The sequence below is a fragment of the Neophocaena asiaeorientalis genome, unplaced genomic scaffold (genome assembly GCF_003031525.2).
Source record: "Neophocaena asiaeorientalis asiaeorientalis breed wild unplaced genomic scaffold, Neophocaena_asiaeorientalis_V1.1 scaffold2008, whole genome shotgun sequence".
NCBI lineage: Eukaryota > Metazoa > Chordata > Mammalia > Artiodactyla > Phocoenidae > Neophocaena > Neophocaena asiaeorientalis.
The window spans coordinates 1-62471 of NW_020173376.1; the positions used below are offsets into that span (position 1 = coordinate 1).

The 62471-nt window shown below is 37.2% G+C and overlaps 1 protein-coding gene across 1 annotated transcript; it reads left to right on the top strand.

Moving 5' to 3' along the window:
* Window positions 1-8831: 8831 nt before the first annotated feature.
* On the top strand, window positions 8832-27648 carry LOC112400497 (myotubularin-related protein 9-like; the record flags this gene model as incomplete). Its single annotated transcript, XM_024746266.1, has 4 exons — window positions 8832-8973; window positions 10784-11004; window positions 16504-16655; window positions 22872-27648. Coding segments are annotated over 4 exons (679 nt in total), but the record flags the coding sequence as incomplete, so codon positions are not given.
* Between the last annotated feature and the right edge of the window lie 34823 nt (window positions 27649-62471).

Consider the following 62471-nt stretch of genomic DNA (forward strand, 5'->3'; position numbering starts at 1 on the left):
CTTCTTTCTCTTTAAATTTGCTTTAGGTGCGAGGTTAGGTTGTTTATTCGAGATGCTTTCTGTTTCTTAGGGTAGGATTGTATTGCTATCAACTTGCCTCTTAGAACTGCTTTTGCTGCATCCTATAGGTTTGGGGTCGTCGTGTCTCCATTGTCATTCGTCTCTAGGTGTTTTTTGATTTCCTCTTTGATTTCTTCAGTGATCACTTCGTTATTAAGTAGTGTATAGCCTCCACGTGTTTGTATTTGGTACAGCTCTTTTCCTGTAATTGATATCTAGAGTTATAGCCTTGTGGTCGGAAAAGGTACTTGAAACAATTTCAATTTTCTTAAATTTACCAGGGCTTGACTTGTGACCCAAGGTATGATCTATTGTGGAGAATGTTGCATTAGCACTTGAGAAAAATGTGTATTCTGTTGTTTTTGGATAGAATGTCCTATAACTATCCATAACGTCTATCTTGTTTAATGTATCTTTTAAAGGTTGTGTTTCCTTATTTATTTTCATTTTTCATGATGTGTCCATTGCTGAAAGTGGCGTGTCAAAGTTTCCTAGTATGAATGTGTTACTGTTGATTTCCTCTTTTATGGCTGTTAGTATTATCTGTATGTATTGAGGTGCTTCTATGTTGGGTGCCTAAATATTTACAATTGTTATATCTTCTTCTTGGTTCGATGCCTTGATCATTATGTAGTGTCCTTTGTCTCTTGTAATAGTCTTTATTTTGAAGTCTATTTTGTCTGATATGAGAATTGCTACTCCAATATTTATGTATTGAGGTGCTTCTATGTTGGGTGCCTAAATATTGACAATTGTTATATCTTATTCTTTGTTCGATGCCTTGATCATTATGTAGTGTCCTTTGTCTCTTGTAATAGTCTTTATTTTGAAGTCAATTTTGTCTGATATGAGAATTGCTACTCCAGCTTTATTTTGATTTTCTTTTGCATGGAATATCTTTTTCCATCCCCTCACTTTCAGTCTCTATGTGTTTCTATGTCGGAAGTGGGTCTCTTGTAGACAACATATATATGGGTCTTGTTTTTGTATCCATTCAGCCAGTCTGTGTCTCTTGGTGGGTGCATTTAATCCATTTACATTTAAGGTAATTATCGATATGTATTGTCCTATTCCCATTTTCTCAGTTGTTTGGGGTTTGTTATTGTACGTCTTTTCCTTGTGTTTCTTGCCTAGAGAAGTTCCTTTAGCATTTGTTGTAAAACTTGTTTTGTGGTGCTGAACTCTCTCAGCTTTTGCTTGTCTCTAAAGGTTTTTAATTTCTCCATCAAATGTGAATGAGATCCTTGCTGGGTAGAGTAATCTTGGTTTTAGATTTTTCTCCTTCATCACTTTAAATATGTCCCGCCAGTCCCTTCTGGCTTTCAGAGTTTCTGCTGAAAGATCAGCTGTTTACCTTATGCTGATTCCCTTGTGTGTTGTTTGTTGTTTTTCCCTTGCTGTTTTTAATATGTTTTCTTTGTATTTAATTTTTGTTAGTTGATTAATATGTGTTTTGGCGTGTTTCTCCTTGGATTTTTCTTGTATGGGATTCTCTGTGCTTCCTAGACATGATTAACTATTTCCTTTCCCATATTAGGGAAGTTTTCAACTATAACCTCATCAAATATTTTCTCAGTCCTTTTCTTTTTCTCTTCTTCTTCTGGAACCCGTATAATTGGAATGTTGGTGTGTTTAATGTCGTCCCAGAGGTCTCTGAGACTGTCCTCAGTTCTTTTCATTCTTTTCTCTTTATTTTGCTTCGCAGTAGTCATTTGCAGTATTTTATCTTCCAGGTCACTTATCCGTTCTTCTGCCTCAGTTATTCTGCTATTGATCCCATCTAGAGTATTTTTAATTTCATTTATTGTGTTGTTCATTGTTGCTTGTTTCATCTTTAATTCTTCTAAATCCTTGTTAAATGTGTCTTGCATTTTGTCTATTCTGTTTCCAAGATTTTGGATCATCTTTACTATCATTATTCTGAATTCTTTTTCAGGTAGACTGCCTGTTTCCTCCTCATGTGTTAGGTCAGGTGGGTTTTTATCTTGCTCCTTCATCTGCTGTGTTTTTTTGTCTTCTCATTTTGCTCATTTTACTGTGTTTCGGGTTTCCTTTTTGCAGGCTGCACGTTTGTTGTTCCCGTTTTTTTTTGGTGTCTGTCCCCAGTGGCTAAGGTTGGTTCAGTGGGTTGTGTAGGCTTCCTGCTGGAGGGGACTCTTGCCTGTGTTCTGGTGGATGAGGCTGGATTTTGTGTTTCTTGTGGGAAGGTCCATGTCTGGTGGTGTGTTTTGGGGTGTCTATGGACTTATTATTATTTTAGGCAGCCTCTCTGCTAATGGGTGGGGTTGTGTTCCTGTCTTGCTAGTTGTTTGGCATAGGATGTTCAGTACTGTAGCTTGCTGGTCTTTGAGTGAAGCTGGGTGCTGGTGTTGAGATGGAGATCTCTGGAAGATTTTCGCCATTTGATATTATGTGGAGCTGGGAGGTTTCTTGTTGACCAGTGTCCTGAAGTTGGCTCTCCCACCTCAGAGGCACAGCACTGACTTCTGGCTGCAACACCAAGAGCCTTTCATCCACACAGCTCAGAATGAAAGTGAGAAAAAGTAGAAAGAAAGAGAGGGAGGGAGGGAGGGAGGAAGGAAACGAAAGAAAGGAAAGAAGAAAGAAAGAATAACAATGTAAGATAAAATAAAGTTATTAAAATAAAAAATAATTATTAAGAAAAAAGTTTTTTTAAAAATTAAACAAAAAACAGATGTATAGAACTCTAGGACAAATGGTGGAAGCAAAGCTATACAAAGTCTCACACAGAATCATACACATACACACTCACAAAAAGAGGAAACAATAATAAATCTTGTTCTCAAAGTGCATCTCGTCAATATGGGATGATTCATTGTCTATTCAGGTATTCCACAGATCCAAGTTGATTGTGGAGTTTTAATCTATTGCTCCTGAGGCTGCTGGGAGAGATTTCCCTTTCTCTTCTGTGTTTGCACAGCTCCTGGGGTTCAGCTTTGGATTTGGCCCCGCCTCTGTGTGTAGGTCGCTGGATGGTGTCTGTTCTTCGCTCAGACAGGCCGGGGTGAAATGAGCTGCTGACTCAGGGGCTCTGGCTCACTCAGGCTGGGGGCAGGGAGGGGTGCGGATGCCAGGCGAGCCTGCGACGGCAAAGGCCTGTGGGACATTGCACCAGCCTGAGGCGTGCCGTGCGTTCTCCCGGGGAAGTTGTCCCTGGATCCCGGGACCTGGCAGTGGCGGGCTGCACAGCCTCCCCCGGAGGGAGGTATAGATAGTGACCTGTGCTCGCACACAGGCTTCTTGGTGGTGGCCGCAGCAGCCTTAGCATCTCATGCCCGTCTCTGGGGTCCGTGCTGTTAGCCGCAGCTCGCACCCGTCTCTGGAGCTCCTTTAAGCAGCGCTCTTAATCCCCTCTCCTCGCGCACCAGGAAACAAATAGGGAAGAAAAAGTCTCTTGCCTCTTCGGCAGCTGCAGACTTTTCGCGGACTCCTTCCCAGCTAGCCGTGGTGCACTAACCCCCTGCAGGCTGTGTTCACGCCGCCAACCCCAGTCCTCTCCCTGTGCTCTGCCCCAGTGGGTGAGCAGACAAGCCTCTCAGGCTGGTGAGTGCTGGTCGGCACTGATCCTCTGTGCCGGAATCTCTCTGCTTTGCCCTCCGCACCCCTGTTGCTGTGCTCTCCTCCGCGGCTCCAAAGCTTCCCCCCTCCGCCACCCACAGTGTCCGCCCGCAAAGGGGCTTCCTAGTGTGTGGAAACGTTTCCTCCTTCACAGCTCCCTCCCACTGGTGCAGGTCCCATCCCTATTCTTTTGTCTCTGTTTATTCTTTTTTCTTTTGCTTTACCCAGGTATGTGGGGATTTTCTTGCCGTTTGGGAGGTCTGAGGTCTTCTGCCAGCGTTCAGTAGGTGTTCTGTAGGAATTGTTCCACATGTAGATGTATTTCTGGTGTATCTGTGGGGAGGAATGTGATCTCTGCATCTTATTCTTCCACCATCTTCCTCCCAGTAATGTATTTTTTAGCCTCCATGTGTTTGTGTTTTTTACATTTTTTTCCCTGTAATTCATTTCTAATCTCATAGCGTTGTGGTCACAAAAGATGCTTGATATGATTTCAGTTTTATTAAATTGACTTAGACTTGATTTTTGACCCAAGAGGTGATCTATCCTGGAGAATGTTCTGTGCGCACTTGAGAAGAAAGTGTAAGCTGATGTTTTTGGGTGGAATGTCCTATAAATATAAATTAAATCTATGCGGTCTATTGTGTCATTTAAAGCTTCTGTTTCCTTATTTATTTTCATTTTGGATGATCTCTCCATTGGTGTAAGTGAGGTGTTAAAGTCCCCCACTATTATTGTGGTACTGTCGATTTCCTCTTTTATAGCTGTTAGCAGTTGCCTTATGTATTGAGGTGCTCCTATGTTGGATGCATATAGATTTATAATTGTTACGTCTTCTTGGATTGACCCCTTGATCATTATGTAGTGTCCTTCCTTGTGTCTTGTAACATTCTTTACTTTAAAGTATAATTTATCTGATATGAGTATAGCTACTCCAGCTTTCTTTTGATTTCCATTTGCATGGAATATGTTTTACCATCCCCTCACTTTCGTATGTATGGGTCTTGTTTTTGTATCCATTTAGCAAGCCTGTGTCTTTTGGTTGGAGCGTTTAATCCATTCACATTTAAGGTAATTATCAATATGTATGTTCCTGTGACCATTTTCTTCATTGTTTTGGGTTTGTTTTTGTACGTCCTTTTCTTGTATTTTCCACTTAGAGAAGTTCCTTTAGCATTTGTTGTAGAGGTGGTTTGGAGGTGCTGAATTCTCTTAGCTTTTGCTTGTCTGTAAAGCTTTTGATTTCTCCATCGAATCTGAGATCCTTGCTGGGTAGAGTAATCTTGGTTGTAGGTTCTTCCCTTTCATCACTTGAAGTATGTCATGCCACTCCCTTCTGGTTTGTAGAGTTTCTGCTGAGAAATCAGCTGTTAACCTTATGGGAGTCCCCTTGTATGCTATTTGTCGGTTTTCCCTTGCTGCTTTTAATAATTTTTCTTTGTCTTTAATTTTTGCCAATTTGATAACTATGTGTCTCGGCATGTTTCTCCTTGGGTTTATCCCGTATGGGACTCGCTGCACTTCCTGGACTTGGGTTGCTATTTCTTTTCCCATGTTAGGGACGTTTTCAACTGTAATCTCTTCAAATATTTTCTTGGGTCCTTTCTCTCTCCTCCTTCTGGGACCCCTATAATGCAAATGTTGTTGTGTTTAATGTTGTCCCAGAGGTCTCTTAGGCTGTCTTCATTTCTTTTCATTCTTTTTCCTTTATTTTGTTCCACAGCAGCGAATTCCACCATTCTGTCTTCCAGGTCACGTATCCGTTTTTCTGCCTCAGTTATTCTGCTATTGATTCCTTCTAGTGTAGTTTTCATTTCAGTTATTGTATTGTTCATCTCTGTTTGTTTGTTCTTTAATTCTTGTAGGTCTTTGTTAAAGATTTCTTGCATGTTCTTGATCTTTGCCTCCATTCTTTTTCCGAGGTCCTGGATCATCTTCACTATCATTATTCTGAATTCTTTTTCTGGAAGGCTACCTATCTCCACTTCATTTAGTTGTTTTTCTGGGGTTTTATCTTGTTCCTTCATCTGGTACATAGCCGTCTGCCTTTTCATCTTGTCTATCTTTCTGTGAATGTGGTTTTTGTTCCACAGGCCGCAGGATTGTAGTTCTTCTTGCTTCTGCTGTCTGCCCTCTGTTAGAATGCCCTTTTTAAGAAGGGAATTCCCACTGAAACAGTAGGTAGGTAGAAGTGTTGTCACCCCCCCCCACATAGTTGGATGGCACTTTTCTTTGAGATTTTGTTTTATTGATGCTTCCAAATTAGGGAAATATATATGTAATTTTAAAAATAACGAGAAATTGATAATAGAACAGGTTGCTTAAGATCATGTGGTGAGTTAGCAACTTACCACAGGGCCACCAAGTGCCATGAATCAGGATTCCCTGGGATTCCTGGTGTAGGGACTTCTCTGGTGGTCCAGTGGTAAAGAATCCACCTTCCTATGCAGGGGAGACAGGTTTGATCCCTGGTCGAGGAAGGAGGATCCCACTTGCTGCTGGGCAACTAAGCCCACATGCCACAGCTACTGAACTTGCGCGCCTCAATGAGAGAGCCCATGTGCCGCGAACTACAGAGCCCACTCACTCTGGAGCCCACGTGCTACAACTAGAGAGAGAAAACCAACACGCCACAACTAGAGAGAAGCCCGCACCACAAAGAAAAGATTCTGCATGCCGCAACTAAGGCCTGATGCAGCCAAAAAAATAAAGAAAAAAAAAGGGAAGCCCATTTATCTTATAAAATATGGGAGTTAAAGACCAAGGTTCTGTGGCAGAGAAATAAATAATACAGAATGATAAGATGTATATATTAAGGGTTTGGGTTTTTTTTTTTCTTTTTGCGGTATGCGGGCCTCTCACTGCCGTGGCCTCTCACATTGCAGAGCACAGGCTCCAGATGCGCAGGCCCAGCAGCCGTGGCTCATGGGCCCAGCCGCTCCGCGGCATGTGGGATCTTCCCGGACCAGGGCATGAACACGTGTCCCCTGCATCGGCAGGCAGACTCTCAACCACTGCGCCACCAGGGAAGCTCAAGGGTTTGGGATTTTTTAACCTAAGTTAAAAATATTTCCCCTTACATGATGAGTACAGAGGCTTTTTTTGCTTATGAAACATGAATTGTCATAAACCCTTATAACCATGTTGTCTGAGTTTTCAGCCATAATAAGAGGTGATGCAGATGAATGTAATCCCAGGGGCAGAACAGTGTTTTCTATCTATCTCCACCTTTGTTTAGTTTGGGCTACCTTAAACAAACAGGGACTTACACACTCCTAGGAGAATTGAAGGTTTTGGTTTATTTTGCCATGTTTGAGTTCCCTTTTTTGATGTATATTAGCTCATTAGTTATACCTCCATAAAAATCTGCCCTTACAACACTCAAAATGTAAAAATAGACCTTAAATTAATTGAATTAAATTTAGAGTATACCACAGATAACTAGGATATACATCTAATATATATCAAAAGCCTGAAAACATTTGCTCATACCCTTCAGTCTAGTCATTAGATTTCATCCTGAGAATGAGGTTGTTAACTTAACCATAGGTGAACATCAGGGAGTCTTATTTTCAAATTAAGAACTCTAGAATAATTCAGCAAAAGACAAAAAGCTAAGTACACCATCTAAAGTGTAACAAAAATTGGCAGTGACCTGAATGTCCAACTATAGGATTAAGTAAATTGTAGTTCATCACTGAATAGAATATTATGTAACCATTAATACAATACTTTTATAGATGACATAGAAACATGGGAAAATGTTTATAATAAAAGTGGAAATAATAAATTACCTTCATTACGGCTATGTAAAGTATATCTGTACATGAGAAAAGAATTAACAGTAGCCAAACATAAAACTTTTATGGGAAAGTGGTGAGCTTATTTTCCTTTTTTCCACAATTTCCTTCACTGTCATTTCAATAAAAAGAGGTAGAAGAAGGGGAGGGGAGAAAATGTAGTTTAGTTTCTGGTGTTTCCTCCCACTCTTTAGAATAATGGGGTCCTGGGAACCACCTACAGAGTGTATAGTGGTATCATTGCCACTGACTTTCTAGAGTGATACTTTTTTTTCGCCCTAAGGAATTTATTTATTTGGTTGCACTGGGTCTATTTGGTTGTGCTGGGTCTTATTTGCAGCAGGCGGACTCCTTAGTTGTGGCTTGTGGGCTCCTTAGTTGTGGCTTGCCGGCTCCTTAGTTGCAACACGTGGACTCCTTAATTGTGGCTTATGGGTTCCTTAGTTGCGGGTCGCTGGCTTCTTAGTTGCAGCATGTGGGCTCCATAGTTGTGGCATGCAAACTCTTAGTTGTGGCATGCATGTGGGATCTAGTTCCCTGACCAGGGATCGAACCTGGGCCCCCTGCATTGGGAGCATGGAGTCTTTACCACTGTGCCACCAGGGTGGTCCCTAGATTGACACTTTTTTGTTATTGTTTTTTTGTGGTACGCGGGCCTCTCACTGTTGTGGCCTCTCCCGTTGTGGAGCACAGGCTCCGGATGCGCAGGCTCAGCGGCCGTGGCTCACGGGCCCAGCTGCTCTGCGGCATGTGGGATCCTCCCAGACCGGGTCACGAACCCGTGTCCCCTGCATCGGCAGGCGACTCCCAACCACTGCGCCACCAGGGAAACCCCCTGACACTTTTATATATAATATTTAAAAATTTTTCTTCCTGTTTTCATGTTTCTCAAAGTGTGGTTTAGGACTTGTTTCCCAGATTCAGTATGGTTTATGAAGGCATCCTTACAGTAAACTGATGGTGGAAAGGTAGAATCAAGGTCAGAGAGATACAGAAAGATAACTTTGTGTGTTTCTAGGCTTGATGAGAAAAGGCTTTAGTTAACTATATTAAAGCAGAAAAGGTCAGCATCTAGTGAATGTGATGAGGTCTGCTTTCTGGTTTTGTAAAGGAAGAAAACATTCAGGAAACGGTTTTATGAAATTTGTTATAATGTAAATGGGTTCTTGTCCTATGAAATTTGGGACTTACAGTTTTATATTTTCCCCAAGGGAAGCTGTCTTCATGTACCTCATTTAGACTCTAAACCTACTGGACAGAGCAGAATGCAAAAGACTTTCAACTGTTATACTCAAGAAATGTTTATTGTTACACTCAAGAAATGTTTATTATTAACAGAGTTGGTTGACCATGTCAGGAGTGTCCCATTTGTCCTCTGAATTTTCCTACCAGGGAAGGAGCATCCATACTGATTCATGGAACAGAAGGAACTGATTCCACACTCCAGGTTACCTCCCTGGCCCAGATTATCTTGGAACCAAGAAGCAGGACCATCCGGGGCTTTGAGGCCTTGATAGAGAGAGAGTGGCTTCAGGTGAGAAAAGCTATTTTGTCCACAGAGGAACTGCTCATAATTGATGTTTGATCCTGGTTTGTGGGAATGGATATAATATGTGAAATTCTGATTGATTCAGATGTTTAATTTTCTGGGGGACAGTAAATCTCTCTTCCTCTTAATAAATGCCTGTAAGCTTGACTGCCTCTCAATTTCTGTCTCCCGCTTTGCTTATATTGCTCATTTGGCACTTCATTCCCCTAACAAACGTTATTAGTTGTACCTTGTTACCTATAGGGGAAACACAAAGAATGTGTAAAACATGGTCTTGTCTCACAGAACTTAGTCTTGCTAGAGATAAAAGATGTAAACAAGGGGGGAAGGAGGAGTGGGGACTTGTAGATACAAGGCATGTGCTTTAGTGCTTTCTACTTTCTGCTCATCTCTGTCCTGTCGTCTTCCTCAGCCAGGTGAAATCCTTCTCATCCTGTAAGACCCAGCTAAATACCTCTACTTTCATGAAGACTCTGGGACCTTAACATCCTTCACAGAAAAAATTGATCCATTTTCCTCACACCTTGTTTCCTGAACTAGACTCAGATATAGCGACTTCTTTGAGTTCAGGGAACCTTGCCCACCCAATTCAGCTGTTTATCCCTAGGACACAACGCAGTGCTGTCCTATGTAATGCTGAAGGACAGCTAAAATAAAGGTCTCATAAAATAGATGGAAATCCTTCAGGCCAGAGGTTAATTTAAATATATATACAGCATGTAACTTAGTGTGTAATTGTGATTGAAAACAAATGTTTAGATATATCTTGAAAGGAAGTATCTCTGGAGAAAATCACTTCTGGCCCTTCTAGTTACAATTCAACTTTATTATGTGTTAATTCTGTTACGTTTACCATGTCTACCCACCCTGACAGCTGACCTTTATCTCTGTTTAAGTCAGACCATCCTAAATATTTGGTGCAGATCTTATTCAGCTACATTCCTTGCGATGCATAGCAAACAAACAAATGAGTATGATTGATTTGTTTATATATTACCATTTTCATGGGCATCAAAATCCCATTCATGTTCCTGGCATTATCTTTGTCAGATAAAATAGCATGAGGACCCAAAGATAAAGCATGTATATGAAATACCTAGAAGGGTGTGATTTGGGGGGATAAGGTCAGTACTCAGGTTTTGGGTGGGCCAGAGAGCCAAATGATTCTTAAATTTCCTTTGGTCAGTAGATGACAGACTCTTCTAGTTCTTCCTGGGGGGAGGGGGAAACTAAAGACAGCTTTGTCTCTAATATAAAGGCATTCATACAGATGTAATCATGACAGTAACTTTCATATGTAATTAAAGACTTACTATCAGGAGTAACCTGATAAAAATTTGTCTATGAGAACCCCATATCTGTCTGCATTTAGTGGTGAGGCTTCCTTAGCTTACAGTAGTCTACAGTGCTTTGGATGGATAGAAGGGGATAGCTGTCCTGTTTTATACCTGAAGAGCTTATGTTCTTTGACTTTGCTCCAGATTTTACAGACCTAGAAAGATTTATTTTATGCTTATTATTACTGAAGTTCATTATTCTTCTATTTGATATTCCAAGACCAACTGCAGACATTATGGCTAACTGTATATATACCCTTGTTAAGTATTTGGAAATCTTGTCTTTTTCCTTAGTTGGTGAAGATTGTCTTAAATCAAGAAATCATTAAAGAGCAGCCACCCAAATTATATGATGTTCCATTTAATAGTTCTGTTGCAACTGTGTGAAATTTGTTAATAATGTGCTACAGTATGATCTCACTAGGATATGACTGCTGCATTTCCCTCTTTTCTCTTAGGCTGGTCACCCATTCCAACAGCGCTGTGCACAGTCGGCCTATTGTAATAGTAAGCAGAAGTGGGAGTCGCCTGTATTTCTTCTCTTCTTGGACAGTGTGTGGCAGATACTTCGTCAGTTCCCTTGTTCATTTGAATTTAATGAGAATCTCCTCATCATGCTCTTTGAGCATGCATATGCCTCACAGTTTGGAACATTTCTGGGCAACAATGAAAGTGAAAGGTAGGTACCTGCTTACGTGGGGGCCATTTTATTTTTAGCTGTTTTGGTCATTTCCTAAAAGAGACCAGGATTTGGTTCTACATTAATGTTATTTATAAGATGGAAGAGGTTACAGTTAGTATAAATTAAATTACCTAATTTATTGTGAGCCTTTCACATGCTAGGTGAGAGCATATCCTGGATTTTGTTCTATTTGATTAAAATTAGTTCATACACTGATTAAAAAGCTTTGAACAATTGAGCAGCCATTAAAATGTTACTCTCCTTATATAGGAGCATAGTATCTTACATCTGGAAGAAGCTTTAACATATAATTCAATTCTACCCTCCATGCAGTTTGATAGATTAGGAAGGTTATTATCCAGAGAAGTGAATGACTTGTCCAGGAAGCACACAGCCTGTTGGTCACCAAAAGTATGGCTGTAGTACAGGTCTTCCTACTCCTGCTCTAGAGTTTTCTCTCTTATACCAAGAAACTGTCCTCAGGCCCAGAGTTAGGATCTTACTTCATAACCCAGACACCATCAAGTTTATAGGTTTAATTAGAAGATTCATATCAGAATGATCATTAAAGATGCTTAACTGGTAATCTTCTCATTTGGGTACAGTCTAAAGGCTTCCTCTGGGTGGGAGGCAGGGTTTGTCCCTGGGCTGGTACCTGGCATCAGTTAGTTGAATAATAAATTTAAACAATTAACAGTTTTCATAAAAGAATAGAATTATTGCATCTTTACCTGTTTGAAATTCAAGAACATAGAGCAATACATGTTTTTTACTTAAAGCTGAATTGGCAGATATTTCAACTTTAGAGTTTCTTACAGATTCTTGTCTTCAGAAGTAGGGAAAAATTTAGAACTATTTGCTCTAGAAAGTTCTGTGTCACCACAGTTTTCTCACTGTGCTTTGGCTATAGTTACTGCAGCCACACGTGATTCATATGAACAGTTTGACTGATTTAATGATTTGTTTATAATTTGCACTGGTTCTCCTGTATCCCAAGGGTATTTGCTCTAAGTGTTTTCTCTGATAATATATGGAGTTGGGAGAGGACTAACTTGCTCAAGATAAAATGTCTTATTAGTACCGAGTCCAAGCTTGTACTGCTTGCTGCACGACAAGCCAATAAATCGAGAGACGAGGTGTTGGGGCAAGGAATAGCAACTTTATTCAGAAAGCCAGCAGACCGGGAAGATGGTGGACTAGTGTCCCAAAGAACCATCTTGCCTGGGTTTGGATGCTAGTTTCTTTTATAAAACAAAGAGGGGGAGGTAAGGAGGTAAAGTTAAAAAAGAAAAAGAAAAAAAACAAGGTGATAAGTTGTTGCAAATGTTTCCTGGTTCCTGCCAGACTCTGGAGGGGATGCATTCATTTCTTCCTCCTTGCAGTCCGTCACAGGTGGGCCTGGTCAGGATGTTTCCTGGGAGCTAAACAAAGGTGTTTTAGCTTACTGCTCAGGATGGGGGACAGGGTTCCCCAGATGGGCCATTATGTATTCTTTAAGCTATAAGCAACATTCCTTTAGTGATTAACTTGTAGCAAAAGCAGTAGAATACAAAGTTTAGAGTAAAAGAAACAGATCCAGTATGGAGCCAGATCTGTTCTTCCCTATTACATTATGTTGGCATTACAAAATCGAACCTTTGTGAAAACCTTCAGATGGGTTGGTGGTTGGGATTGTCCCTGAGCTGTTCATTCATAGTTTAGGCTTAAATGAATCTTTGAACATCGTACCTCAGTTTTTTCAGTTGATGAAATTTACTTTGGGTACTTTAGTGTCATTTTAAGTTGACTTTCTAGAATATACTTATATTATTACACTTGAATTCATTACTTATGCCAAAAGAGCAGGCCTACTTCCAAAAAGTAGGATTTGGATTGATTTGTGATGGAGATGCCACTAATATTTCCCTTCCCACCCCAGAAACTATTCTGTAACACGTAGTTAATCCAAATAGAACATAAATTATTAATTTTTTCCTATTTTTTCCTTATTAACAATAGATGAAAAGTTTAATGCTTCCTGACTTTAGGGTTCTATTCATCTCTGTTCTAGAATTCTGCCAGTCAGAATAGAGTTTAATTAGAAGAGATGACCTAAGAGAAAGCAATGACCATCCTTTTTTTTCCCTTTTAAATATTACATATGAAAGAACAAGAACTTTTAAGATTTGTTATGAATACAAAGTCTGAAATTACTTGAACCCTGTGAATTTGGGAGATTGGAGTATTAGCTAGCCTAATAAGATTTTTAAAAAATCTTTAAAAACCACTGAAACTTCTTGGTAAAAGATGACTTCAGTTAAAAGGGAAAATTAACATTTTTAAAAAACAGCTTTATTGAGATATAATGCATTTACCATAATATTCAGCCATTTAAAGTGTATTTATTGTGATTTTTAAAAATGGTATATTCAGAGTTGTGCAACCAGCACTGCACCTAATTTTAGAACATTTTCATCACCTCCAAAACAAACTCCATATCCATTACCAGTCACTATCCATTTTCCCTCCCTGATAACCACAAATCTGCTCTTAGTCTATAAATTTGCCTGTTTGACTATTTCATATAAATGGAATCATACAATATGTGGTCTTTTATGATTGGCTTCTTTCACTAAGCATATTTCCAAGGTTCATCCATGTTGTAGAATGGGTTGTTTCCATCATTTGGCTACCATAAATAATGCTGTGTTAAACATTTGTATACAAGTTTTTGTGTGGACACATATCCATTTATCTTAGATATAAACCTAGGAGTGGAATTGTGGGTCATATGGTAACTGACATTTTGAGGAGCTGTGAAAGAAAGTGGCAGCACCATTTTACATTCCCACCAGCAATGTATGAGGGCTCCAGTTTCTCCACATCTCCACCATTTTTTTATTGTCTGCCCTTTTGATTTAGTCATCCTAGTGGGTGTAAAGTGGTGTAAATCTCATTACAGTGATTTGCATTTCCTTAATGGACCAATGGTGTTGATCAACTTTGCATGTGTTTGTTGGGCATTTGTGTTATCACTTCTTTGATATCCAAATATCTATTTGGATACTTTGCCAATTTTTTCATTGGGTTATTTGTCTTTTTATTGTTGAGTTGTAAGAAAATTTTGATAGAGATTGCATTGGAATCTGTGGATCACTTTGGGTAGTTATTACTGCCTTAACAGTGTTGTCTTCCAGTCTGTGAACACGGGATGTCTTTCCATTTATTTAGGTCTTTAATTCCTTTCAGCAATATTTTATAGTTCTCAGTATACAAATATTTTACCTCTTCAGTTAAATTTATTCTTGGTATTTTAATATTTTGAATGCTGTTGTAAATGGAATTGTTTTCTTAATTTTTTTGGAGTATTCACTGCTGGCATATAGAAACATGACTGTTTTTCTGTGTCTGTCTTGTACCCTGCAGTTTTGCCAAATTTATTTATTAGCTCTAGTAGTTTGTGTGTGTGTGTGGATTCTTTGGGATTTTCTATGCATAGGAGCATGTTATTTGCAAGTAGAAATCATTGTACGTCTTCCTTTCTACTTTGGATGTGTTTTCTTTCTTTTTCATGTCTAATGAATTTCCAGTACAGCATTGAATGGCAGTGGTGAAAGCAGGCACTCTTGTTCTATTCCTGATCTTAGGGAGAAAGCTTTCAGTCTTTCACGAGTGTAATGTTGAGTATGATGTTAGCTGTGTTTTTTTTCATAAGTACCCTTTACCATGTTGAGGAAGTTCCCTTCTATTCCTAATTTATTGAGTGTTTTTGTCATGAAAAGATGTTTTGTTATCTGCTTTTTCTGCATTAATTGCAATGATCATGTGGTTTTTTTCCCTTTGTTCTATTAATGTGGTGTATTACATTGATTGATTTTCTTATGTTGAACCACTCTTGTATACTTAGGATAAATCTCACTTGGTCATGGTATATAATCCTTTCAATATGCTGTTGTATTTGGTTTGCTAGTAGTTTGTTGAGAATTTTTGCATCTATATTTGTAAGGGACATTGGCCTATTACAGTTTTCTTGTATCATTGTCTGGCTTTGGCATCAGGGTGATAATAGCTTCATAAAATGAGTTAGGAAATATTCCTTTTCTATTTGTTGGGGAGTTTGAGAAGGATTGGTGTTCATTTTTCTTTTATATTTGATAGAATTTACCAGTGAAACCATCTGGTCCTAGACTTTTCTTTGTGGAGAGATTATTTGTTACTGAGTCAATTTCCTTATTTGTTATAGGTCTGTTGAGATTTTTTATTTCTTCAGTCAGTTTAGGTAATTTTTGTGTTTATAGAAATTTGTCCATTTCATCCAGATTATCTAATTTGTTGGTGTGCAGTTAATAGTATTTTCTTAAAATCTTTTTTATTTCTGTAAGGTCAGTAGTAATGTCCCATTTTCATTTTTGATTTTAGTTATTTGCATCTTCCTTTTTCTTTGTCATTCTAGCCAGAGGAACAATTTTGTGGATCTTTTCAGAGAACTGACTTTTGGTCTCATTGATGTTATTTTTAAAAGTTTTTTTGTCTGTCTCCTCTGTAATCTTGGTTTTTCCTTCCTTCTGCAAGCATTGGCTTAGTTTGCTCTCCTTTGTCTAGTTCCTTAAGGTGTAAAGTTAGATTACTGATTTGAGATCTTTCCTTTTTAACATAGGTTCTTGCTATAAATTTCCCTCTGAGCATTACTTTCACTGGAGTTGTGTTAGCATGTTGTGTTTTTGTTTTCATTCATTTGTAAGTATTTTCTAACTTCTTTTGTGATGTCTTCTTTAAACCGTTGGTTGTTTGAAAGTGTGTTATATAATTCCACATACTTATGAATTTTCCAGTTTTTCTTCTGTTATCAATTTCTAACTTCATTCCCTTGTGGTTGAAGAAGATGCTTTGTATGATCTCAGTCTTTTAAAATGTATTGAGCTTTGTTTTGTGGCCTACCACGTGGTCTGGCCTGCAGAATGCTTCATGTCCACTTGAGAAGAATGTGTGTTCTGCTGTTGGGTAGAGTTTTCTATATTTGTCTTACATTTTGTTCAAGTCCTGTATTTCCTTATTTATCTTCTGTCTGGTTATTGGGATAGTGAAATCCTCAACTATATTAGAGAATTGTCTGTTTCTCTGTTCCATTACGTCAGTTTTTGCTTCATATGTTTTGTGGCTCAGGTGCAACATACATATATAATTATTATATCTTCTTGGTGGATTAACTTTGTTGCCAGCTTTGGAAGCCTGCAAAACAGTCTTTGTTTTGATGTTGTTGACAGTTAAAAATGCTGACAAATATTTTAATTTTACAACATTTTGTTCCTCTGCTAAAAGTCTTGTGTTCTGCTTTCTAACATACAAGAGAAAAGAAATTGACCTGTTAGAAGGAGCATTTAATAGTGGTTGTCATAAATTAATTGCTTTAATGGCAATTTTCTTTCTTGATCAGATGTAAGTTGAAGCTACAGCAGAAAACGATGTCTCTATGGTCATAAATTAATTGCTTTAATGGCAGTTTTCTTTCTTGATCAGATGCAAGTTGAAGCTACAGCAGAAAACGATGTCTCTATGGTCTTGGGTCAACCGGCCCAGTGAACTGAGTAAGTTCACCAACCCTCTCTTCGAAGCCAACAATCTTGTCATCTGGCCTTCGGTTGCTCCACAGAGTCTTCAGCTGTGGGAGGGTAAGCCACGCATCCTTCGCAAACCTTTTATTAATATAGTCTAGGATGTTCTCTTGACTGCCTGTGGGTACATGAGTACATGGATACTGCTCTTTATATCGGATATTTTCTCAAGATAAGAAGGTACCTTTTTTTTTATTGTGACAAAAACACAAAATTTACCAACTTAACCATCTTTGAGTGTGCAGTTCAGTACGGTTAAGTATATCACGTTGCTGTGAAACAGGTCTCCACAACTTTTCATCTTGCAAATCTAAAACTCTGTACCCATCAACAACTTCTCAGTGCCCCTCTCCAGCCCCAGGCAACCACCCTTCTGCTTTCTGTCTCTGGATTTGACTACTCCAGGTGCCTCATATAAGTGGAACCATACAGTATTTGTCCTTTTGTGACTGGCTTATTTCATTAGCATAATTAATGTGCTCAAGGCTCATCCACGTGGTAGCATGGGACAGGATCTCCTTCCTCTTTTTTTTTTTTTTGCGGTGCGTGGGCCTCTCAGTGTTGTGGCCTCTCCCGTTGCGGAGCACAGGCTCCGGACACGCAGGCTCAGCGGCCATGGCTCACGGGCCCAGCCGCTCCGCGGCACGTGGGATCTTCCCGGACCGGGGCACGAACCTGTGTCCCCTTCATCGGCAGGCGGACTCTCAACCACTGCGCCACCAGGGAAGCCCTCTCCTTCCTCTTTAAGGCTGAGTAATTTTCTGTTGTGTGTGTGCATGACGTTTTGTTTATCCTTATGTCAGTGGGCACTTGGGTTGCCTCCATGTTTTGGCACATAGGCATGCAAACATCTCTTTGAGGCCCTGCTTTCCATTCCTTGGGGTATGTACCCAGAAGTGGAATTGCTGGATCATATGGTAATGCTACGTTCAGTATTTTGAGGAACGGTAATTCTGTTTTCTATAATGACTGCATCGTGTTACGACCCCACCAGCAATGAACAAGGGTTCCAGTTTCTCCACATCTTCATCAATGCTTGTTATTTTCTGCTTTTCCCCCCTTTGATAGGCCATCCTAATGGGTGTTGAGGAAAAGTACATTACTTTTTGTGTAGAAAAAGTGATAGGTGGTTGGGACAGGTATAAACTGTAAGCTCCCAGGAGATGGTTTCTGTTTGCTTTATTAAGTAGTCATTAGGTAGATTCTTCTGTTGAAGGCTGTTGAAGGGGTAATGAACTAGTCATTCTAGTAAGATTCCACAGACGTACATAAATGCCATCCATCAGTGCAGTAATACAGATATCCTGTTTGTGTGGAACAGTAATCCAGGCTTAATTTTCATGTCTATTCTAAAGAACGTGTTTTTTGTTTTTTTTGCGGTACGCGGGCCTCTCACTGTTGTGGCCTCTCCCGTTGCGGAGCACAGCCTCCGGACGCACAGGCTCAGCGGCCGTGGCTCACGGGCCTAGCTGCTCTGCGGCATGTGGGATCTTCCCGGACCGGGGCACGAACCCGTGTCCCCTGCATCGGCAGGCAGACTCTCAACTGCTGCACCACCAGGGAAACCCCTAAAGAACGTGTTTTACCTGCATTAATTTTTCAGATTCTTGAAGTTTATCTCCTTAAATATGAAAGCTTGTTTTTTAAAAAAATAACCAAAACCTATCTAAAACATATTATCCATTCATTAAACAAAGACTATAAAATACCATTTAATTTCTTTTTAACCACTTTGTAGGTAGTAAGTACATTTTTATTCATCTTTATATTAAACAATATAAGGCATACACACAGAAATGGTAGCTGTTTGGTAAACTGAAGTACTATAAATGTCAGTTAGTATACTGTGTTCTAATACATTATTGTCTCAAGGGCAGTTCTTGTGTGGAAACTGCCCATTGTGTGTAAAAGGGTCTCAGGTTGCTTTGCTTCCTTGTTTTGAGACTGAGCCTGTTTCTGTCACTTCTCTGGCCATCAGTTTCACAGCTTGTTCCGCTTGGCATATCTGTCATTAGCTGCTTCCTCCCCCTCAGTTTATGCTTCTAATCTTATCAGTTGAGGTGTCCCCTAGTTAGAATTGTGGGAAAGTGGCCTCAGTCTCCAGGGTCTCTGAGTCTGAGCGTTAGTGCTTTGGGGATTTGGGGCTGCTCAGAACTTCTCCTTGCTTATTGAGTGTTTAGATAGTCACAGATGCAGGACAGGTGATCTCTTAAATGAGAGTTTACAGCTGTACTACTTGTTTAAGACTTCTGAGACAATTTACCTAAAAGCCACTGTCATGTTTAATAACTGAAACAAGAATCTAGTTAGTTGGGAGGAAAGCCACAATTGGGAGTCTAATGGCCTAAAGGACTATTTAACTTGTTTTTACCAAACCTCATTGACAGTTTAGGGATTATGTGATAGAAGAAAATTTTTTTGTTATATGAATGAGTTCCTCCTACACCATTAAGAAAGGGGTTTCTCTGTATGTTTAGTACCTCCTCAACTTAGAACTGGAAGAAATCCTATGTTAGGTAAAACATTCTCATGGAAAGTATATGGATTGTATAATGACACTACTCTGGCCTTAAAACGTCTCTCTGCTGTTTCTAATTACATTGTAGTCATTGTAGTTAACCATTAATATTAAATAATTCCTGTATTGAAGAACAGGATTTTAAAAATAAGCTCATTTCATAGAAAAATCAACACAGGTCAGTCTTTAGTCTGTGTTTCTATCTTCTTCTATCTAGCATTTGGACACATTACAGAAGGACTGTCTAGGGTGCATGGCAGTTTGGTTTATGGAAAGTATTCTAATATAAAGTATTCTAATCATAAAACTTTTGTGAACTTGCCAGCTGCTGACTTCTTGCAGCCTGGAAGGTGTTTGTGCCTCCTGACCTGAGTATCTTTAAGCCGTTACTTTGGGCTGATATCATTAACGTACATCTGTGTAGAGGAGAAAATGTCTTTACTCCATAATAAAAGGATAATTATTATTTGGGGAAAGAAGCAGTTGCCTACAGAATTGGAAAGTTGCCTACAGAATTGGAAAGCTGCCTCGTAAGTAACAGAGAGAGAGAGTGCTGAAGTTTAGGCTCTTAAATAACAGTTTGTGTAGTTCTGTTTTGCTGTAACTGCCACTTTTCCAGTGAAAGTGATTTCACACATGTAGGTCTTACAGGTCTGGATAAAGTTCTGTAATTGTTTATAGTTTCACAATACAAATCTTTCTTTAAAGTTTATGTACAGTTCGTATTCCTGAATATATCAGAGAACATTTTGTGGGGTTTTTGAAGAATTAATGAGCATGTACATAGTGACTTTTTAAAAATTTTTTAAATTTTATTTTATCGTTTCATACAGCAGGTTCTTATTAGTCATCCATTTTACACACATCATTGTAGACATGTCAATCACAATCTCCCAGTTCATCCCACCACCACCCCCACTCCCACTGCTTTCCCCCCTTGGTGTCCATACGTTTCTTCTCTACATCTGTGTCCCAATTTCTGCCCTGAAAACTGGTTCATCTGTACCATTTTTCTAGGTTCCACATATATGCGTTAATATACGATATTTGTTTTCCTCTTTCTGACTTACTTCACTCTGTGTGACAGTCTCTAGATCATCCGCGTCTCAACAAATGACCCAATTTTGTTCCTTTTTATGGCTGAGTAATATTCCATTGTACATATGTACCACATCTTCTTTATCATCTGCTGATGGGCATTTAGGTTGCTTCCCTGACCTGGCTATTGTAAACAGTGCTGCAGTGAACATTGGGGTGCATGTGTCTTTTTGAATTATGGTTTTCTCTGGGTATATGCCCAGTAGTGGGATTTCTGGGTCATATGGTAATTCTATTTTTAGTTTTTTAGGGAACCTCCATACTGTTCTCCATAGTGGCTGTATCAATTTACATTCCCACCAACAGTGCAAGAGGGTTGCCTATTCTCCACACGCTCTCCAGCATTTGTTGCTCAAAGATTTTCTGATGATACCCATTCTGACTGCTGTGAAGTGATACCTCATTGTAGTACTGAATTGCATTTCTCTAATAATTAGTGATGTTGAGCAGCTTTTAATGTGCTTCTTGGCCATCTGTACATCTTTGGAGAAATGTCTGATTAGGTCTTCTGCCCATTTTTTGAGTGGGTTGTTTGTTTCTTTAATATTGAGCTGCATGAGCTATTTATATATTTTGGAGATTAATCCTTTGTCCGTTGATTCGTTTGCTACTATTTTCTCCCATTCTGAGGGTTGTCTTTTCATCTTCATTGTAGTTTCCTTTGCTGTGCAAAAGCTTTTAAGTTTCATTAGGTTCCATTTGTTTGTTTTTATTTCCATTACTCTAGGAGGTGGTTCAAAAAAGGTCTTGCTGTGATTTATGTCAGAGAGTTTCTTCCTATGTTTTCCTCTAAGAGTTTCATAGTTTCTGGCCTTACATTTAGATCTGTAATCCAATTCGAGTTTATTTTTGTGTATGGTGTTAGTGAGTGTTCTAATTTCATTCTTTTACATGTAGCTGTCCAATTTTCCCAGCATGACTTACTGAAGAGGCTGTCTTTTCTCTGCTGTATATTTCGGCCTCCTTTATCAAAGATAAGTTGACCATATGTACGTGGGTTTATCTCTGGGCTTTCTATCCTGTTCCATTGATCTATATTTCTGTTTTTGTGCCAGTACCATACTGTCTTGATTACTATAGGTTTGTAGTATAGTCTGAAGTCAGGGAGTCTGATTTCTCCAGCTCCATTTTTTTCCCTCAAGACTGCTTTGGCTATTAGGGGTCTTTTGCCCAGATAAAATTTAGATTTTTTTTTTCTGGTTCTGTAAAAAATGCCATTGGTAATTTGATAGTGATTCCATTGAATCTGTAGATTGCTTTTGGTGGTAGAGTCATTTTCACAATGTTGATTCTTCCAGTCCAAGAACATGGTATATCTCTCCATCTGTTTATATCATCTTTAATTTCTTTCATCAGTGTCTTATAGTTTTCTGCATACAGGTCTTTTGTCTCCCTTGGTAGGTTTACTCCTAGGTATTTTATTCTTTTTGTTGCAGTGGTAAGTGGGAGTGTTTCCTTAATTTCTCTTTCAGATTTTTCATCATTAGTGTATAGGAATGTAAGAGAATTCTGTGCATCAGTTTTGTATCCTGTAACTTTACCATATTCATTGATTAGCTCTAGTAGTTTTCTGGTAGCATCTTTAGAATTCTCTATGTATAGTATCATGTCATCTGCAAATAGTGACAGCTTTAATTCTTCTTTTCCAATTTGGATTCCTTTTATTTCCTTTTCTTCTCTGATTGCTGTGGCTAAATATCTATTGGTGTAAGTGAGGTGTTAAAGTCCCCCACTATTATTGTGTTACTGTCAGTTTCCTCTTTTATAGCTGTTAGCAGATGCCTCATGTATTGAGGTGCTCCTATGTTGGGTGCATATAGATTTATAATTGTTATATCTTCTTCTTGGATAGATCCCTTGATCATTATGTAGTGTCCTTCCTTGTCTCTTGTAACATTATTTTAAAGTCTATTTTGTCTGATATGATAATTGCTACCCCAGCTTTCTTTTGGTTTCCATTTGCGTGGAATATCTTTTTCCATCCCCTCACTTTCAGTCTGTATGTGTCTCTAGGTCTGAAGTGGGTCTCTTGTAGACAGCATATATATGGGTCTTGTTTTTGTATCCATTCAGCCAATCTGTGTCTTTTGGTTGGAGCATTTAATCCATTTACATTTAAGGTAATTAACGATATATATGTTACTATTACCATTTTCTTAATTGTTGTGGGTTTGTTTTTGTAGGTCCTTTTCTTCTCTTGTGTTTGCCTCTTAGAGAAGTTCCTTTAGCATTTGTTGTAGAGGTGGTTTGGTGGTGCTGAATTCTCTTAGCTTTTGTTTGTCTGTGAAGCTTTTGATTTCTCTGTTGAATCTGAATGAGATCCTTGCTGGGTAGAGTAATCTTGGTTGTAGGTTGTTCCCTTTCATCACTTTAAATATGTCATGCCACTCCCTTCTGGCTTGTGGAGTTTGTGCTGAGAAATCAGCTGTTAACCTTATGGGGGTTCCCTCATAGTGACTTCTTGAATACTGTACTCAATTGTACTCTTTCAATACCTCAAGATTGTTTTATATTTTAGAGTATAATAAAACACAGATGTGAATTGTGAAAAAATGAGAAGGATTATAATGCATGGGAGTATATATTAACCACAGTTATAATGCTAATCCGTTGTGTGTATCTTTTTCCCTTCTGTTTTCCTTTTGTGGATTCAATAGGTATTTTTCTGCGTTGGAATAGATCTTCCAAGTATTTGGATGAAGCATATGAAGAAATGGTTAACATCATTGAATATAACAAGGAATTACAAGCAAAAGTAAATATCCTTAGGCGGCAGTTGGCAGAACTGGAGACTGAAGATGGGATGCAGGAGAGTCCCTGAATTCCAGATTCCCTGCAGCCCTTGGAGGACCGTCAGGACTGGTATCCCATCTCTCTCTCCCTTGCCCTTCAGTTCACTTTCACACAGTAGCCTTAAACGTAAGGCTTTAGATGTGAGAACCTTCTAATATAATGGACTCCTCAAAAATTTATGAATGGAACTTACTATAATTATTCATGTTTCATGTGGCCTGTTAGGCCTCTTCACTTTGGGAGCAGGAAGGAGGTGCTAGTCATTTTATTTTACATGAAACAAGTGACCTATTTAATGCCATTTGTGTTATATGCCATTTCACCCTAAGCTTTTCTCTGCATCCACTTTCCAAACAGTGCTCCAGACCAGTCAAGGATATGATTAATCTCTTAGGGAATATCTGTTAGTTTAAAAAAAGGATCAGACTTTGAAGCATTCCAAATACAGAAATATTTTTCAAACCTGAAATGGTTGATAAACGAAGAATTTTGTGTTTAACATACCATTTCCAATATCTTTGCCACATAAAAAAGCCATTCTCTGTAAAACAGTTTTGGACTGACAGAGCTGAATTCATCCTCATTCTGATTTGTCAAGAAAACAAAAGCTGAATATTTATTCAAGGTAAATTATTTTTACGTAAAGGGCAACAGCTATAGTTCTCTGATATTTACATTAAGAAGAAGTAAATTTATTGTAACAGATACTAAAATATGTGCAATATAGAAATAAAGTAGGAATTTGTTACTGATAAGGTATCTTTAGTGTTGAATTGTTTTTTCAGGGTTTTGACACACGTTAAATGTGTGTCAAATGCTGGATGTAATGTTAAACCGTCATTTAGAATAGATGTTAATTTGTTACGATTAAGCTACAAATACGGTTTCCTTAAACCAGAGATGCACCGCCCTTGTCTGAAGTTCTTATTGCACTGGTTTATGTATGGATATGTGTGTTTTATTATGTCTTGTTTTTATTTTTAAATATTCTAAGAGTTCACTAATACTAAGGTTAAAATTTTCTTATTGTCTTGAGCCTTTTGAACATTTATCTTGACTCTGCTTGATCTGTCCATTATATGTTAGGCCAATAATAATTTAAGTGGAGGTGAAAGTTTATGAACGTGATGCAGCTATGTTTTAAACTTCAGAAGCCAATTTGAAATGTTTCAATGTTACAGAAACTATGACGACTATATTTATGTGCTATGCTGGTTTATGCCTGCAATTCTAAAATTTGTGGTTTGGTGCTTTCCTTATACATTTTTGTTTTGTGGCACAGGTCGTTTTAACAGATACTCTCAATTCTAGTTTTCCTTTAAAAGGATAGTTGAAGGGCAGTCTTTAATACCGTTTCTATCCCATCTATATATAACCATTTCATTGTAAAACACACCAAAACTGAACCCTGCTTTAGGGCTATGTATTGACTTAAAATTTTAATTCTTCAAAATCAACTGTAGCAAAATCTATGGCCACATTCAGAAGCCTTAAAAAGTGGCAAATACTTTCTATCTCCAGCTGCCCAAACTTTTTTTTTTTTCTGTTTCCTCAGACTTTTAGCAAAAGGCTAGACAGCAATCCACACAGCTCTCTTTTGGTAACTCAGACTTTTAGCAAAAGGCTAGACAGCAATCCGCACAGCTCTCTTTTGGTAAATTTGTCTGCTTTCTCCTCTAAGCCCAGTTTTATTCGTGACCTGTTTTGTTGGCTATAGTTATGAATCTTGGGGCCTTAAAGCCCTCACCTAAAGGCTAATAAGGCAAGGAGCAAAGAAGGTGTACTTTCTTGCTGTAGATATCTGTGTGTTGTGTGAAATGTCTGTATTAATTTTTTAAAAGAGGAAACAGCCCAGCATTTTATGGATCCTCAAAATTGAAGAAGGCGCCTTTTTCTTCTCAGTTAACGGCCCCATAAGGAAAACCATATAGAGATTTTCTTTTAGTGATTCTTTAGAAGTGACTCTCACTGGTAATATTAATTGGCCATAAGGCTTCTGTGGGTGGAAACTTTGGAGGGATTTTTTATTAGCTTTGGTCATGGAGAAATTGTATGCCATCAACTTACAACTGTCTTCCTGATGAACATTTTATATGTGAGCCAGAGTACAGTAATAGCATAGTGTTTCAATTTCTTTTTCTTTCTCTTATTGAGACAGCAATCATAAGCTATTTGGACAAGTTTGTGTTTTAGTGTTAATTTATAATTAGGGATTGTCCAAACCTCATTTCTGTTTACAGGGTGTAAAAACAAACTTTGGTATCAATGCAATTTCAAAGAGGTCATCTAATAAGACAAATGCTAAGGTTTCCACAAACCTGAGAACTCTGTCAAAGATAAGTGCTTTATCAATATAATTTGAAGAGGGTTTTTAGTAATACTATTAAGTTACTCATCCCTTGGATGAAAAGAATACAGTGGATATACTTACGAGAAGCTACTTATAAAGGTTAAGTTTGGAGAATTATCTTTGATAAATATGGCTTTAAAAACTTTAATGAAGAGAATGATGGCCAAATTAGTGAGCATGCAGATTACCCCATTACAAGCCAATAATAAAGTGAGATATAATGAAGTTCATGTACAGAATTGTGAAGGCTGGTTTACATTTTTGGAATGAAAAAAGTAAGCCCCACATATTACCCCATTACAAGCCAATAATAAAGTGAGATATAATGAAGTTCATGTACAGAATTGTGAAGGCTGGTTTACATTTTTGGAATGAAAAAAGTAAGCCCCACAAAGAATATTTTTAAAATATTACTACAGTACAGGGATCCTTAGATTTAAATTAATGATTTTTAAAAAATCAGAAGAACATAGTTTGTTATATAAAAATGCTGAAACTTTTTGGGTGGTCTAAGGCTTTTCAGTAGTTTGAAAAATTTTTCATTTTGATTTTATTAAATGGGAAGAAAACAAGCAGAAATTATAAAACCTTATAGATTTAAGACACCTATAAATTTGTTTTATTTGTAAGAAAACTTAGGCCTTTGAAGCAAGTTTTTAAAGTGATTTTTGGGAAAACTTTGGAAGACGATAGTCATTTAAGATCCGTATGGAGAATTTAAAAACTTTTCTTTGAATTCTAAAGCCTGATTTTGTAGAGGTGATATGTCACTGCTTTTCATTTTAAAGGATGAAAATTTAGTGAGAGTTTAGTCTTTGATTCAGTCAGTATTTATGTTAAATAAAAAAGTCAATATATGGAAAAGATTTGACCAGTAATTGTCTCTTGAAGTGAAAAACGGGGAACATTTTGCTGCATTTAAAAATAATCTGCTTAAAGATATAACTCTTAAAGTTATCTGGTTTCAAGATTAGTTTTGTTTTTTGTTGTTGTTTTTGTGGTACGCAGGCCTCTCACTGCTGTGGTCTCTCCCGCTGCGGAGCACAGGCTCCAGACGTGCAGGCCCAGCTGCCCCGTGGCATGTGGGATCCTCCCAGACTGGGGCATGAACCCGCATCCCCTGCATTGGCAGGTGGACCCTCAACCACTGCGCCACCAGGGAAGCCCCAAGATTAGCTGTTTTAATTGTCAGTCTTAACTGAGTCATCAGGTTCACTTACTATCAGACCTTAACCTGAGACACAGTTTTGGTATTTACCCATATCCAGATTTAATGAATTAAAGCAACATGAATCTATTAGGAGCACTCTTTATCAGAGAGGTATTTCCTGGACAAAAAATGGGCAATATTTAGAACAGTTAGTCCCCTGGTTCTGGAAGCTCTGAAATTTATGAATGAAGTCATTCATTCAGTACCTCTGATACAGGTTTATCCTATACCTCAGGACAACAGAGATTAATTATTTCTTATTCTTTAACATGGCTCAGATCTTTCCCCTCCAGAGCTGGTACAATATGTTATTATAGGTAGTATTTTTGTGTAATTCACCATCTTAACAAAAAACAGTAAAAGACTGGTTTCTACATTAATATCTATTCTCAGATGGTATGAAATGCTAATTTTTGTTTTCTTGAATAAAACGACTTCTGCCTTCACTCAGTCCTTATAATCTAGAGTCCACAGCATTTTCTTCCTTTAAACCAAAAGCCCAGAAGACACCTTCTGAAACTCTAGGGCTAGGTTTTAGAAAGTCTGAACTTGTAATCTAAATTCCCTTTAAAATAAACTAATGTCCTATTTTTGAACTGCAGTGCGGAACTGTAGTTCTGCTTAATTAATGAAAAATAACGGGGCTCACTGCAGACACTCCATTGTCGTGGAAAATACTTCACGATGAGAGCTTACTGTCTTCTAGGGCCATTCTGTTTATCTGTGAGTATACAGATTAAATATATTTGTGATTTGTAATAAAAACAAGTTGTGGAACACTGCCTGTGTCTCTCTGCCCAAGACATTTGCTTCACTTTTTCAAATGCATGTATTTTTGGAGAGGTGGATTATTCTACACAAACACACCGTGAGTTCTGCTTTTTAGAATGCTTATAGATCTATTATCATCTACACTGAAAGTGTTGTACTTGCACAACTTAGTTATTTTTAAAAAAAATTTAAAAAGTATGTATTTCTTCAGCAGCCATGCATTTGAATTGTACTCGATATATTTGAATGTGACTCTTGGATTTAAGTGCACTATTATTCATGTCTTACACAATAAAACTGCACTGTATGGCAAATGTGTCTGTAATGTATGCTTTGCTAAAACCTCAGAGTGCTGTAATGTACAGGTTTCTACATGATGAACCTGTCAGCATATAGGGGAAATCCTGAACTCCTGTTAAGTCTGCGTAACATTTTAATATTATTTGTAATGTTCCCTTAAGTGGTAAGTTCACTTATGTCCTAAGACTGGAATCATTTATCTTGAGTTGGCTGCTTTGTCAAGCTTGGTTTACTGAATCAAACAAATGTGTCGAACATGGTACTGTTATCTTAGTGTATAAGATTTATGTGTCACGTTCCTCTGCCTCGGAGGACTGCTGCACAGATGCTAGTGTTAAATATCTATAGACAATGGTAATAAACTTTGAATACATTCAAATGCAGTAAATTAAATCTATAGGCTGACTTATTTTCAAATATTTGTGAAGGTTTTGGCAGTGTCTTGATTAAAATTGCTATATATATATTTGGACCTTATATTTTGAAAAAATTCAGATCTGTGGAAAAGTTGCAAAATAGTACAGTGATATTCCTTAAATATTCAATCTAGGTGAACAGTATAACATTTTTCACATTTGCTTTAACACCTTTGAGTGTGTGTATGTATGATTACTATTATTTTGCTGAAACATTTGAGGGTAAGCTGCAGACATCATGACCCTTCCACCTAAATACTTTCCACCTATATCTTCCAAGAATTAGGAGTATATATTACACGTGTTATTTGTTCAGTATGTATTGATATGAATAAATCAATGAGGGAAAAGGCAAAGCTCCTCCTTAGGGTAGAATGCCAGCTATAAAATATAGAAAGAATGATGACATTAGAAAATCACTGTTTAGTCACTAGTAATAACTGATTTAGGGAATCACTGTCAGTGGATGCTAAAACTAGCAGGTGAAAGTTTGTGAGCAAAACCATATAGTCTCAAAGTATCTTTCCATAAAATACTTACCAGTTACAAAGGGGAAAACAGTTAACTTTACAGTGAAGGAGCCTGGTAGATACCAACCTAATCCAAACATAATTAACATCACTAGTAATGGAACAAATCAACATCATGTGCCTTCTGATAGGATCCACTGAGAACACAGCATCACTTTTATGGCATTTTTTGCAAAAAACAAAAAGCACAACCTGAATCTAATTATGAGGAAACATCACGCAAACTTTAAATTGAGGGACATTCTACCAAATAAGTCTGTATTCTTGTAAATTATGGAGCTTATAGAGGAAAAGGAAAGACTGAAAACGTATTTGTAAGTTTAAAATTATTTTTTAAAAATTTAAAAGCACAAAGTGAACAGAAAGTAGTATCTATGCAAAGCTATAAAATTAAAATGAGGAAATATTTCAGCTGATGAAAATTATCCCCCAATAAATGAAACGTTAAGCAAAATAAAACTCTAACACACATTCCAAAAGGAATAAATACCCTTAAACAAAATTTCTGTATATGATATGGAAAAAAACCTCAAATGAGAATGAGAAATAAGAAAAACCACAACAGAAATAACCAAAAATGAAACAGGAAGGTAGAAAACAGTTAAATGAACTCCGGAACAAATTTGAGGAATAAAGACAAAGTCATCTTGAAGGTGAAATTACTCAAGGGAGACTAGGTTCAACTGAAGATTTATTTTAAAACGTTGACAAAAAGCATGAAAGGCTAAGAGTGAAAATAAATAGTAAGCAAAAAGGATGAGAGAGAAAGTGATGGACATAGAGGACACTCAGAGAAGAACCAATATATGAATAATCGGAGTCCCTGAAGAAGAAAAACAAACATTTATCTTGTTTTTCATAGATATCTATGAAAGATACGTTTTTCATATCTTGTTTTACATAGATATGGGGACAAATATCTAAACCTATGATCCCAGAAATGTTTCCAGAAATAAAAGTCTGAGTAGGCTTGGATCCAGATTGGTCAGTTTCAAGACATATCCTAGTAAAACCATTAGACTTTACATATGAAGAGGGGGTAAAAATCCCCAGGGCCTATAGGCAAAGAGAATATTTAAAATCGGGTTGCAGCAGATGAAGGAGCAAGGAAAAACCCACCAGACCTAATGAAGAGGAAATAGGCAGTCTACCTTAAAAAGAATTCAGAGTAATAATAGTAAAGATGATCCAAAATCTTGGAAATAGAATGGAGAAAATACAAGAAATGTTCAACAAGCACCCAGAAGAACTAAAGAGCAAACAAACAACGATGACAACACAATAGATGAAATTAAAAATTCTCTATAAGGAATCAATAGCAGAATAACTGAGGGAGAAGAATGGAAAAGTGACCTGGAAGATAAAAAATAGTGGAAATAACTACCACAGAGCAGAATAAAGAAAAAAGAATGAAAAGAATTGAGGACAGTCTCAGAGGCCACTGGGACAACATTAAACGCACCATCATTCCAATTATAGGGATGCCAGAAGAAGAAGAAAAAGAAAGGGCCTGAGAAAGTATTTGAAGAGATTATAGTTGAAAACTTCCCTAATATGGGAAAGGAAATAATCAAGTCCAGGAAGCATAGAGAGTCCCATACAGGATAAATCCAAGGAGAAACAAAACAAGACACATATTAATCAAACTATCAAAAATTAAATATAAAGAAAGAATACTAAAAGCAGCAAGGGAAAAGCAACAAATAACATACAAGGGAGTCCCCATAAGCTTAATAGCTGATCTTTCAGCAGAAACTCTGCAAGCCAGAAGGGAATGGCGGGACATAATTTAAAGTGATGAAGGAGAAAAAACTACAACAAAGACTGCACAGCAAGGATCTCATTCAGACTTGACAGAGAAATAATAACCTTTACAGACAAGCAAAAGTTACGAGAATTCAGCAACACCAAGCTTGCTTTACAACAAACACTAAAGGAACTTCTCTAGGTAGGAAACACAAGAGAAGGAAAAGATCTACAAAAACCCAAAACAATTAAGAAAACTCTAATAGGAACATAGATATCGATGATTACGTTAAATGTAAATGGATTAAATGCTCCAACCAAAAGACATAGACTGCCAGAATGGATACAAAAATAAGACCTGTATATATGCTGTCTACAGAGACCCACTATAGACTTAGGGACACATACAGACTGAAAGTGAGGGGATGGAAAAAGATTCCATGCAAATGGAAATCAAAAGAAAGCTGGGGTAGCAATTCTCATATCAGACAAAATAGACTTTAAAATAGACTATTACAAGAGACAAAGAAGGACACTACATAATGATCAAGGGGTCAATCCAAGAACAAGATATAACAATTATAACTATTTATGAACCCAACATAGGGGCACCTCAATACATAAGGCAAATGCTAACAACCATGAAAGAAGAAATCAACATTAACACAATCATAGTAGGGGACTTTCTAACACCCCACTTTCACCAATGGACATATCATCGAAAATGAAAATAAATAAGGAAACACAAGCTATAAATGACACATTAAACAAGATGGACTTAATTGATATTTATAGGACATGCCATCCAAAAACAACAGAACAGACTTTCTTCTCAAGTGCTCATGGAATATTCTCCAGGACAGACTGTATCTTGAGTTACAAATCAAGCCTTGGTAAATTTAAGAAAATTGAAATCATATCATGTATCTTTTCTGACCACAACGCTCTGAAACTAAATATCAATTACAGGAAAAAAAAACATGTAAAAAATACAAACACATGGAGGTGAAACAATACACTAAATAACCAAGAGATCACTGAAGAAATCAACGAGGAAATCAAAAAACACATAGAAGGAAATGACAATGAAAACACGATGAACCAAAACGTATGGGATGCAGCAAATGCAGTTCTAAGAGGGAAGTTTATAGCAATACAATCCTACCTCAAGAAACAAGAAAAATCTCAAACCAACCTAACCTTACACCTAAAGCAATTAGAGAAGCAACAATAAAACCCCAAAATTAGCAAAGGAAAGAAATCATAAAGATCAGAAATAAATGCAAAAGAAGGAAACAATAGCAAAGCTCAATAAAACTAAAAGCTGTTTCCTTGAGAAGATAAACAAAATTGATAAACCAATAGCCAGACTCATCAAGAAAAAAAGGGAGAAGACTCAACAGAATTAGTAATGAAAAAGGAGAAGTAACAACTGACAATGCAGAAATACAAAGAATTGTGAGAGATTACTACGAGCAACTATATGCCTATAAAATGGACAACCAGGAAGAAATGGACAAATTCTTAGAAAAGCACAACCTTCCGAGACTAAACCAGGAAGAAATAGAAAATACGAACAGACCAATCACAAGCACTGAAATTGAAACTGTGATTAAAAGTCTTCCAACAAACAAAAGCTCAGGACCAGATGACTTCACAGGCGAATTCTATCAAACATTTACAGAAGAGCTAACACCTATCCTTCTCAAACTCTTCCAAAATATAGCAGAGGGAGGAACACTCCCAAATTCATTCTACAAGGTAACCATCACCCTGATACCAAAACTAGATAAAGATGTCACAAAAAAAGAAAACTACAGGCCAATATCACTGATGAACATAGATGCAAAAATCCTCAAAAAAACTTAGCAAACAGAATCCAACAGCATATTAAAAGGATCATACAACATGATCAAGTAGGCTTTATCCCAGGATTGCAAGGATTCCTCAATATATACAACTCAATTAATGAGATACGCCATATTAACAAAGTGAAGGGAAAAAAACACATGATAATCTCAATAGATGCAGCAAAAGCTTTTGACAAAATTGAACACCCATTTATGATAACTCTCCAGAAAGTAGGCATAGAGGGAACCTATATCAACATAATAAAGGCCATATATGACAAACCCACAGCCAACATTGTTCTTAATGGTGAAAAACTGAAACCATTTCCTCTAAAATCAGGAACAAGACAAGGATGCATACTCTCACCACAATTATTCAACACAGTTTGGGAAGTTTTAGCCACAGCAGAGAAGAAAAAGAAATAAAAGGAATCCAAATCAGAAAAGAAGTAAAGCTGTCACTGTTTGCAGATGACATGATACTATACACAGAGAATCATAAAAATGCCACCAGAAAACTACTAGAGCTAATCAATGAATTTTGTAAAGTTGCAGGATACAAAATTAACGCACAGAAATCTTTTCCATTCCTATACACTAATGATGAAAAATCTGAAAGAGAAATTAAGGAAACACTCCCATTTACCATTGCAACAAAAATAATAAAATACCTAGGAATAAACCTACCTGAGACAAAAGATACATATGCAGAAAATTATAAGACACTGATGAAAGATATTAAAGATGATCCAAACATAGATATACCATGTTCTTGGATTGGAAGAATCAACATTGTGAAAAGGACTATACTACCCAAAGCTATCTATGTATTCAGTGCAATCCTTATGAAACTACCAATGGCATTTTTCACAGAGTAGAGCAAAAAATTTCACAATTTGTCTGGAAACACAAAAAACCCCGAATAGCCAAAGCAATCCTGAGAAAGAAAAACAGAGCTGGAGGAATCAGGCTCCCTGACTTCAGACTATACTACAAAGCTACAGTAATCAAGACAGTATGGTACTGGCACAAAAACAGAAATATAGATCAATGGAACAGGATAGAAAGCCCAGAGATAAACCCACGTACATATGGTCACCTTATCTTTGATAAAGGTGGCAAAAATATACAGCAGAGAAAAGACTGCCTCTTCAGTAAGTCGTGCTGGAAAAATTTGACAGCTACATGTAAAAGAATGAAATTAGAACACTCACTCACACCATACACAAAAATAAACTCGAATTGGGTTAAAAACCTAAATGTAAGGCCAGACACTATAAAACTCTTAGCGGAAACATAGGAAGAACACTCTGACATAAATCACAGCAAGATCCTTTTTGACCCACCTCTTAGAGAAATGGAAATAAAAACAAAAATAAACAAATGGGACCTAATGAAACTTAAAAGCTTTTACACAGCAAAGGAAACCATAAACAAGATGAAAAGACAACTCTCAGGATGGGAGAAAATATTTGCAAACAAAGCAACTGACAAAGGATTAATCTCCAAAATATACAAGTAGCTCATGCAGCTCAATATCAATAAACAAACAAACCAATCCAAAAATGGGCAGAAGATCTAAATAGACATTTCTCCAAGGAAGATATACAGATTGCCAACAAACACATGAAAGAATGCTCAACATCACTCATCATTAGGGAAATGCAAGTCAAAACTACAATGAGGTTTCACCTCACAGCGGTCAGAATGGCCATCATCAAAAACTCTACAAACAATAAATGCTGGAGAGGGTGTGGAGAAAAGGGAACCCTCTTACACTGTTGGTGGAAATGTAAATTGATATAGTCACTATGGAGGTTTCTTAAAATACTAAAAATAGAACTACCATATGACCCATCAATCCCACTACTGGGCATATACCCTGAGAAAACCATAATTCAAAAAGAGTCATTTAAAAAAAAAAAAAAGTCATGTACCAGAAAGTTCATTGCCACACTCTTTACAATAGCCAGGACACTGAAGCAACCTAAGTGTCCATCAACAGGTGAATGGATAAAGAAGATGTGGCACGTATATACAATGGAATATTACTCAGCCATAAAAAGAAACGAAACTGAGTTATTTGTAGTGAGGTGGATGGATCTAGAGTCTGTCATACAGAGTGAAGTAAGTCAGAAAGAGAAAATCACCAAATGCTAATGCATATATATGGAATCTAAAAAAAAAAAAAAAAAACAGTCTGATGAACCTAGGGGCAGGACAGGAATAAAGATGCAGATGTAGAGAATGGCCTTGTGGACATGGGGAAGGGCAAGGGGAAGGGTAAGCTAGGATGAAGTGAGAGTAGCAGTGACATATATACACTACCAAATGTAAAATAGCTAGTGCGAAGCAGCTGCATCACACGGGGAGATCAGCTCAGTGCTTAATGACCACCTAGAGGGGTGGGATAGTGAGGGTGCAAAGGAGAGGCCAGAGGGAGGGCATATGGGGATATATGTATACACATAGCTGATTCACTTTGTTATACAGCAGAAACTAATACAATATTGTAAAGCAATTATACTCAAAGATGTTAGAAAAAACACATTGGGTTGCCATTAGAATTCTCAACAACAACATACAAAGTAAGACAAGGAGAACAGCATTTTCAAGAAGTGCCAAAAAAAGCATAACCCAAGGATTTTATATTCAGCTAACCTGTACTTTTAGAATCAAAGCTATTGAAAAAGTTTTTAAGCCTGTGAAAACTCAGGGAATATGGTAGTTAAGAGTGATTCCTGAGAAATCCATGGAAGAATGAGTTTTATCCAATTAAGAGATGATGAAAGACTATAGACTACAGCTGTAAATATATTGTAACTGTAGATCCAAGACTATGACAAAGGTAGAGACAGTGGTGGCAGAATATGTAGAGTTTATGTACTTTGACAATGTAGAAACTGCAATTTTTTTAAATAAGAGAAAAAATGGAGAAAGTAGAATAAGCTCATTGATTGTCATTTAAATAATAGTAGTCAAAGATATTTAAACCTAACAAAACAAATTGTAAAAAGTTAGGATGAAGGTATCTATGACCACCTCTATAAACAGTATTATGGTGCTATCTCTCGGAAAAAATTTCAATCTTTTCATACCCAAGGAAATAAGAACACCAAAGGAACAACATAAATAAATACAGTAAATATAACAATGCACACAGTAAATATAAGAAAACTATGACAATTACAAGCAAACATTAGACATATCAATAAATGAGTGGGCTTGATTCATCTATTAATATTTAAAGAAAAGATATTCAAGTTGACTTATAAAGCAAAATCCAACTTGGCTGCATACAACAGACAGACTTAAAATAAAGTGACTCAGAAATGTTAAGAAACAGGAGTGGTGTACCAATTAGGGTTCAATATATTACAAAGCTACAGTAATCAAAACGGTGTAGTGCTTGCATAAACACAGACATAAAGACCACTGGAACAGAAGAGAGAGTCCAAAAATAAACCCTTGTTTATGTTTTCAAATGATCTTCAAGAAGGGTGCCAAGAACACATAATGGGGAAATAGTCTCTTCAAAAAGTGGTCCTGGGAAACCAGATACCCACATGACAAAGAATGAAGTTGGACAATTACCTTATATACAAAAAAATTAGAAAGGATTAAAGATTTTAACATAAGACCTAAAACAATAAATAAGACCTGTCTTCCTAGAAGAAAACATGGGAAAAGCTTGATGACATTAGATTTGGCAATGATTTCTTGAATATGATACCAAAAGCACAGGCAACAAAAGCAAAAATACACAAATTGGACTAGAAACTTCTAAACATCAAAGGAAATAATCAAAAGAGTTAAATGATAATATACATGGGAGAAAATATTTGCAAATCATATATCTAAAAAGGGGTTAATAGAATATATAAAGAACTCCTACAATTCAAAAACAAACAAAAAAACAATCATGAAATTAAAATATGGGCAAGGGACCTGAGTAGATATTTCTCCAAAGAAGATGTACAAATGGCTAACAAGGCTGTGAAATTATACTCAACATCACTAGTCATTAGAGAAATACAAATCAAAACCACAATGAGATATCATCTGATACACATTATGACAGCCATTGGAGGAAAAACAAAAAATAACAAGTATTGAGGATGTGTAGAAACTGGTAACCTTATGTCCTATTGCTGAGAAAGTAAAATGGTGGGGCCACTATGGAAAACAGTATGACAGTTCCTCAAGAAATTTTAAAATTGTTTTAAAAAATTACAAATAAAATTACCTTATGATTCAGCAATCCTACTTCTGGGTATATACACAAACAAACTGAAAACAAGATCTCTAAAACATATTTGCACACCCATGTTCATTGCAGCAATATTCATAACAACCAAGAGGGGGAAACAACATGAATATCCATCAGTAGATAAAGGAATAAAGAAAATGTGGTCTAGCCATATAATGGAATATTATTTAGTCTTTAAAAAGAAGGAAATCCTGTCACTTGCTATAACATGGATGAACTTTATCATTAGCCTAAATGAAATAAACCAGTCACAAAAAGACAAATACTGTATGATTTCACTTATATAAGGTATCTAAAGTAGTCAAATTTGTAGCAATAGAAAGTAGAATGGTGGTTGCCAGAGGCTGGGTGAGGGAGAAATATATTGTTGTGAATATACTTAACAATACTGAACGGTACAGTTAAAAATGATTAAGATAATAAATTTTTATAATAAAGTAATATTGTGAGTTTAATAAACCAGTTTATGATTTTTAAATATTTTTAAACTACTGTAATGTTCAGGGAAAAGGAAACCATTGAAAAAGCCTATAGGGTGACATCAGCAAATTGACAGAGTAGGCAGGTCCAACCTCTTATACCCACACAGAAACATCAAGAAACAAACTGCAAAACCAAGTTCGTCAAAACTCTGGAAAATAGTCAAAGATTTAGAGCAACCAAGAACATGCTGAATTTAAAAAAAAAAGGCAAGTTGAAAACTTTAGGAAATATTTGTGGCATTTTTACTTGCTGTTGTCCCACCCCCTTTCCAGCATAGGGCAGTCTTGAAACAGTGCTACCCTGTGTTATGGGTACCTACTGTCTGGTTCTGAGGGAGGAGAGAAGACTCTAGCCACAAATTATTGCTTATATATGTTGTAACCTGTCTAAAGGATACCTGAAGGACTTACAGAAGGATTTCATCTCTGTTTTACCTAACTCAGAACTCAGGCTAGATAAGTAGTTGGCTTTGACTGAATATACTGCAAGGAGAACTAACAACCCACAAACACCTGGGGGAAAATGTTACAGTCAAAATATATAACAGTCAAGATACCTAAAGCATGGGAGGAAAAGCTGGGGGACATTCTTTGGGAGATTAAGACATTCAAAAAACTCATGTAGGGCTTCCCTGGTGCTGCAGTGGTTAAGTATCCACCTGCCAATGCAGGGGACATGGGATTGAGCCCTGTTCTGGGAAGGTCCCACATGCCACGGAGCAACTAAGCCCGCGCGCCACAACTACTGAGCCTGTGCTCTAGAGCCCACAAGCCACAACTACTGAAGCCCATGTGCCTAGAGACCATGCTCCACAACAAGAGAACCCACCACAATGAGAAGCACACACACTGCAAACAAAGAGTAGCCCCCGCTCATTGCAACTAAAGAAAGCCCACGCACAGCAACAAAGACCCAAAGTAGCCAAAACAAAAACAAAAACAAAAACATGTATATGGGGTAATTTAGGTAATCTAGGCTATGTGCTTGCCTAGATTAAGACAAATATTTAGAAAAGTGTTGAGGAGACCCCAAATTTTCACTTCACAGTTATCCCTAGGTTCAGTGCAAAGATGGTATTGAAGGAGGGCCGAACACAGAACTTGATCTGCAAAGATTGGAAGAGGTTTTTTTTCTTTTTTGTTTGCTTGTTTTTAGTTATTTTTTTTAAGTTTCTGGCATTCAAAGAAATCTCTGTCAAAACATTGGGTGAGGGGCTTCCCTGGTGGCACAGTGGTTGAGAGTCCGCCTGCCAATGCAGGGGAAACGGGTTCGTGTCCCGGTCCGGGAAGATCCCACATGCCATGGAGCGGCTAGGCCCGTGAACCATGGCTGCTGAGCCTGCACGTCCGGAGCCTGTGCTCCACAATGGGAGGGGCCACAACAGTGAGAGGCCTGTGTACCACAAAAAACAAACAAAAAAAACAAAACAAAAAAATTGGGTGAACGTGAGCTAAAGGAACACAGACCTCAGTGACAACACATGACAAGGAATGCATCTTCTCAAAGACAGAGTGGAAAAGAAACTAAACAAATGGACTACTACAGCCTTCAATAATTATAATAAAACAAACATAAAGCCCCTAGCAAACCCTGGAGAAAGGCAAGAATCTAATCTCCAGTGATACCACACTATAATATTCAAACATCAAGTTTTTGATAACAACAACAAAAAAATCACGGGGCATACAAGGAAACAGGAAGTATGGTGCATTGAAAGGAATAAAATTAATTGAAAGTAACTAGCCCTGAGAAATTAAAGACATTGGATATACTAGAAAAAGACTAAAATAACTGATTTTAATAGGCTTAAAGAGCTGAAGACAAACATGGACAAAGAAATAATGGAAATCAGGAAAATGTATGATCAAAATGCAAATACCAACAAAAAGAAATTATAAAAAGGAACCAAACAGAAATTTTGGAGCTGAAAAGTACAACAACTGAAACAAAAAATTAACTAGAAGGGTTCAACAAATTATCTGATCAGGCAGAGGAAAGAATCCGCAAAGATGAAGACAGGATATATTAAATTACCCAGTCTGAGGTATGGAAAGAAAAAAAAATGAAGAAAAGTGAATAGGCCCAAGAGACCTGAGACACCATCAAGTGGACCAACATATAGATTATGGGAGTCAAAGAGAAAGGAGAAGAAAGATTACTGGAAAAATTAAGGGCTGAAAACTTCCCAAATTTGAAGAAAGACAATATATCTACAAATCCAAAAAACTCAAAAACATCCAAGTACTTTAAATTCAGAGAGATTTTCACTGAAAGACACTATAATCAAACTACTGAAAGTCACAATGAGGGAATCTTAAAAGCAGTGAGAAAATCAACACATGCAAGGGACCCTCAATGAGATTATCAACTGATCTCTCATCAGAATCCAGGGAGGCCAGAAGGCAGTGGGATGATACATGTGTAATGCTGAAATAAAAAAAACTTGTCAACTGAGATTTGTATATTCAGAAAAACTGTGCTCCAAAAATTATGATATACCCAGATTAAAAAAAAAACTCAGGGAGCTTGTTACCACTAGACCTGGTCTACAAGAAATATTGAAGGAAGACATTCATGGTGAAATGAAAGAACGATAGACAATAACTTAAACCCATAGGAAGAAATAAATATCTTTGTTAAGTGTAAAAAATGGGCAAATACAAAAGTCAATATTATTGTAATTTTGGTTTGTATCTCCACTTTTTATTTTCTACAGGATTTAAAAAACAAAGGTATAAAAATAATTATACAGCTATATTATTGGGAATACAGTGTATAAAGATATAATTTGTGACATCAATAAAGGATGGGGGATAGAAATGCATAGGAGTAGAGTTTTTGTATGCTATTTAAGTTAATATCAATTCAAATTAGAATGTTATAACTTTGGGTTGCTCTATGTAATGCACATAATAATCACAAAGAAAATATCTGTAGAAAAGGAAATGAGGAAATGAAAAGGAAATCAAAAGTTGTCACTCCAAATTATGAACTAAACACAATAGAAAGCAGTAATGGAGGAAATGAGGGACAAAAAGCTACAAGATATACAGAAAACAAATTGGAAAATGGCAGAAGTCCTATCAGTAATTACTTTATATACAAAAATATTAAAATTTCCAATGAAAGGCAGGTAATGGCAGAACAAAGAAACACATTTTTAATTCTAAAATTTTAAAGAAAAGAAATTTAAAAACCCATGATGCCTAGGGTACACAATGTTGGTTCAACATTTGAAAGTTAATGTAATTCATCACATCAACAGGCTGAAGAAGAAAAATCACATAATTATATCAGTAGATTCAGACAAAGTATTTGACAAAAATGAACTCTGATTCATGATAAAAACTCTCAACAAACATCTACTAAAAGCCTACAGCTAACATCACACTTGTTGGTGAAACACTGGAAGGTTTCCCACTAAGATCAGGAACAAGACAAAGATGTCCCCACAAACCACTACTTTTCAACATCATATTAGGAGTCCTAGTTAATGCAGTAAGGTAAGAAAATGAAATAAGAGGCATACAGACTAAGAAGAAAGATATAAAACTGTCTTAGTTTGCAGCTGACATGATAATCCATGCAGAACATAAGAACTGACAGCAACAAAAAATCTGGAACTTATAAGTGATTATTATAGCAAGGTTCCAAGAGACAAGGTTGATATACAAAAGTCAATCATTTTCCTACATACCATCAATGTACAAGATGAATTTGAAATTAAAAATCATAATACCGGTTCTCTCATGCCATTTTGGACTTGCTCGAGACAGCTCTGCTCATCCTGGAGAGCTCAATTATGGTATTTCAGAGCCTTTGAAATATGTGTGTACACACACATATAAATAAATATATATGTCAACATAGTTTAAGAAACATTGTTAAAGAAGGAATAGTGCTCCAGAGGGCAGAGAGCAGAAGCAAGAAGAACTACAATCCTGCAGCCTGTGGAACAAAAACCACATTCACAGAAAGACAGACAAGATGAAAAGGCAGAGGGCTATGTACCAGATGAAGGAACAAGATAAAATCCCAGAAAAACAACTAAATGAAGTGGAGATAGACAACTTTCCAGAAAAAGAATTCAGAATAATGATAGTGAAGATGAACCAGGATCTCAGAAAAACAATGGAGGTAAAGATCGAGAAGATGTAAGAAATATTTAACAAAGACCTAGAAGAATTAAAGACCAAACAAACAGAGATGAACAATACAATAACTAAAATAACAACCACACTAGAAGGAATCAATAGCAGAATAACTGAGGCAGAAGAACGGATAAGTGACCTGGAAGACAGAATGGTGGAATTCACTGCTGTGGAACAGAATAAAGAAAAAAGACTGAAAAGAAATGAAGACAGCCTAAGAGACCTCTGGGGCAACATTAAATGCAACAACATTCTCATTATAGGGGTCACAGAAGGAGAAGAGAAAGAGAAAGGACCCGAGAAAATATCTGAAGAGATTATAGTTGAAAACTTCCCTAACATGGGAAAAGAAATAGCCACCCAAGTCCAGGAAGTGCGGCGAGTCCCATACAGGATAAACCCAAGGAGAAACGTGCTGAAACACATAGTAATAAAATTGGCAAAAATTAAATACAAAGAAAAATTATTAAAAGCAGCAAGGGAAAAAATGAAAAATAACATACAAGGGAACTCCCATAAGATTAACAGCTGATTTCTCAGCAGAAACTCTACAAGCCAGAGGGGAGTGGCATGACATACTTGAAGTGATGAAAGGGAAGAACCTACAACCAAGATTACTCTACCCAGCAAGGATCTCATTCAGATTCGATGGAGAAATCAAAAGCTTTACAGACAAACAAAAGCTAAGAGAATTCAGCACCACCAAACCACCTCTACAACAAATGGTAAAGGAACTTCTCTAAGTGGGAAATACAAGAGAAGAAAAGGATCTACGTAAAAGGAACCCAAAACAATTAAGAAAATGGTCATAGGAACATACATATTGATAATTACCTTAAACATGAATGGATTAAATGCTCCAACCAAAAGACACAGGCTTGCTGAATGGATACAAAAACAAGACCCATATATATGCTGTCTACAAGAGACCCACTTCAGACCTAGGGACACATACAGACTGAAAGTGAGGGGATGGAAAAAGATATTCCATGCAAATGGAAATCAGAAGAAAGCTGGATTAGCTATACTCATATCAGATAAAATAGACTGTAAAGTAAAGAATGTTACAAGACACAAGGAAGGACACTACATAATGATCAATGGGTCAATCCAAGAAGAAGATATAACAATTATAAATCTATATGCACCCAACACAGGAGCACCTCAATACATAAGGCAACTGCTAACAGCTATAAAAGAGAAAATCGACAGTAACACAATAATAGTGGGGGGCTTCTCACTTACACCAATGGAGAGATCATCCAAAATGAAAATACATACGGAAACAGAACCTTTAAATGACACAATAAACCAGATAGACTTAATTTATATTTATAGGACATTCAATCCAAAAACAGCAGATTACACTTTCTTCTCAAGGGTGCACGGAACATTCTCCAGGATAGATTACATCTTGGGTCACAAATCAAGCCTCAGTAAATTTAAGGAAATTGAAATCATATCAAGCATCTTTTCTGACCACAACGCTATGAGATTAGAAATGAATTACAGGGAAAAAACTGTAAAAAACACAAACACATGGAGGCTAAACAATACGTTACTAAATAACCAAGAGATCACTGAAGAAATCAAAGAGGAAATCAAAAACTACCTAGAGACAAATGACAATGAAAAGACGACGATCCAAAACCTATGGGATGCAGCAAAAGCAGTTCTAAGAGGGGAGTTTATAGCTATAAAAGCCTACCTTAAAAACAAGAAAAATCTCAAGTAAACAATCTAACCTTACACCTAAAGGAACTAGAAAAAGAAGAACAAACAAAACCCAAAGTTAGCAGAAAGAAAGAAACCATAAAGATCAGAACAGAAATAAATGAAATAGAAACAAAAAAATAGCAAAGATCAATAAAACTAAAAGCTGGTTCTTTTACAAGATAAATGAAATTGATAAACCATTAACCAGACTCATCAAGAAAAAGAGGGAGAGGACTCAAATCAATAAAATTAGAAATGAAAAAGGAAAAGTTACAACAGACATCGCAGAAATACAAAGCATCCTAAGAGACTACTATAAGGAACACTATGCCAATAAAATGGACAACCTGGAAGAAATGGACAAATTCTTAGAAAGGTATAACCTTCCAAGACTGAACCAGGAAGAAACAGAAAACATGAACAGACCAATCACAAGTAATTAAATTAAAACTGTGAATAAAAATCTTCCAATAGGGCTTCCCTGGTGGCGCAGTGGTTGGGGGTCTGCCTGCCGATGCAGGGGACACGGATTCAAGCCCTGGTATGGGAGGGTACCACGTGCCATGGAGTGGCTGGGCCCGTGGGTTGTGTGGCTGCTGGGCCTGCGCGTCCAGGGCCTGTGCTGCACGGCGGAGGGGCCACAGTGGTGAGAGGCCCGCGTACCACACACACACAAAAATCTTCCAACAAACAAAAGTCCAGGACCAGATGGCTTCACAGGTGAATTCTATCAAACATTTAGAGAAGAGCTAACACCCATCCCTCTCAAACTCTTCCAAAATATTGCAGAGGATGGAACACTCCCAGACTCATTCTATGAGGCCACCATCACCCTGATACCAAAACCAGACAAAGATACTACAAACAAAGAAAATTACAGACCAATATCACTGATGAATATAGATGCAAAAATCCTCAAAAAAAAACTGGCAAACAGAATCCAACAACACATTAAAAGGATCAAACACCGCGATCAAGTAGGATTTATCCCAGGGATGCCAAGATTCTTCAGTATATGCAAATCAATGTGATACACCATATTAACAAACTGAAGGAGAAAAACCATATGATCATCTCAATAGATGCAGAAAAAGCTTTTGACAAAATTCAACACCCATTTATGATAAAAACTCTCCAGAAGGTGGGCATAGAGGGAACCTACCTCAAAATAATGAAGGCCATATATGACAAACCCAGAGCAAACATCATTCTCAAGGGTGAAAAATTGAAAGCATTTCCTCTAAGATCAGGATCAAGACAAGGATGTCTACTGTCACCATTATAATTCAACATAGTTTTGGAAGTCCTAGCCACGGCAATCAGAGAAGAAAAAGAAATACAAATTGGAAAAGAAGAAATAAAACTGTCACTGTTTGCAGATGACATGATACTATACATAGAGAATCGTAAAAAGGCCACCAGAAAACTACTAGAGCTAATCAATGAATATGGTAAAGTTGCAGGATACAAAATTAATGCACAGAAATCTCTTGAATTCCTATACACTAATGATGAAAAATATGAAAGAGAAATTATGGAAACACTCCCATTTACCACTGCAACAAAAAGAATAAAATATTTAGGAAAAAACCTACCTGAGGAGACAAAAGACCTGTATGCAGAAAACTATAATACACTGATGAAAGAAATTAAAGGTGATACAAAGAGATGGAGAGATATACCATGTTCTTGGATTGGAAGAATCAATATTGTGAAAATGACTATACTACCCAAAGCAATCTACAGATTCAATGCAATCCCTATCAAATTACCAATGGCATTTTTTACAGAACTAGAAAAAATCATCTTAAAATTTATATGGAGACACAAAAGACCCCAAAGAGCCAAAGCAGTCTTAAGGGAAAAAAACAGAGCTGGAGGAATCAGACTCCCTGACTTCAGACTATACTACAAAGCTACAGTAATCAAGAAAATATGGTACTGGCACAAAAACAGAAATATAGATCAATGGAACAAGATACAAAGCCCAGAGATAAACCCACGTACCTATTGTCAACTAATCTATGACAGAGGAGGCAAAGATATACAATGGAGAAAAGACAGTCTCTTCAATAAGTGGTGCTGGGAAAACTGGACAGCTACATGTAAAAGAATGAAATTAGAGAACTCCCTAACACCATAAATGATCATCTCAATAGATGCAGAAAAAGCTTTTGACAAAATTCAACACCCATTTATGATAAAAACTCTCCAGAAGGTGGGCATAGAGGGAACCTACCTCAAAATAATGAAGGCCATATATGACAAACCCAGAGCAAACATCATTCTCAAGGGTGAAAAATTGAAAGCATTTCCTCTAAGATCAGGATCAAGACAAGGATGTCTACTGTCACCATTATAATTCAACATAGTTTTGGAAGTCCTAGCCACGGCAATCAGAGAAGAAAAAGAAATACAAATTGGAAAAGAAGAAATAAAACTGTCACTGTTTGCAGATGACATGATACTATACATAGAGAATCGTAAAAAGGCCACCAGAAAACTACTAGAGCTAATCAATGAATATGGTAAAGTTGCAGGATACAAAATTAATGCACAGAAATCTCTTGAATTCCTATACACTAATGATGAAAAATATGAAAGAGAAATTATGGAAACACTCCCATTTACCACTGCAACAAAAAGAATAAAATATTTAGGAAAAAACCTACCTGAGGAGACAAAAGACCTGTATGCAGAAAACTCTAATACACTGATGAAAGAAATTAAAGGTGATACAAAGAGATGGAGAGATATACCATGTTCTTGGATTGGAAGAATCAATATTGTGAAAATGACTATACTACCCAAAGCAATCTACAGATTCAATACAATCCCTATCAAATTACCAATGGCATTTTTTACAGAACTAGAAAAAATCATCTTAAAATTTATATGGAGACACAAAAGACCCCAAAGAGCCAAAGCAGTCTTAAGGGAAAAAAACAGAGCTGGAGGAATCAGACTCCCTGACTTCAGACTATACTACAAAGCTACAGTAATCAAGAAAATATGGTACTGGCACAAAAACAGAAATATAGATCAATGGAACAAGATACAAAGCCCAGAGATAAACCCACGTACCTATTGTCAACTAATCTATGACAGAGGAGGCAAAGATATACAATGGAGAAAAGACAGTCTCTTCAATAAGTGGTGCTGGGAAAACTGGACAGCTACATGTAAAAGAATGAAATTAGAGAACTCCCTAACACCATACACAAAAATATACTCAAAATGGATTCGAGCCCTAAATGTCAGACCAGACACTATAAAACTCTTAGCAGAAACACAGGAAGAACACTCTTTGACATAAATCACAGCAAGATCCTTTTTGACCCACTTCCTAGAGAAATGGAAATAAAAATAAAAGTAAACAAATGGGACCTAATGAAACTTCAAAGCTTTTGCACAGCAAAGGAAAGCATAAACAAGACGAAAAGACAACCCTCAGAATGGGAGAAAATATTTGCAAACGAATTAAGGGACAAAGGATTAATCTCCAAAATATATAAACAGCTCAATATTAAAGAAATAAAGAACTCAATCCAAAACTGGGCAGGCGACCTAAATAGACATTTCTCCAAAGAAGACATACAGATGGCCAAGAAGCACATGAAAAGCTGCTCAATTTCACTAATTATTAGAGAAATGCAAATCAAAACTACAGTGAGGTATCACCTCACACCAGTTAGAATGGGCATCATAAGAAAATCTACAAACAACAAATGCTGGAAAGGGTGTGGAGAAAAGGGAACCCTCTTGCACTGTTGGTGGGAATAAAGTGCTAACAAAGATCAATATGAAAAAAAAATAATTACATGGGACTGAGTGAACTGATGAGGATGATTATAATTTTTGTGACTTTGTGTTTGAATAAAAAAGAAATCCCAGAAGGACTCAGAGGCAAAAAATATACAAATCAATTTTCACTGCAAAGTAAAGGAGATGTTACAGTGGAGGATTATTGGACTGAATGTCAATATTATGACATAGTATGAGTGTGTTTCGTGTTTGGTAATTGTAATCATTGTTGCTTTTGTTGTGGTCACCCATTTACAATGCTTGGTGTCAGTTTATTTATCTCTTGTAAAAATAAAATACAGTGTGTTTGTGTGAAAACAAAAGGAAGGAGTAGTGCTACTAGTTGCAACCAGAATATACAGTGTTATCATGAATATTAAAAATTATACATGAATTCCATGAAGTTGTATCTGTTATGGTCTTTCAGAGATAAAAATTTCAAATGCAGTCTAATATTATTAAGGCACTAAGTTAATCAAAATCTTTTTATATTATACAGAAACAAAACCTCTACTAAATACATTTCCTATAAGAAAAGAATATCATAATACCATTAAGAGGGGGATCACAATGGCAGAGAAAGAGAACGTGAAGCTCACCTCCCCCCACAAACACATCAAAAAAACATCTACATGTGGAACAATTCTCACAAAAAAGTAACTGGAAACTGGCAGAAGATCTACTATACAACTAAAGCTACAAGAAAGATCTCCACATAACCTAGTTGGAAGGGGAAAAAAATGGGCATCAGTTTGGGACTGGTGCCCCTGGGAGAAATCTTAAGGAAAAGAAGGTCCACATGGTGGACACTTGCCATGGGGAGGGAGCAGTTGGACTCAAAACCTGGGCATCCCAGACCTAGAGTCCTGCACAGAAGAGAAAGGCCCCCTAGCCTTCTGGGAAATCTGCTAAGACAGATAGAAGGGCTGGAGAAGCCTAGGCTCTACTCACAAGTAGTGCACGCATACTGGTTTGCTAACAATCAGGGCAGAGAGAGCCCTGCATTGGCAGCTGCTGCCTCACCACACTTCCCAATCTGAAGGGGTGAACACCCCATCTTCATTCAATCCACACCACAGCTTCAAAGGAGATCAGTGCAAAGATTCGATCTAGCTATGCAGAGATAGACTGGGGCACCTGAGGTGTGATCCAGGTGGAACCAGGGCAGAGCAGTGACAATGAAGGAGCAAAGAGGAATCCCTGTATCACATCCAACACAGGCTCTACACACCACAACACCAATCACACCCCCATCAAGGGTACAATGGCTAGCACACCCTGAGGAAAGACGCAGCTCACATCCAAATCAAAACCAGCCCTCGCACCAATAGTGGACACACACATTCTATACGTGAATGCTCCAACATAAAAACACCCCTTTGAGTCCACAGGACATAACTATTTCTCCTAAATTCATAGAGAAAGGGAAATTTAAGTTAAATGAAAAAGCAGAGGAACTACTTGAAATTGAAAGAACAAGAGAAATCCCCTGAAAGAATAAAGAAAAAGACCTCATCAGTCTACTAGATCCCAAATTAAAAAGGAGGTAATAAAAATGCTAAAGGATTTAAGAAAGATTATTGATAGAAATGCAGATCACAGTAACAAGAAACTAAAAACTACAAAGATGAACAAAGCAAAATTAGTTCAATTTCTGAGATAAAAACCAATCTAGAAGCAATAAAAAGCAAACTAAATGACACAGAAGAGCAAATAAGTAACCTGGAAGATAGAATAATGGAAAACACCCCATCAGAAGAGCAGACAGAAAGACCAATAAAAAAAAAGAAAGCAATGTGTAAGATCTATGGAATAATACAAAGCATAATAGGAGTTCCAGAAGTAGGAGAGAGAGAAGGGGATTGAAAATATATTTGAAGAAATTATGGCTTAAAACTTCCCAAACCAAAAGAAGGAAACATGTCCAAATACAAGAAGCAGAGAGGGTCCCAAAAGATGAACCTAAACACACCCACATCAAGACATGTCATAATTAAAATGGCAAAAGTTTAAGATAAAGAGAGAATTCTAAAGTCAGCAAGAGATAAAGAGTCAATTACAAGGGAACCTTCATATGGCTATCATCTGCTTCTCTGCAGAATGTCTGCAGGCCAGAAGGGAGTGGCATGATATATTCAAAGTCCTGAAAGGGAAAAAATCTGAAGCCTAGGATACTCTATCCAGCAAGATTTATCATTTAGAACAGAAGGAGAGATAAAGAATTTCTCAGAGAAGCAAAAACTAAAATAATTCAGCAATATTATATCTACCCTAAAAGAAATATTGAAGGGTCTTCTCTAAATTGAAAAGAAGAATCTATAGGAAAGGGAAAAACACAACAGGAAACGTAAATATATAAAAGGACTGAAGATCAAAAAAATTTTGTAAGTGTGGTTATAACCACAATTAACGCAGAAGGATAAGTGTGAAGCTATAAACTAGGACATCAAAATCACAAAATATGGGGGAGAGAAGTATAATAATGTAGATCTTTTAGAATGTGTTTGAACATATATGACTATCAGTTTAAAGCAAGTAGATATAATTATGGGTCAACATACTTGAACTCCATCGTAACCTCAAATCAAAAAGATACGAAAGATTCATAAAACCAAAAAGAAAAGAACTCAAGCATAGTACAAAAGAAAATCATTAAACCACAAAAGGAAAAAGACGAAGGAATGAACAAAGAAGAACTACAGAAACAACTGGAAAACAAAGATTAAAATGACAATAAATACATACCTACCAATAATTACTTTAAATGTCAAAAGATTAAATGCTCTGATAAAAAGACTTAAAGTGGCAGGTTGGATAACAAAACAAGAGCCTACAATAGGCTGCCTACAAGAGACTAACTTCAGGGCAAAAGACACACACAGATGGAAAGTGAGGAATGGAAAAACATATTTCATGCAAATGGAAACAACAAGAAAGCAGTGGTAGCAATACTCATATCAGACAAGATAGACTTTAAGAAAAGGTCATAAAGAAAAAAAAAACTACACTGCAATAAAAATCAATTAAAAAACAAGAAAAAAGAAGCATATTATGTAATGATATGGGATAAATACAAGAACAGGATAGTATACTTGTTAACATACATGCACCCAACATGGGAGGACTTAAATATATAAAACAAATATTATCAGAGAAAGGGAGATATTGTCAAGAATATAATATTAGGAGACATTAGCACCCCGCTGACATCAATGTATAGATCATCTAGATAGAAAATCAAAAAGGCAACAGAGGTCCTAAATGATACAATACAATTGGACTTAGTTGATATCTACAGGACATTACATCCAATTAAAAAAAACAAAAAGAAAAAACAGAATATGCATTTTTTCAAGTCTGCATGGAATGTTCTTTAACATAGACCACATACTAGGCCACAAAACAAACCTCAACAAATTTAAGAGGATAGAAATTGTTTAAAGATTATTATCTTTTTTGACTACAACAGTATGAAACTAGAAATAGATCACAGAAAGAAAAATGAGAAAAGAAGGAACACGGAGAGCAAAAAACATGCTACTAAAAAACCTATGGGTCAATGATGAAATCAAAGAATAAATCAGAAAATACCTCAAGACAAAAAAATGGAAATATAACCTTACAAAATCTATGGGATGCAGCAGAAGAAGTTCAATGAGGGAAGTTCACAGCAATACCAGCCTTCCTCACTAAACAAGGAAAACCCAAAATAAGTAACCTAATTTACCACCTGAAAGAATAGAAAAAGAAAAACAAAATCCAAAGTCAGCAGAAGGGAGGAAGTAATAAAGATCAGAGAGGAATTAAATTAAATACAGTTCCAGAAAAACAATAGAAAAGATCAGTAAAACAAAGAGCTGGCTTTTTGAAAAGACCAACAAAATTGACAAATCTCTAGCCAGGCTCACCCAGAAGAAAAGAGGGAGGACTCAAATAAAATAAGAAATGAAAGAGGGGAAACAACAATGAATACCACAGAAATACATAAAATCAAAAGAGAATACTATGAACAGTTACATGCCAACAAATTGGACAACTTGGAAGAAATGGAGAAGTTTCTAGAAATATAAAGCCTGCCAAAACTGAGTCAAGATGAAATATATAATATGAATAGACTGATCACTGGAAGTGAAATACAATCTGTAATTTTAAAAAACTCCCTCCAAACCAAAGTCCAGGACTGGAAGGTTTCACTAGGGAATTCTACCAAACATACAAAGCAGAACTTAAACCTATTCTTCTCAAATTATTACAAAAATTGAAGAGGAGGGAACACTCCCAAATTCATTCTGTGAAGCCACCATCACCCTGATACCAAAATCAGACAAAGACACTACCAAAAAAGAAAATTACAGGCCAATATCTCTGATGAATACAGATGCAAAATCCTCAACAAACTATTAGCAAACCTAATCTAACAATACATAAAAAGGATCATACACCATGATCAAGGTGGATTCATTCCAGGGGCACAAGGATGATTCAACATATGCAAATCAATCAATGTGATACACCACATTAACAAAATGAAAGATTAAAAAACACATGACCCTCTCAACAGATGCACAAAAAGCATTTGACAAAATTTAACATCCATTCATGATAAAAAAAACTCTCACCAAAGTGGGTATAGGGGGGAAATATCTCAACATAATACAAGTAATTTACTATCTCAACATAATACAAGTCATTTACTGCAAACCTCCAGCCAAACGAATACTCAGTGGTGAAAATCTGAACGCCTTCCCACTAAATCAGGAACAGGACAAGGATGCCCACTCTCACCATGTTTATTCAACATAGTATTGGAAGTACTAATCACAGAAATCAGTCAAGAAAAAGAAATAAAACGTATCCAAATTGGAAGGGAAGAGGTAAAACTGTACCTGCAGATGACATGATACTCTATATGGAGAACCCTAACATCTCCTCACAAAAAGTATTAGAACCAGTAAATGAATTCAGAAACGTAGCAAGATACAAGATTAACATACAGCAATCTGTTGCATTTCCTTACACTAAGAACACATCAGAAAGAGAAAGTAAAAACCAATCCCACAAGAGGGAGGGGATATGGGGATATATGTATGCATATGGCTGATTCACTTTGTTATACAACAGAAACTAACACAGTACTATGAGGCAATTATACTCCAATAAAGATGTATTAAAAAATTTTTTAAATAAAGTAAAATCACATCAGAAAAAAAGAAATAAAATACAAGGAATAAACTTAACCAAGGATGTAAAAGACCTATACACTGGAGAAACCCTAGATAAACTTGAATATGGGGTGACAATTTAGTTACAACACCAAAGGCATGATCTATGAGAGAAACGATTGATAAGCTGGAATTCATTAAAATCAAAAACTGCTGCTGTGCAAAATACATAGTCATGAAAATGAGAATACAAGCCACAGATGGGGAGGAATTATTTTCAAAAGCTATATCTGATACTACAAGTGAACTTATTTACAAAATAGAGGCAGAGTCACAGATGTAGAAAACAAACTTATGGTTACCAGGGGATAAAGGAAGAGAGGGATAAAATTGGGATATTGGGATTGACATATACACACTACTATATATGAAATAGATAACTAATAAGAACCTGCTGTATAGCACAGGGAACTCTACTCAGTAGTCTATTATGGCCTATATAGGAAAAGAATCTAAAAAAAGGTGGATACATGTACAACTGATTCACTTTGTTGTACACCTGAAACTAACACATTTTAAATCAACTATAATCCAAAAAAAATTTTTTTAAGATATATCTGATAAAGGAATTTATCCAAAATATACAAAGAACTCTTAAAACTCAGAAATGAGAAAATAACTCAAATAAAAATGAGGAAAACATCTGTACAGACACCACACTAAAGACAATATAAGGATACAAAATAAGAATATGAAAAGATCCACAAAATCATATGTCAATAGGGATTTGCACATTAAAGCAGATGGCTTCACTGTTGGATTCTTCCAAACATTTAAAGAATTAATACCAATCCCTTCCAAACTCTTCCAAAAAATAGAAGAGAAAGGGATACATCCTAACACATTTTATGAAGTCAGCATTACCCTGAAAACCAAGCCAGATAAAGTTATAATGAGAAAGTAAAGTTACAGATTCCCTATGTATATAGATGCAAAAATACTAAAAAACTGAATCCAACGGCATATTAAAAGGATTATACATCATGACTAAGTGGGATTTATCCCAGGAATGCAAGGGCGGCTTAGGATAAAAAAATCAGTGTAATATATCACATCAATAGGAAAAAGGGAAAACACCACACGATCATCTTAATTGACACAGCAAAGACATCTGACAAAATCCAACACAGTTTCATGATAAAAACATTCAACACATTAGGAATAGACAGCAGTTCCTCAATGCCCTTTTAATGAAAAATCCATACCTAATATCAGTTGAAAGACTGAAAGATTTCTAATATCAGGAACAAGACAAGGATGCTCACTTTAACCACTGCTATTCAACATTTTACTGGAAATTCTAGCATTGCAATTAGGTAAGCAAATAAATAAGAGGCATCCAGATTGGAAAGGAAGAAGTAAAATGATCTGTGTTTGAAGATGACATGAATTTATATGTAGAAATTCTAAAGGTTAAACAAAAAGACTGTTAGAGCTAATAAAAGAATTCAGCAAAGTTACAGGATACAAATTCAACACACAAAAATTAGTTGCATTTCTATACATTGGCAATGAACAATCTGAAATGAATTTAATAAAACAATTCCATTTACAATGGCATAAAAATGAAAAAATACTTAGAAATAAATTTAACCAAGGAGGCTAAAGATTTTTACATTGATAGCTATACAACACTGATGAAAGAAATTAAAGAAGATATAAATAAATAGAAAGATATCCCATTTGCTGGAAGACTTAATACTGTTAAGATGAAAATCTATCAACAGATTCAAGATAATCCTATCAAAATCTAAATGGCAACTTTTTGCAGAAATAGAAAAATCCATCCTAAAAATCATATGGAATGTCAAGGGACCCGAAATAGTCAAAACAATCTTGAAAAAGAAGAACAAAGTTGGAGGACGCACACTTCCACATTTTAAAAATTATCCCAAAGCTATAGTAATCGCCAGAGTATTTTTGTGGCTTAAAGACAAAAATACAGACAAACTGAATCAAATACAGAGCCCAGAAATAAATTCTTGTATGTATGGGCAAATAATGTTTTACAATGATACCAAGACAGTGGGAGGAAAGGACAGTCTTTTCAAAAAGTGGTGGAACAAAAACTGAATATCCACATGCAAAAGAATAAATCTGACCCGTCTCTTACACAACACACAAAAGTTCAATCTTTGATAAATCAAATCCGGAGTTAAGAGCTAAAACTTTAAAACTCATAGAAGATAACTGTGCAAAATCTTAATGACATTTAACTTGGCAATAATTTCTTGGATATCACACCAAAAGACCAGGCAACAAAAGAAAAAATCGATAAATCTGACCATCAAAATTAAAAACGTTTGTGTATCAAAAGACACTATCAAGAGAATGAAAAGACAATCCACAGAATGGGAAAAATGTTTGAGATCATATATCTGATAAGAGTTCAATATTCAGAATATATACAGAAGTCCTACAACTCAACAACAGAAAACAAACAACCCAATTCAAATATGGACAAAGGGCTTGAATAGACAATTTTGCAAAGAAGATATACAGATGGTCAATAAGTACATGAAAAGACTTTCAAAGTCATTAGTCATTAGAGAAATGCAAATCATTACCACAACGAAATACCACTTCACATCCAGTTAGGATGGCTATAGTAAAAAACAGAAACAAACAGAAAAGGAAGATAAGTGTTAGCACAGGTGTGCAGAAACTGAAACCCCAGTGCACTTGTAGTTGGAACGTAAGATGGTGCTGTGGAAAATGGTTTGGGGATTGCTCAAAAGTTTAATAAAGAGTATCAAATGACCTGGCTGATAACTCCTAGGTATATATCCAAGAGAACTGAAAGCCAGGACTCAGATACTTCCACACCAGTGTTCACTGCAGTATCATTCACAATAGCCAAAAGATGGAAACAACTCAACTGTCCATCGACAGAAACATGGCTTGAAGAGTTTCATCTCCAACATTACAAAGCAGAATATATAAGGGTGTGTGAGACTGACAGTTACTTTCAAAAGTCACCTTAACAAGGCCACGGGGTGCTCAGATGCTTGGTTAAACATTATTTCTGGGTGTGCCTGTGAGGGTGTTTCCAGATGAGATTGTATTTGAGTCGACAGACTGAGTAAAGCAGATGGCCCTCCCTAATATGAGTGGACATCATCCAATCTGTTGAGGGCCTAACTGGAACAAAAAGGTGAAGAAAGGGAGAATTCACTCTCTCTGCCTGACCTCTTGAGCTTAGACATGTGTCTTTTCCTGGCCTCAGGCTGAGACTTACACCATCAGCTCTCTGCATTCTCAGGCCTTCAGACTGAGACTGGAACTATCCCCCAGACTTCTTGGGCCTCCAGCTTACAGACAACAGAGCATAGGACTTCTCAGCTTCTATAATCATGTGAACCAAGTTCTTATGATAAATCGCTTTACAAATATTGTTTTTGTTTCTCCAGATAAACCTGACTAACACAAGGGGGCTAGAAGCTGAAATATCTTATAAACTAGCACAGTCTATCCTTGGCTATTCTGCATTTGTGTCCATCCTTCTAGACGTAGTTGACCTTCCATTCAGCAGTAACAACTTTATCCTTTCATCTAACAATATATAGCTATTCTTCAAACAAGAAAAGATGCTGTTAGCTTCTACCTAAAATGGTGAGACAGAAAATCACTGTATATTCATTGTATCACTCTCTGGGCAACACTCATGGTATTAATTACTAGGAAATATTAATTATCCTTAAAATTAAGTAGAGTCTGACCTGAAACCTGAAATTGAAACTTTAACTACTATAAACAGTTTAGACTAGTAAGGTGAAAGGAGAAGAGAGAGAGAGAGAGAGAGAGAGAACACACAGACATCAATGAAGAAAATATGCATACTTGCTATAGTTGTCACTTTTGTAACTGATCATGAGTTTGCAGTTGGTATTTATAATTCCTTCTTCCACAATCAATTTCATGTTACCCTAACCTTCAAACCAAACATCAACCTATTGGGTTCTTTAGATGAAGATCTGATCATTAGATCTGTTGCCTTTTTGTTGTTGTTGTTAATTTTTAATTTTTGGCCGTGTGCGGAATGTGGGATCTTCATTCTCCGACCAGGGGTAGAAACTGCACCCCCTGCATTGGAAGCACAGAATCTTAACCACTAGGGCACCAGGGAAGTCCCGAATTTTCAATAAGTTTTAATAGTGAATGTTGTCAGAATAAGAGATAGCCCAGAGAATTCACTAGTCTGCAGGCATAATCCTTTCTGCTCTCATTGTATAATAACAATTCAATTTTACCTTGGTAATCAAAATCAGTCATTTCAACCAAAGAGTGAAACACTTTGCCTATTTAGTGGCATGAGAAGCCCAGGATGGGCAGGTGGAAGTCTTAATTTCCAACAGTGAAAGTACTGCTATGTCCCTTGGGGGCATACTCCTCCTTTGGTAAATAAGATCGCTAATGAGCAGATCTCAAAGTTTTGGGGATGAGAAGCATGTGTATGCACGTCTGAGTCCAAATTTCCCCTTTTATAAGGACACCAGTCATATTGGGTCAGGTCCCACCCTAATGACCTCATCTTAACCTACCTAATTACAACTGCAATAACCCTATTACCAAATAAGATCTCATTTTGGGGGTTAGGACTTCAAGAGAATTTTGAGGGGAACACAGTTCAACACATAACCAATACCATGAGAGTAAATAACACATTCTATCCAGAGATAGCCAGAAATATTTACAGGCAAGGAAGGCAAATCTATATACAGAATATATGTCTATTTGAGTGATGACAAATTGTTTCCCCTTCCTTATAAAAGAGGTACAATGTAATCAACCTGTTACCAGGTGGCAGGCTGGGCTGCCCAGAGAAGGGTGTCATGCCAAGAGGTCTGCATAAGATTTTGTCCTTGATATGTTAGGAAGTCAGAGTGGTGGTGCCCAACTGATCAGAGGGAGTCCATGTTGCTGAGTCTATGCAGAGCCTCCCTCCGACACCATGGCTACTTTATATCTATTTCCATTAAGTAAGAACAAGGATGCCTGAAGAAAAAGGTCAACCAATCCATAAGTTCTATAATCCATAGAATGTGTCAATTTGTCCACCTGATTACTGAAACATCCTCTGCAGTGGATGCCCTTCGGTGAACATTCACATCGGACAATAATATCCTCCTATTCTGTGCCTATTCTCAGAGGTCTAGTTAAATACTTCTTCCCCAGATTTCCTTGACACTGATGTTTCAATCTTGTTCTCTAAAATCCCCCTGGCCAACCAGCCAAACCATTAGACACTGACCATGAATCCATGTAGATCTGTACTTCTGGCCACCTCTATATCAGCAAAGTGAGCAAATATCTCTTGATACTTGGGAAAATTTCTCCTCATAGGCCAATATTTTTCCTCCTCTGTTAACCTGTCATAAGGAATTCTTCAGTAGGCTAAAGGAGAGCTAAGGTAATGCAGCAGAAATGGGTGTCAAAGGGATCTGAAACACCTGCTCATGCATCTTTCTAGAGCCTTTTGAACCTTTCTAGTGCTCAAGCCCCATCTCAACACCATTCCACTTGAAGATGAATTGTGCTGGACACGCCCAACCTGACAGCTTGGTAAGTCAAATAATTCCCAGTTCATTACGGGTGCCTCAGCTGGCATGAATTCTTGATACCTATGGTCCATCTCAACCAGGGTTTAATAGCAAGCCCGAAGCTGTTTCTCAAAGGGAGAATGGTAGTCTGGAGAAGACAGCCTTGCTTTGCTCCAAAATACTAGGGTTCTGGATTGTGCTCTCCTATTGGAACTTGACAGAGGCTCCATATAGCATTCCTATTTGCTATATGCACCTCAAATATCACTATACCTGTAAATGGCAATGCAGCCTGCACTATGTCCTGGACTTGTTGCAGATCCTTCTCTTACTCTTCTATCCACTCATAACTAGCAGATTGATGGGATACCATACAGTAAATGGGTCTAAGCAGTATAGTCAAATGTGGTATACAATGCCCTCAAAATCCAGTATGGGGAACAGAAAATAAAAAAGAATGAAGAAAAGGAACAGCCCTAAGAGACCTATAAGACACCATCAAGTGAACCAACATATGGATTATAGGAGTCAAACAAAAAGAGAAAAGAGAGAAAGGAGCAGGAAGATTATTAGAAGAACTAAGGGCTGAAAACTTCCCAAATTTGAAGAAAAACATGAATCTTCAAATCCAAAAACCTCAAAAACATCCAAGTACTTTAAAGTCAAAGAGATCTACACCGAAACACACCATAATCAAACTACTGAAAGTCACAATGAGGGAATCTTAAAAGCAGTGAAAGAATTAACACATACAAGGGATCATCCTCAATAAGATTATCAACTGATCTCTCATCAGAATCCAGGGAGGCCAGAAGGCAATGGGATGATATATTTGTAATGTTGAAATGAAAAAGTCATCAACTAAGACTTCTATATTCAGAAAAACTGTCCTCCAAGAATCAGGGAGAAATTAAGATATAACCAGATTAAAAAAAAAAAAACTCAGGGAGCTTGTTACCACTAGGACTGGTCTACAAGAAATAGTGAAAGAATTCATTTATGGTGAAATGAAACAACACTGGAAAATAACGTAAACTCATATGCAGAAATAAATGTCTTTGTAAAGTGTAAAAAATGAGTAGATACAAAAATCAATATTATTGTGTTTGGTTTGTATCTCCAACTTTTTATTTTCTAAAGGGTTTAAAAAACAAAGGCATAAAAAATTATAAATCTATATTATTGGGCATACAGTGTATAAAGATAATTTGTGACATCAATAACACAAAAGGTAGGAGAGAGAGCTGCATAGGAATAGTTTTTGTACACTATTTCAGTTAATATCAATTCAAATTATAATGTTATAACCTTGGGTTGCTATACGTAATGGTCATTGTAACCACAAAGAAAACAGCTATAGAAATGGAAATGAGTAAATAAGAAGGAAATCAAAAGTTGTCACTCCAAATAATGAGCTAAACACAGAGAAAGTAGTAATGGAGGAAATGAGGACAAAAAAAGCTGTAAGACATACAGAAAACAAACTGCAAAATGGCAGAAGTCCTGTCTTATCAGCAATTACTTTAAATATAAGTAGATTAAATTTTCTAATAAATGGCAGGCAACAGCAGAACAAAGAACTTTTTTAATCCTAAAATTTTAAAGAAAAATATTAAAAAACCCATTATCTACTGGGTATGCAAGGTTGGCTGAACACTTGAAAATTAATTAATGTAATTTATAACATCAACAACCTGAAGAAGAAAAAGTCACATAAAAATATCAGTAGATTCAAAAAAAGTATTTGACAAGACCAACCCCTATTCATGATAAAAACTCTCAACAGAGAACTTTCTCAAATTGATAAAGAACATCTACAAAATCTTACAGCTAGCATTATACTTATTGGTGAAACACTGGAAGCTTTCCCACTAAGATCAGGAACAAGCAAGAATGTCCCTCACACCACTACTTTTCAACATCATATTGGAAGTCCTAGCTAAAACAATAAGATAAGAAAATGAAACAGGAGGTATACACATTGAGAAGGAAGAAATAAAACTGTCTTAGTTTGAGCTTACATGATAACCTAGGCAAAAATTAAGAAAGAATTGACAACAACAAAAAGACTGAAACAAAACATGTGGAACTTACAAGCAATTTTTACAGCAAGGTTGCAGGATACAAGATTGATGTTCAAAAGTCACTCATTTTTCTACATACCAGCAATGAACAAGTGGAACTTGAAATTCTAAACATGGATGCTCTGACATAAAAACACTGCTTAAAGTCCATGGTAGATAACTGTTTCTCCTAAATTCATAGAAAAAAGGATATTTAAGTAAAATGAAAAAGCAGAGGAACTACTCTCCATTAAAAGAACAAGAAAGAGATCATAAGGAAGATGGCGGAAGAGTAAGATGCGGAGATCACCTTTCTCCGCACAGATACACCAGAAATACATCTACACGAGGAACAACTCCTACAGAACACCTACTGAATGTTGGCAGAAGATCTCAGACCTCCCAAAAGGCAAGAAAGTCCCCACGTACCTGGGTAGGGCAAAAGAATAAACAGAGACAAAAGGATAGGGACGGGAACTGCACCAGTGGGAGGGAGCTGTGAAGGAGGAAATGTTTCCACATACTAGGAAGCCCCTTTGTGGGCGGAGAATGCAGGTGGTGGAGGGGAGAAGCTTCAGAGCCACAGAGGAGAGCACAGCAACAGGGGTGCTGGGGGCAAAGCGGAGAGATTCCCGCACAGAGGATCGGTGCCGACCGGCACTCACTAGCCCGAGAGGATTGTCTGCTCACCGACAGGGTGGGCGGGGCTGGGAGCTGAGGCTTGGGCTTCGGTCGGAGTGCAGGGAGAGGACTGGGGTTGGCGACATGAACACAGCCTGCAGGGGGTTAATGTGCCATGGCTAGCTGGGAGGGAGTCCGGGGAAAAGTCTGGACCTGCCAAAGAGGCAAGAGACATTTTCTTCCCTCTTTGTTTCCTGGTGCGTGAGGAGAGGGGATTAAGAGCACTGCTTAAAGGAGCTCCAGGGACGTGCGTGAGCTATGGCTAAAAGCACGGACCCCAGAGACAGGTATGAGACGCTAAGGCTGCTGCTGCTGCCACCAAAAAGCCTATGTGCGAGCACAGGTCACTATCCACACCCCCATTCCGGCGAGCTGTGCAGCCCGCCACTGCAAGGGTTCCGGGATCCAGGGACAACTTCCCCAGGAGAATGCACGGCGCACCTCAGGCTGGTGCAAAGTCATGCTGGCCTCTGCCGCCGCAGGCTCGCCCCACACTCCGTGCCCCTCCCTCCCCCAGCCTGAGTGAGCCAGAGTTCCCAAATCAGCGGCTCCTTTAACGCCGTCCTGTCTGAGAGAAGAACAGACGCCCTCCTGCGACTTACACGCAGAGGCGGGGCCAAATCCAAAGCTGAGCCCCTGGGAGCTGTAAGAACAGAGAAGAGAAAGGGAAATCTCTCCTAGCAGCCTCAGAAGCAGCAGATTAAAGCTCCACAACCAACTTGATGTACCCTGCACCTGTGGAATACATGAAGAGACAATGAAATCTCCCAAATTGAGGAGGTGGACTTTGAGAGCAAGATTCATGATTTTTTGCCCTATTCCTCTTTTTGTGAGTGTCTATGTGTATGCTTCCGTGTGCGATTTTCTCTGTATAGCTTTACTTCCACCATTTGTCCTAGGGTTCTATACGTCCGTTTTTTGTTGTTGTTGTTGTTTTGGTTTCTCTTTTTAAATGTTTTTTCTTAATATTTTTAATTTTAATAACCTTATTTTATATTACTTTATTTTATTTTACTTTATCTTCTTCCTTTCTCTGTGCATCCACTTCCTTTCTTTCTTACTACATTTTCTTCCTTTGATGCTAAGCTGTGTGGATGCAAGGCTCGTGGTGCTGCAGCCAGGAGTCAGTGCTGTGCCTCTGAGGTGGGAGAGCCACGCAGGGGACACAGATTCGTGCCCCGGTCTGGGAAAATTCCACATGCCATGGAGTGGCTGAGCCCGTGAGCCATGGCCACTGAGCCTGTGCATCCAGAGCCTGTGCTCCACAGCGGGAGAGGCCAAAACAGTGACAGGCCCGCGTACCACAAAAAAAAAAAAAAAAGGTAAATACGAAACTGCAGCCTAAAAAAAGGAGACCTCAAACACAGTAAGATAAGCAAAATGATAAGACAGAAAAACACACAGCAGATGAAGGAGCAAGATAAAAAACCACCAGATTTAAAAATTAAGAGGAAATAGGCAGTTTACCAGAAAAAGAATTCAGAAAAATGATAGAAGCACCAACATTCCAATTAAAGGGGTTCCAGAAGAAGAAGAGAAAAAGAAAGGGACTGAGAAAATATTTGAAGAGATTATAGTTGAAAACTTCCCTAATATGGAAAAGAAATAGTAAATCAAATCCAGGGAGCAGAGAGAGTCCCATACAGGATAAATCTAAAGAGAAGTACGCCAAGACACATATTACTCAAACTGTCAAAAACTAATTACAAACAAAACATATTGAAAGCAAGGGAAAATCAACAAATAACACACAAGGGAATCCCCATAAGGTTAAAAGGTGATTTTTCAGCAGAAACTCTGCAAGACAGAAGGGACTGGCAGGACATATTTAAATTGATGAAGGAGAAAAAACTGCAACCAAGATTGCTCTACCCAGCAAGGATCTCATTCAGATTTGATGGATAACTTAAAACATTTACATACAAGGAAAAGCTGAGAGAGTTCAGCACGACCAAACGAGATTTACAACAAATGATAAAGAAACTTCTCTAGACAAGAAGTACAAGAAAAAGAAAAGACCTACCATAACGAAGCCAGAACAATTAAGAAAATGGGAAAGGAAAGTACATATAGATAATTACCTTAAATGTAAATAGATTAAATGCTCCCACCACAAGACACAGGTTGGCTGAATGGATACCGAAACAAGACCCATATACGTGCTGTCTACAAGAGACCCACTACTCACCCAGAGACACATACAGACTGAAAGTAAGGGGATGGAAAAAGATATTCCATGCAAATGGAAACCAAAAGAAAGCTGGAGTAGCAATTCTCATATCAGACAAAATAGGCTTTAAAATAAGGACTATTGCACACAACAAAGAAGGACACTAGGTAATGATCAAGGGATTGATCCAA